Source organism: Meriones unguiculatus, chromosome 9, assembly GCF_030254825.1.
Source record: "Meriones unguiculatus strain TT.TT164.6M chromosome 9, Bangor_MerUng_6.1, whole genome shotgun sequence".
NCBI classification, from domain to species: Eukaryota; Metazoa; Chordata; class Mammalia; order Rodentia; family Muridae; genus Meriones; species Meriones unguiculatus.
The window spans coordinates 50,770,965-50,839,988 of NC_083357.1; the positions used below are offsets into that span (position 1 = coordinate 50,770,965).

General features: G+C 49.6%; 4 protein-coding genes across 7 annotated transcripts; 2 read left to right on the forward strand and 2 right to left on the reverse strand.

The window, feature by feature from the left end:
• The first annotated feature begins 20,086 nt into the window (after positions 1-20,086).
• Positions 20,087-23,080, forward strand: Sdr39u1 (short chain dehydrogenase/reductase family 39U member 1). The gene is made up of 6 exons (XM_021663653.2): positions 20,087-20,207; positions 20,475-20,581; positions 20,659-20,741; positions 21,045-21,166; positions 21,988-22,131; positions 22,381-23,080. Exons 1-6 carry the CDS (start codon positions 20,192-20,194, stop codon positions 22,791-22,793), a joined length of 885 nt encoding a protein of 294 aa, XP_021519328.1. The 5' UTR covers positions 20,087-20,191; the 3' UTR covers positions 22,794-23,080.
• On the reverse strand, positions 21,638-34,902 carry Khnyn (KH and NYN domain containing). Of its 4 annotated transcripts, none has more exons than XM_021663651.2 (8): positions 34,765-34,902; positions 33,821-34,038; positions 32,237-33,354; positions 31,973-32,103; positions 31,796-31,892; positions 26,413-26,520; positions 26,123-26,224; positions 21,638-25,470 (listed from the first exon to the last, which is right to left on the reverse strand). In XM_021663651.2, exons 2-8 carry the CDS (start codon positions 34,019-34,021, stop codon positions 25,221-25,223), a joined length of 2,007 nt encoding a protein of 668 aa, XP_021519326.1. In that variant the 5' UTR covers positions 34,022-34,038; positions 34,765-34,902; the 3' UTR covers positions 21,638-25,220. The 4 variants fall into 4 exon arrangements, 3 of the variants coding, with proteins under 3 accessions (XP_021519326.1, XP_021519325.1, XP_021519327.1); XM_021663650.2 differs by having other exon boundaries at positions 34,645-34,836; XM_021663652.2 differs by lacking the exon at positions 34,765-34,902 and adding an exon at positions 34,130-34,497.
• Positions 34,903-35,110: 208 nt separating this feature from the next.
• Positions 35,111-40,551, forward strand: Cbln3 (cerebellin 3 precursor). The gene is made up of 3 exons (XM_021663658.2): positions 35,111-35,820; positions 36,138-36,257; positions 36,526-40,551. The coding sequence occupies exons 1-3, from the start codon at positions 35,542-35,544 to the stop codon at positions 36,721-36,723; spliced, it is 597 nt and encodes a 198-aa protein (XP_021519333.1). The 5' UTR covers positions 35,111-35,541; the 3' UTR covers positions 36,724-40,551.
• A 4,148-nt stretch (positions 40,552-44,699) lies between these two features.
• Nynrin (NYN domain and retroviral integrase containing) lies at positions 44,700-64,225 on the reverse strand. Its single transcript, XM_060391148.1, has 8 exons — positions 63,915-64,225; positions 55,691-56,346; positions 54,030-55,565; positions 52,928-53,058; positions 52,694-52,790; positions 51,250-51,351; positions 50,935-51,036; positions 44,700-49,177 (listed from the first exon to the last, which is right to left on the reverse strand). Exons 1-8 carry the CDS (start codon positions 64,110-64,112, stop codon positions 46,318-46,320), a joined length of 5,682 nt encoding a protein of 1,893 aa, XP_060247131.1. The 5' UTR covers positions 64,113-64,225; the 3' UTR covers positions 44,700-46,317.
• Positions 64,226-69,024: the final 4,799 nt, after the last annotated feature.

Sequence of the window (69,024 nt, forward strand, 5' to 3'; positions counted from 1 at the left end):
TCTGCTGGGCCTGCTCCCATTGTCCTGATTTCGTCTTCTGTCTCTTTCTGGCAGATACTGGCCAGAAGGTAAGGGTGGTTTTTCTGGCTCTTCCCCTTTCTGTAAAGCTCTCCTCCCTGCCATTGCTTGTCCACAATGTATATGATTGCTATGCAGGTTTAAAGGATGCAGCTTTTTTTTTTTTCCTTCTCTTCTCCATTCTCCTCCTCTGGGCAACTGCTGAGGTTTACAGCTTGTCTGCCCTGGGGTGTTTTTCTTTTTAAACTCCATCAAAAATTATCCTTGAGCAAAGAAGTTTTTGCTGAAGTTCAGTCATCATTGGCTATAGCTACATAATTAGTTCAAGGCCAGTCTCCCAAATAATTTTTTCTCTCTCTGGCTGTCCTGGAATGCACTATGTAGACCAGGTTGGCCTCAAACTCAGAGAGAGCCACTTGCCTCTGCCTCCTGAGTGCTGGGATTACAAGTGCTCACTCCACGGCCTGGCAATAATCGTCTTTTTTAAGGTTTATTCTTATTTCCGTGGATGTGTCTCTCTGTGTATATATATGCCTCATGTATACCTGAATCCAAGGAGGCCAGAAGAGGGCATTGGAACCCTGGCATTGGAGCCCCTTAGATCTACTACACACTTGCAGCAAATTAAGAGAATTCAAAATCAGTAGCGAAGAAGCAACGAAGAAACTGATAAAGCAGTGCCAGTGATGGCTACCTCAACAAGCACATGGCTAAAGCTGTGACAGAGCCCCTCAATGAAAACTATAAAGCCCCATTGCTAAGCATACGTGAACACCGCACTTGGAGGAATGAGATGGAACTGGCCTGAAGCCTCGTTCTGCTGGCGAGCTCTCATAGCATCTGAAGGCACTATGCATCTCTCAACGGAGAGAAGCCTGCAGTCCCAGTCAGCTGTAAAGCCTCCAGCCACCCTGGGTGCAATAGTGGCAGTTTTGTCTCGGGGGCAACCACCAGCTGCATCGTTGAGTAAAGACTTGCTCCGTAGGAGGGGAATCATGCCCGGTACTGTAAACCTAGCCAACTCCCTGTGCTGGAAAGGTCGTCGACCCTAGAGGAGAGGCTGCCGCTGCCACTCTCCCAAACCGATATGATTTCTAACTTTATTCTGCATACTTAGTCCTATAACCACAGATAAGGGTGGCTCTGACCCCTCACCAAAAAAGCTTCTTTTTGTCACAGAGACCACTACAGAGACTCACAACTGGTCAAAATGCAAAGAATAAATGACTGTGAGATGCCCAGCCCTAACTACTGGTACATCTACAATGAAAGAGAAATTTTTAAAATACTATTTTCAGAGAAGTAAAAAAAATAATAATAATAATAATAATACACCCTTGAAAATGAAACAGAAGGTCCGTGAGGTGGCTCTGTGGGCCGGAGATCCCATAGTGCAAGTCTGATGCCTGCACACGAGCCCTAGAAGTCACATAAAGGTGAATGGGCCCCACAAAGTTGTCCTCTGACTTCCATGTGCACTTCAGTAATAATAAATTAAAAATCAGATCCACCACACACACACTCTTTCTTACCAATCCAATTCTGTGTTTGTTTGTTTGTTTGTTTGTTGTTTTGTTTTTACCATCAAGACCAAATTTGTGCTGCCAGTATTCCTGGAACGGCTTTCCACGGGACCTTGGTTAGCTTACCAGGGGCCCACCCTCTCAGAGAAAACTGATTCTCTTTCTCTCCACAGCACAATTGTCAATAGCTATTTGGTGACAGACACTTGAAACCCAAGCTTTCAGAACCCCAAGGCAGGAAGATTGCCATGAGTTGGAGGGCCGCCTGGTATATGCAACAAGACCTTGATCGGGGGTGAGGGGGGTTGCTACAATATGGAAGTGACCCCATCACATGCTCCCCATGGACCAGCAGCCAGGAGAGATGGGAGCATCCCTCAGTCAGCCTTGATTCTGAGTTACTGGGAGTTGCTCTTGATGCTTGCTCCTTGCTGGCCGGTGCTGAAATCCACAGTGAGTAGTTGTGTGAACACCACACCTTAGCAAAAACATTTTCATGTAACCCCTGGGAAAGGGCCGGACAGGTCTGCCCAACTCAGCCTCTGGCCAAGATGAAACCTTGTCAAATCAAGACAGCACAGTACATGGAGTTAACGGGGATGGGAGGGCGTGCTGCGTGAAGATTCTGGGGCAGGCTCAACTGTAAACCATCCTGTGATCGTGAACGTTATTTCTAAAAACCATCTGTGGCTGCCCTTCTGGGCACCGGATCTCTCAGCCTACCAGGCTAGAGCGGCACGGAAGGAGGAGCCTCCAGATCTTCCCGATTATGTCATCTGTGGCTGGAACTGTCATTAGTGTGCCCACGGTTTGGATGAAGTGACAAGAGGCTTCCGTCCTTACTCAAGCTTTCTGAACTTGCAGCTTCGTCAGATAGTTTTCTGTTGCTTCGTCAGTGTTTCTGTTGCTTTTTATTTTTGACTTAGAGCTATTAAATGCAACATCTGTTTCTTCAGATTCACTTCTTCATTAAAAATTACACCCATGAGCTGATGACCAGGAGGAAGTGGACACCTGTGTAGCTTTCATGATGGTTTTCCTGATGGAAATCTGCTGTGGTTTCACCCAGCACATGACCTTATCTTTGCTGAGCCTGTTGACCTTGAAAAAGGCACCAAGACCAACGGCATGTTTTCCATTATCAGCTCTACCTCCGGGCTCGGAAACTGTCATCTCAGCTTGTCACTCAGATCTCTGTTCTCAAAGGACCTTCTGCGGGTGCCAGTCATGACAGATAGCACAATGACACAGGGCAATTTGGAGAAAGTTCACTTAAGGGACTGTTTGCAGAGGGAAGAGGATTCTGGAGGCTGATGGGAGGTGCGTGTGTGTGGAGCACCCTAGAACAGCAGAGGGATGTGGGTTCTGCCTCTTCAACATCTCACCACAGAGAAGCTATGGGGGCTCTGAGAGTTCAGGTGGCTGCAGGATAGGAGCTGTGGGCTGTGGGCTGTGGGCCATGGTCCAGCGAGAACCCACAGTGGGCTCGTAGTCTGGCAGAGAGACTGTGTGAATAAACGCAAGCCCTGCCAGAGCATTCAGTAGCCAATTCCTACCACAGAACAGTCCACCAGTGCAGGCCCTGCGTCTGAGATGTGGACCAGGAGCAGTGTCTTAGTCTCTTCTGTGTTACCATTACAGAACGCCCAGTACTGGAGAATGAATAAAGAAAATCTGGCCTACTGCTCTAGCTGCAGCTGAGAGGATTGGTGGCCCCCCTCCCTCACCCCCATCCCCCACTCCACCCGGCCTCTTGCTATGCTTGATCTGAACTGCAGGAGACATGCTTCAATCCCTTTGCCAAAAACACCTACAAAGCATCCAGCACTGAGGTGTGTGTGGGGGGGGATCTTGGGCACAGGAGCTGGGCTGATTCTAATACCCAACCTGCAAGTGTAGCCCAAGTGTCAGAGGTGAACTTAAAAAAAAAAAAGTCAAAGATAAATAAATAGAATGTTGGCCTAAATCCATCCTACCTGTTGGCAAATGAGTCCCTGCACCCACCTTGTGGGTCAAGTCTTGTTATTCTCCCAACATAGTCCAGAGAGAGTTCGAAGGTGTCAGGGCACTTCTTTATCTGTATTGATGACATGGAGCCCAAAGAGAGGCAGGGCGCGACAAGTCTCTCTGGAGGCAGCAGCTAGCATGGAGCACACTCAGGCACACTAAGCTGAACCATTTATTGGGTGTCTCGGATGGCTACTATCAGTTTTCAAAGTATCTCCCAAAACAAGAGCAGATCCTGCATCAGGTTTGGGCTGCTGAGAAGCCTCAGCTCTTGACCAAATGACTCAGCAGCTGCCATGACAAACCAAGGCCGGCTTTCTGAAAGAAAGAAGCCAATGGGTGAATTATTGTAGGTTACGCCACTTGCTGCAGAGAACTACTTACCATTAAAAAAAAAAAAAAAATGAACACCTCCAACACAAGCAGCCCCTAGCCGACACTGACTGATGTCAGGACATAACTGACTGTGTGACCAGAGCTACCCACCGTGAGCAGAATATCAGAGTCAGCAAACCACAAGGAGGCACTCCTACTAGTCACCAGGAGAGAGTCTGGCACTCCTGTCTCCACAACTTTTAGTTCCACCTTATTGCCAGGTTAGACCACAGCCAGAGCTAGACCAAATCCAAGGCTACTGCTTCCAGCTGTCGTGTGACAAGCTTCTCTTGACAACGGAGAAGTGACTCTGGCCATCATAAAGAGATAAAGCAGCTGCTACATAACAGTGCAGTCATAGCTCAGGAAGAAGGAGAAGGACTCCTTGGTGATTCTAGGCCTAGTGATAACTGTAACAAGAAGTTGCTGAAAGCCTAGCCCGAAAAAGGCACAGTGACCTCAGAGACAAAGGTCTTAGTTACCCCGATGGACAACAACCTAAACCAGCAGAACAGCCTGTCAAAGGGGAGAAATAGAGACAGTGCTAATAGAGGAAGATAATGACTTCAGGACCAATTACGACAGTACAGACTGCAGCTCGGACCCATAAAGGTATTTTGGGATGGGGTTAACATTTTAATCAGTGGTTTTGATTAGGCTTTAGGTTAGGTTTTGACACAGGTTCTATCCCTCATTATGTGGGTGGGCTTAAAGCAAGGAGTGCAGTTCCTAACTAGAGTGAGTTCCCAAGACTGCAACATAGAAGCCCCATCTACGGGCCTGGAGAGACAGCTCTGTGATAAAGTGTTGCTGTGCAAGCCTGAGGACTTGAGTTCACTCAGCACCCACATGAAAAGCTGGGCGTGGCGGTGCCTATCGCTAGCCTTAGTGCTGGGGCTGGAGATAGGCAGAGCCCCGATGCTCGCCAGCCAGTCTTGTCATATTGCTGGGATCTGGGCTCAGTGAGAGACCCTGCCTCAAAAAATAAGATGGAGAACAACTGAAGAAGACACTCGGCGTTGATCCCTGGCCTCCACCTGAACACACACGCATACACACGTGCATGCGTGTGCACGCACACACACACACACACACACACTTACATATGCCATAAGCACACAGACACACAGACACAAAATAATCCCTGCTTGAATCTCCATCGGCTGCCCTATGGGATTCAGACTCATGACTACAGCATCCACTCCTACCTGAACATCCAGCCAGTTGGCTTGTCATCACTGCAGATTTTGGATTTAGCTCCCACAGTGTTGTGAGACAGGTCTTCAAAATAAATATCTCTCATAGATCTCATACACCTGTGTAAATGTATACATAGCGATAATATACATAGGATATAATCTATCTCGTTGGCTCTGCTTCTCTGGAGAATATTAATATATCTCCTTTTATAAGACACTTTTTATGGGGTTTGGGCATTGATTTTTGTTTGTTTTGTTTTGTTTTTAGAGACAGGGTTTTTCAGTGTAGCCTTGGCTGTCCTGGACTCACTTTGTAGACCAGGCTGGCCTCAAACTCAGAGATCTGCCTGCCTCTGCCTCCTGAGTGCTGAGATTACAGGCATGCACTACCGCACCCGGCTACTTTTTCATGTTTTTATTAACACATTAATTATATATCATAATGGGCTTTGTCGTGACATTTTCATACATGTATATAATGTATTTTAATCACATACTCTCCACTGCCCTCTCTTTCCCTGTTCCCATTCCTGCTGATATCTTTTGTTTTTGTAAGAGAAGAAGGGCTATTTTGTCTTACAAGGGTTTGCTATTGTTGTTTTTCTTTTTTTGAGATATAATATAATTACATGCATGTCTGTGCATGCACAGGAGCATGTGTGTGCGTGCCTGTGTTCATGTGTGTGTAACCCAATGAGTTTCATTAGGGTTGCTTCCAGGAACATAAGTGCCTTACCATTGAAGAAAATGTAATGTCTTCCTCCTCCTCTTCCTCCTCTTCCTCCTCCTCCTCCTCCTCCTCCTCCTCCTCCTCTTCCTTCTTCTTCACCTTCTTCTTCCTCTTCCTCCTCCTCCTCTTCTTCTTCTTCCAGCAACCATTAAAGATCCTGAGAAAGACAGGGGACCTGTGAGTCCCTCCCTCACCCATGATAGGATGTTGAAGGGCCTGATCCTTTTCAGGTCTTAGGCGGTTAGTCACAGCTATACATATACAAACATACCCTGCTCAGTCTGTATAACGTTACTTGTGTGTATATTTTCAGGGATGACCACTTGGTTTTGGATAGCCAACTGGTGTTCTCTTCCCCGGGGACAACAAGCTGTCCCACTCTCAGTCCTGATAACCTCCTTCGTCTTCTCATCCACAGCAACAGTCTTACTGTCTAGCGCTGGTGGGCAGCCAGCCGCAGTGGCAGTTGCCTGTATAAGGCCTCCTTGACCAAAACCTCCTAGGAGGCAGCCTGCCCCTAGCACTGGAATTTTCCTTTAATAACCCATAGCTCCTGAGAACAGCTTTATCCACCTAGGTGGGGTACCTCCATTCTAGTTTTATGTTATGTGGGAGGGGGTTATGTTGTACATGTGAGTGGGTACCCTCAGAGCTCAGAAGAGGGTGTCAGATCCTCAGGATTGGGAGGATCTGGAGTTACAAGCGGCTGTGAGCTGCCTGACACGGGTGCTGGGAACTGAATTCTTCAAGAATAGCAAGTGCTCTTAACCACTGAGCCATCTCTCCAGCAGCTAATTTCACCTTTTAATTAGCTTGCCAAGTATCAGCTTTGTTTGTATATCCCTAGTTTGTTTATATATCCTTAGTCTTGGATGATTATATTCTCAGGTTTTTCTAGAGAAATAGAACTTACAAAATGTGTGTGTGTGTGTGTGTGTGTGTGTGTGCGCAGAATGATTTATTAAAATGGCTTACAGGCTGTGGTCCTGATAGTTCAACAATGACTATCTACCAAGAGAAGGTTCAGGAATCCAGTCGTTGCTCAGTCCACAAGGCTGGCTGTCTCTGCTGGTCTTCAGTATACACCAGAATCCCAAAGAAGTAGGCTCTAACGCCAGTGAAGGAATGGAAAGGGTCTAGAGTAAAGGAGGGCCTTCACATTTCAAATGATTTAAGGAGAAAAAACTCCTCATTGGTGTACCCAACCACCTGGATTTTAGTCATTTCCAGATGTGGTCAAGTTGGCAACCAGGAACAGCCATCATACAGATGCTTTCCCCAATCCTCTCTCTCCTCCTCTTTCTGTCTCTGCCCCCACTTAAACAATCCCATCGTCAGTATCCCCTTCTACTCTCCTATCACATGTGTTCTACTACTCTCCTCCTATCAGTACTTAAAGTTCCTTTGTCCTTCTCGTGGACCCTTTTCTAGTTACCTAGTCTCTATACACACTTGCTCCCACATTAAGACACACATAAACACCGAAACCTGGGATCTGCAGGTGCAAGACCTCATGAACCCTTCGCTTTCTGTGCCTGGGTTACCTCACTCGGCATGTTTTCCAATTCCATCTACTTTTCTGCAAATGTTCGCATTTATTTTTTATTATAGCTGAATGCAATCCTGTTTTGAGTATGTGCTACATTTTCATTATCCATTCAAAGGCATTTTGTTAAAAAGTGAGAGGGCAACTGAAAGGAGGTCCGTGTGGGGCGTCAGTGGGGCAGGCCACCGTGCAGGAGGAGGGTGGCGGGTGCCAGTGGCGTCCTTGCCAGTACCGCCATCATTGCTCGCCAATTCAAACCTCTTGAGAAGACCTTCGTGTCCCATTGTTCTCTGTCTCTGTCTGCATGTGTGTCACTGTCTCTGTCTCTCTGTCTCTCTGTGTGTGTCACTGTCTCTGTCTCTCTGTGTCTCTGCGTGTATCACTGACCCTGTCTGTGTCTCTGTGTGTGTCACTGTCTCTCTGCCTCTCTGTATGTATCTCTGTCTCCCTCGCTCCCTCTCCTCCTCCTCCTTCTCTTCCTCCCTTTCTCTCTCTCTTCCACCTTTGTCTGGTTACAGGAGCCTTCTCAGCCAGCACATAGCAGACCACAAACAGTGGAAGGTAAATGTCCCTGGAGTAGCTTCATCACAACGGTTGAAAAGTCGTGCATGAAGAACCCAGTTTCACCACTTTCTCCCACAGTCCCCAGGTGAGGTGAACCCTTGGCTCATTACAGAGGTAACTCGCTCACCAACATGCACCTCACTTTCTTTTCCTCCTTCCTCCAGGGATGCTTCTAGGACTCACATCACTGATAAACGACTTGCATCAAATCTTTACTTCAGGGACTGTTTCCGGGGCAAACAACCTAAGATAAGCCCAGGAACCAAGTTATTTAAACTTGGCTGTGGTTACATGGTGTAAAGGCTTCAATTAAAGCAATTTTTAGAGATCGGGATGGACTACAGAAATGGACCCATTTGTATAAAAACACTTGGTTTATAGCAAGGGAAGATGCTTAGGGGAATGGAAAGGACAACCATCCAGTGAATTAAATCTGACCCCTATTGTGCACACAAAAAACAATTCCTGGTCATGAGCTAGTGAATAGCAAAACAGGATTTTCTGATAGTGCACTAAAAAAATACCTGTATTGCTGTTTAGGAAGTAGTAGCACTGAACCAAAAGCCAGTTCTCACCCTCACACTGTTGGAATAAGTCCCTGTCACAGGATGTCACAGAATCTAGTGCCTCTGTCCACCAGATGTCACCCATTGCCACAAAAATGTTTCCAAGACATCAAATGAGGGCTACAATTGACAGACCTAAAAGGAAAGGGAAGCAAACAGGATGCCCAATCAAATCAGAACTTCAGATAAAGAAAAAAGTTACCCACATCTACGTGCATACGTGTAAACATACAGAAAGAAAAACAGTGAGGTGTCTTTTATCCCTGGCCCCATGGCACAGGCCCGTTATTCCAGTTTCTCAGGAGGCTGTGGCCGAAGGACCACAAGTTCAAGGCCTACCTGAGCAACTAAGGAAGATCCCACCTCAAAATAAGAGAGAAGTTTATGGGATCATCAAGATGGTTGGTGAGCAAGGCGCCTGCTGGGAGCAGATTTTGAAGACCAATTGCCTCAGTCTACTTACACACACTTTCAGAAACAGACAAACTGACAGCCATCTTAAAAGTTTAAGGTGGCCATTACATCTGATGAGACGGAGGAAATAGACTCGGGAAGAGACACTCAGTTGGTGGTGTAAGACCTGGGGTCTCACAGCTCAGGAGTTCAATCGCGCCCTTCCCAGAAACTCCCCCAGACCAAGACTCATTGCAAAAGCAAGAGGTTTATTAACCATTGTACAATGAGGTCACCCCTGCTGGTCAGCAAAGAGTGACACCAGGAGAAAAAGGCCTTTAGGTTTTTAAAAGAAAAATTGCGGGAGATTTGAAGTTCTAGTTTTGGCAATTTAGGATTGGATGAGGAAGCTATAAAGTAAGATAATTGGTTAGTCTTAGGTGTTCAAGCTTGGCCAGTCCTGCCAAGTGTGGATGCAGCTGCAATTGAAGGTGGGGGTGGTTAGCTCATCCTTGAAAATTAGGGCTGCGGGCTCTTGGCTGGAGGTTAAAAGCTAATCAGAAGAAGTCTAGGTTCGTTGCTAAGAAACGCTATCTCAAGGACAAGGGTCTGGTCCTTCTTTTGCTGAGTGAAGGTCATTGCTTGCTTGCCCTTTTTTTATATCTGTCCTCACGGATAGGGTCACATTTCTTCACTCTCTGGAAAGGTACTAAGAGGCTTTAGCTTAACCTGGACCTAAAACTCAAAACTATAGGCTTTAGAAGACATATAGGTTACAAAGTAAGTCTAACCCTTTCATTTCCCCCTTCTCCTTGTAACTGCTTCAATCATGAAGCAGCTGTAGAGTGAGAATTTTATCTTAAGAATTTTTTTTGACTCAATATTTTAGCTTGTAGAATGGGACAATGGGCCGATGATCCGTCTTTTGGAATTTCTTTATGCTGATGATTGGATCATTGAAATTTTAGTTTAAAAGAGGCTGAAATGCTGGTCAAAAGTTAGGGAGAGTATATGGGTAAAGATTACTAGGAGCCAGTCAAAGGCTGGTCAATGAGGCAGTCCTTAAAAGTCTCTGGTTAGTTGATCCAATTGAAGAGACAGGGAGCAGTCATGTCAGCTTTTAACAAGTTTAGATTTCAGCTTGTAGCCCAGAGTCAACCAGGTGAAAATCTGCTGAGACAAATTTAGACTAGAGACAGAAGTTAAGTTTTGTCTGTTAAATGGAAAAAGTGAGGAATCCCAACAGCAGGGAAAAACTCTTTTGGGATTCATTTGAGCTATGTCAGATCTAGGTCTCATGACCTTTTGATTTTTATAAACTCATATGAATTTTTGGTACACAAAAGGATATGTATATATATATATATACTCAGAAAAGTAACATATCAGCAAATCTAATACAGCAACATTTTGAGAGTGACAGGTAAAAACTATATCCAACAGAATTGGTACCAGTTAGCTGTTTGTTTTATATCTTTTATAAACAACTTAAGTGTGTCCATGTGGCAGCCTTTTTGGAGTTAACGGCATCTGAGCAGCGGAACTCAGCTTTTTAGCTATTTTTTAAAGTCCAGTCTCTCACAGACTGACCTTGGTGGTCTTACAGTGTACTGCTCTGACCCTGAGGAACTCCGTGCAACCATAGTAACCAGACAGCAGGCTCTGTGCAACCTTGAGTAAGCCCTCTTATATTTTGGCTAAAATTGCCTGCATGAGAAACTGCTTGTACTTTTTTTTTCTTTTTTTTACTTAAGTGTTAACCTGATGTCCATTAAATTGACACTTTGATTAGTATGTAAACCAACATTTTTTTTAGATTTTTATAACCTGAACTCCTATATTTTTAGACCATATATAAACTTTATACATTTTTTTTATTTAACTATTATTATAAGACATTGGCAACTGATTTAAAGCCTGTGAGCAGGGTAAACCTGTTTTTTTTTTATACAAAAGATATAGTACCTAGTAGTTTTAACTAACTAATGAACTGTCCAATGAGCTGATAGTGAACCTAACTGTCTGTTCTTTAGCTGCCAAGTTACTGTTAACTAAGCCTAGCCTTTTAGCCTAGCTGTCAATATGATCAGAGACCTGAGAAGGATAAATTATGAGCTAAGTAAATGTACCAATCAAAATGACAGAGATGACTAGTTAGTCCATCACCTAGGCAGTGTCCCTGGCTCCTGTGGTCTCCTGGCTTTTTGAGCAGAGGTAGTCCAGCCATCAGGCATAGAGGATGAGAAACTGCTGCTGTGGAAAGAGGAACAGGAGAGATTGACCTCACCTTGCCTCTCACAATGTGAGACAATGGCTCTTTAGGTGTCCCCGGCTTTGTCCACAGTTTAGGCTGGGCCCTAGCAGTGGGCCAGTTGGGGTAGTATTGCCCAGTGGTTAGCATACCACAATCCAGAGTTGCAGTCATCTGTCATTGTCCAAATTTTCTCGGAGACCTTGGGGAGCTACTGCCAGGATTTTGGGACTTTTTGCCACAATAAACTCATATATGTTAAAATGCCATATTTATCAGATCTCTGATAAGCTTGAGGACCAGCATATCTGAGTTACTCTTTGTTTTTATTATCTGTTTTAAACTGTGTCCTATAAAACAGAATGCTATTTAATCTAGTTTTAGCATATTTTTGAGATGTATGTTTTAGAACTATATATTTTAAGACAAATAGGCAAACTTTATAGTTACCCATCCTAGGCTTAACCTTAAAAAAACCTATATAAAGACACTAAGTAAAGCTCAACACCTTAACCAACTGTAGTCATTAGCATAGCTTTAAGTCTGTTTTTTCTGAACTAAAATCAAAGCAAACATTTTAATCAGATACAGTTTATAGAGGGGCCAGCAAATCTTGCTGATCCTACCACTTTGTATTAAAATTGAACAGTAAAAAGCTTTGCACTTAACACTAATTAGAGGACTGAACATAACTGAGAGACCTAAACAAAATGGTGGTAAACTCATGCCTCCACCTTCTTTATCTCCGGACCAGCATGGCGGCTGGCCACATATAACTGAACTCAGCTGAAAGCCCTAAACAAATATGGCAGCAAAACTACAGCTTCACGTGCTCTCTATCCCTGAACCATCATGGCAGCTAGCCATGTGTTAGCACAGGCTGTGACTGACAATACCAAACATAGCCATTAGGTGATGTTGATGACACAGCAAACACTGTGGAGCATCCATAATCCCCCACAACCAAAAGTTTTAACATAGTGATCAAATAAGTTTTAGAACCAACTGTATAACAGAACAGTATAGAACACTTTTAAACTGTATGAATTATTTTAGCCATACCACACCTATCAGCCAGAATTTTTTTCCTTTAAAAGAGCATAAAAAAACATTTTGCAATGAAGAATCACCAGCCTTTTAAATAAATTATAACATATTTAAATACAGTTTTTTTTTTAATTATATTAACTCTCTGGCTTTTTATAATACATCCACTAACCTTTTGTAACATCCTATATACCTTTAGGTTTCTAGCTTTTTTTTTTCTGGCTTAACCGACATTTTTGTTTTAGACTATTTTTTTTAATATCTCTTGCTCACTCTCTCTTTCTTTTTAGACAACAGAAAAACTCTCATTAATTTTTTTTTTCTAAGGGTTGGGAAACTGTTTTAAGTTCATTGTTGGACTGCCCAAGAGTTATTGCTTAAAAAATCTGATAAACTGTAGATGTTTTATCCTCTTAAACATTTAAACAATTTTTAAAACTTGTCCCTGTAATATTAAAGCAAAGTATCTTTTTTAGGAATTTACAAAGCATAACCATAATTTTAAAAGTCGAAACCAGATTTTAAGACCAAAATTTATCAGTGAAAACAACCTAATCTTCAGAACCAATATCAACTTAGAATAAGACTTTTTTCTTATCCTAAAAGGAAATAAAATCATTTTGACTCAGAGATTTTGTAACCTTTGTTTTTTTTTTCCTGAGCCACACCATGTGGCAATTTACATTGTTGTTATTTAAACATATGCATTTATAGACCCTATAAACACATAGTCACATATATGTGTTTTAAACAAGAATTTGAATTTAACCTTAAAACATACCCAATTGTTTTTTATTATATTAACCATTTAAGACCAGTTGAAAACAATCGTATAATGGCCATATATTTAAACAGACAGACTCAGCTGTAATTTTAAACATTATAGCAAGTGTAGTTTTTTTCCTAAATTACTCTTTGATCTGTAAGTTGCAAGGCCCCTAGGTGGGAGGAGGGAAGAGAGGAGCAAGAGGGCGTGGTGAGCTCTTGCTGCTCACTTTCCTGCTGAGCTGGCATGAAGGCAAGGGGGAGGAGTTTTTTCTCACTCTCGGCAGCCAGAGCAGCTCCTGTCGTGGAGCAGCTACGGTGCCAATCCCCGCCTAGCCATGTCTAAGGACTTCCACCCAGCAAGCCCATGAGCCTTGCCTGCTCCCTTGGCTCCCTTGTGAGCTTTACTCTAGCTTATCTCCCCCGCAGGTCCTGAACCTGCTTCCTGGCTGGGCCTCTCCCCTCCCCCGTGCTCTTTAGCTGTCCATCGCAACAAGGGGCCACATCAAGCCCATGCCCTGCTGGGTGTGCATTGTTATTCCACAGACGCTCAAGTGCCTGAACACCTCCTGCCCAAGCTCCAGCCCCAGCTCCACATGTCTCCCCAGCCACCCGAAAGCATTCCCTCCTTGGCTCCCTCGGGAGGGAGAGCACACTGCTTGGTGTCCTGCCATGCAGCCATGTGCACTCCCGGGCCGAGAACTAGTTTTAATTTTAACTATCCTCTGTCCGAATTTTCATCAGTCCAAGTCTACAAAGAAACAGACACAGAAAAATACATACATACATGAGAAACACAGGATTTAAATTGCTGGGGGAGCAGAATCTCTCTGCTCCTCCCTGTTCACAGAAAGGGGCAAGCTGAGTGTCCTACAGGATGTCCCATGGACTTGGCATTAATGACATGTCTGTCTGCCTTAATGAAACCATTCCAGGCGAGTGGCCTCAAACCACTCAGGGGACTCGAACCCCTTCTACAGATGCTCTCAAGCTAGACCATTTCCCTGTCAAAAGAGTCAGAGAGGCAACAACAACAGAAACACAAAGAATCAGGCAAGTAATCAAACAAGGACACCCTTGTGAGTGGTACCACAGTGCTCTGATAGAACTGCTGCCTGGTGGCGGTCGTTCTCTACGAAAATCAGACGGGAGGAGGACCGTCTCAGATCCAACCTCCCAAACAGGAACTTGGGGCGTCCCCCAGTTCCCAGTCAAGCGATATTCTGACACGTCTGTCAATCGCAATGACTGATCAGATGACCAAAAAGGTCCAGATAGGCACCTAAACTGAAACAGATTGGTATCACAGAAATCTAATTGAGAGTCTGCCTCATGGCAGCCATCTCTGACAAGAAACAGATTGGTAAGACAGAAACAGACTAACCTGTTCCAAGCTCGACCTCCGAGTTCAGTCTGATGAGGGTTGGGGAAGGGGCACGCCCTTTCCTGGCCAATGCACCAAAAATGTAAGACCTGGGGTCTCACAGCTCAGGAGTTCAATCGCGCCCTTCCCAGAAACTCCCCCAGACCAAGACTCATTGCAAAAGCAAGAGGTTTATTAACCATTGTACAATGAGGTCACCCCTGCTGGTCAGCAAAGAGTGGCACCAGGAGAAAAAGGCCTTTAGGTTTTTAAAAGAAAAATTGCGGGAGATTTGAAGTTCTAGTTTTGGCAATTTAGGATTGGATGAGGAAGCTATAAAGTAAGATAATTGGTTAGTCTTAGGTGTTCAAGCTTGGCCAGTCCTGCCAAGTGTGGATGCAGCTGCAATTGAAGGTGGGGGTGGTTAGCTCATCCTTGAAAATTAGGGCTGCGGGCTCTTGGCTGGAGGTTAAAGCTAATCAGAAGAAGTCTAGGTTCGTTGCTAAGAAACGCTATCTCAAGGACAAGGGTCTGGTCCTTCTTTTGCTGAGTGAAGGTCATTGCTTGCTTGCCCTTTTTTTATATCTGTCCTCACGGATAGGGTCACATTTCTTCACTCTCTGGAAAGGTACTAAGAGGCTTTAGCTTAACCTGGACCTAAAACTCAAAACTATAGGCTTTAGAAGACATATAGGTTACAAAGTAAGTCTAACCCTTTCAGTGGAAGCATACTTCCACACTGCTGCTGATGTTCGGCTTCCTGGCTAGGGAAGTTGTTACATGAACAAATGCCATAGGCTCAAGCCTTGGGGGACAGATGGAAGGAGTGGTTACAGCAAGGATGGAGAGTGCTGAAGTTTACTAAGTAGTATTTTCTCCAGAAGAAGCAGGGTGCTTTTATTGGGGAAATACTGAATCCATATACTCAGTAGTGAAGATTCCTTACACAATAAGAACAGGGGAGCTGCTGGCTACCCTCAGTTCAAGGCCATAATCACAGGACAATAATAATAATAATAACAACAAAAACAAACATGGAAGCCTCTGGGCAGATGGTTTAATACCATAATGAGTAAGTTTACCACACAACACCTAAAAAGAATGAGTCAGAGTGACTCAGTGATTTCAGCCAGTTCCTTATGACTTTCTCCAATGTGTGTTAGCTAAAACAACAACAAAAAGAAAAGCAACAGTAAAGGCACATTATCATCTTCAAAAGCACTGCCAGCCCCCGACAATGATCGGCTCCTAACAGCCCATTCCACCTGGCCACTAACCATTGCAGGAAATGTGCTCATTCTGGGACTTTATAATGTATTTAAAGACTGTCTTCTGTGCCTGATTCTCAGTCCCTCCAAGTGCTTTTGGTTACTTCACCTCTAACTAGCACTAAACTCCTGCTCTTTGTGGCTTTTCTTTTGTCTTCACCATGAAAATTTTAGGGGTTGTTGTTGAGGCAGGATCTCAATATTTATCCCTGGCTGCCCTGGAACTCAGTATGTAGACCAAGCTGGCTTCAAATTCATAGAGTTCAGCCTGCCTCTTCCTCCCTCAACCCTCAGGTGCTGGGATTAAAGATCTGAGCCACCATTACCTGCAAATTTTCACAAGGTTCATTTTTTGGTGTTCACAGCCTTTTGGAATATCTTGGTCAATCACAAAGAAAGTTTTTCTTAATCACCTAGAGATGGTTCATTTGTTGAATTTACCCTGTGTCTGTTGCCTTTTAATAGTCCAGCTTTCAGTTTTTCATTAGCTAATTTTCATATTTTAGTTCATTTACCTCCATTATCCATCAGGATGTTGAATCTAATTGGGCATAAATATTATTACTAAAGGGATTACAGCTAACACCTGGCTTATTCTATATCAGTCTATCTGTTAAATGTAATAACTGAAGCAGCAACTCTTGGCTCTTGAAAGGAAGCTAACACATAATTACACTTCAGAAATCCTGTTTACTTGGAGGATTAGATAGGAAACAATACAGTTGAGTCGGAGTCATGAGGGGCCTTAAAGGGAAGGAGTGGCTTCCCTTAAAATCTGAAGAGAAGCTTCATTAACAGTAGAATAAGAGAGTTAGGGAGGAAAGAAGGGAGAGAAATACCATGAGAGAGATGGGGGCGGGCCAAAGAAGTTCCCTTAGAGAAACCCCCAAAAGAAATGCCTGACTTTCATATCCTCCAAGGGGTGATGAGAAGTTTTACGTGACAAGATTTACTTCAACATAGCTTAAGTGACACGCTGTGGAAGAATCTGGTACTGGTTATGGTCACAAATTAGGAAAACTTAATGACATCACACGGCAGCTTCCTAACGGTTGTTCCCAGGGAAGGAAGGGAAGAGAGTGTGCACACGAGCTGCAGGTCATGTGGCCTAACCTCCTCAGGCTGTGGGATCTGGCCTCTTATTAAGAATGGCCATTGTCTAGTGCAGCTCAGTGGTTAAGAGCACTGGCTGCTCTTCCAGAGGACCAGGGTTCAACTCCCAGCACCAACATGGCAGCTCACAACTGCCTGTAACTCCAGTTCAAAGGAATCTGACATCCTCACACAGACACACATGCAGGCAAAACATCAATAATAGAAAATCACACAGAAAATAGAAAATTAAAGTAAGGGGGGAAGTGGCCATTGCCTCATCATGAGACACTTGCAACTGTTTGTCTCCTTAAGGCGTACTCTCTGTATGTGATCAACAGCTTCTACCCCGTTTTTTTTCCTCTATCTCCTCAGTCATGTCAGGCAGTCGGTAATAAAAAGTCTCTCCACTTTTTTATACGTGTTTCACCATTTCATCCACAGAGTCTTAACTAATAAAATTATATTTTATTTCTCACCACCTCACTCACCCAATGGTTCCCTAAAAAGGATGTCAAATAGTAGGTCATTAGATACATTTTGTTCATCCTGCAATGGTCCCAAAACTTACATCATAAAATCAGCAAATGTTCCATTGCCTGGGAATGTGGCTTTGAGGCAGGCAGCTGTGTGCATTTAACACATTTTCCTCTCTGGCTATTCACCTCCACTTCCAGGACGACTTCACTTCCAGGTGCTTCCACACCTTCATCCTTCACTCCAGAATTGTGTCCAGCTGCTCATCTCCCGCTAAGCCCATGCTGCTAAGGGAATCGAATTTTCTGCTTAATCTATGTAATCTTAAGTAATGAAGTACTTAATTTTAAGTAATTATGGCTTGAAATGAAGTGATTATTTGTGCCACCTGGCTGGGCCTGGCTTTGCCTCCCTGTATATATTTGCTACCTGTTGACTTTCCTTTAACAGTTGACCTGGAATGCCCGGTTACTGTGACCATGCTACAAACTGCTACAGGTATCAAAATAAAACAGCCATCTCTAGACACTGGGAGTTCCAACACACAGCTGCAGTCTTATCCCCTGGAAGATCAAGAATTCCAGGCCATCCTAGGCTACATGAGACCTGGGCAGTGGTGGCACAAGCCTTTGACCCAGCACTTGGGAGGCAGGAGAATCTCTGAGTTCAAGGCCAGCCTGGTCTACATATGGAGTTCATGGACAGCCAGGGCTACACAGAGATACCCTGTTTCAGAAAACACTAAAGAGTCATGGTACTTTCGCATGGGTGAAGAATCCATACAGGTGTGTGCACCATGAATTCTGGTACCCTCCCCATACCCAACCCCTCCCCATACCCAACCCCTCCCCATACCCCAATCCAGGAAGACTCAGAGGCTGAGGCTGATTCCATAGGGACAGGAGGTACCTAGCAGGATCTTCATGTGCGAATCTGGCAGCTGCTTCTGCTATTGGCTAGGAATCCCATTAGGCTGTCAGCTAGACACTCAACTGTGGCATCTCTGCGCACAGTCTCCCTGTGGGGGAGTTTTGGCCTCCTCACAGGTTAGTGGTTGGTTCTCAAAACAACAAAATGGAAATGTGTGACATTCCTATGTGTTAGTCTTGGACGTCACCGCCCTTCAGCACCCATCTGAGCTCAAGGGAAGAAGCAGATAGTTCATCTCCTGAGAACAAGATCCCAGAGCAGCATGTGAAGTAAGACACCGCTGCAGCCATCTTTAGAAAACACGTCTGCCAGAAAAGGCTCCCATCAAGCTTGTCCTCCAGTTCTTTGTTCTCTAGTTTCTCACATTTCTAACACCCTAGGAATTTCATCTGGTGATGGTGATGAAGATGACTGACATTTACTGCATCATGCAGTGAACTGTTCTAAGATTTTTTTCAGGATTTATTTATTTTTGCTTTATGTACATGAATGTTTTAGCTGCATACACATCTGTGTGCCATTTTGCACGCCCGGTGCCCTTGGAGATCAGAAGAGGGCATTAGATCCCCTGGAACTGGAGTTACAGATGTTTGTGAGCTACCTTGTGAAAGCTGAGAAACCTGTGTCCTCTGCAAGAGCCATAGGCCCTCAACCCGCTATCCATCTCTCCAGCCCCCCTAAGGTTTTTTTTCAATATAACTTATTAGTCTTGATAACAATCATATGAAGCGAGTGTCGTTGCTATCTTTGTTTCACAGACAAGGAAACTACGAGATATTGTGGAATTCATAAAACCAAAACAGAAAACACCTGGGATTTCAGTCTAGGAACTTTCCTTCCAAGTACTACGCTCCTAACCACCAATCTCACTTATTCAATAAATAATAATTAACCATCTGTAAAAACGAAGGCAGTGTTCAAATTTCAGGGATAGAACAATGAACAAAGCAGCTAAAACCCCTGCTCTTGTGAGGAGCAAGTGTTTAATTCATCGGGCAAGTGGTATGAAATAAAAAGCAGCGTGCGGGTGACAGGAAGTTCCAAAGGTGAGAAAGGAAACTATGCTGGTCAAAGAACTTCTCATAAGAGACTGCTTAGATACGTGATGGAAGCTAAGTCTGTGAGATTGTGGGGCTCTTTAGAAGAGTGGCATTTCAGGCAGGGACTGGTGAGTGAGACCGGGCCTGATGCTAAGCAGGCAGGACAGGCAGACAGGAGAGTGACAGAAAGTTAGGGCACAGAGATGTGAGCACCAGATCACCACAGACCCTGAAGGTTTTCAAGGTCTTTCAGCTTTTACTCTAAACACAAACTTTATTGGAAGACTTCAGCATGAGTTTTAATGGCATATGTTTAACTTTTAATAAGAATTGCTCTGCTTACAATAAAAGAAAGGAGCAAGAACTGGGGCAAACACACACACACGGAGCTCGAAATGATAATCCAGGCAAAGGATGGCATTGGCTCAAACAGGTAGGTGGTAAGTGTGGTAAAAACGGTGAGATCTGAGGGTCTACTACACTTCTATGGTTTCCACTGAAGCCCAAACGCAGCATTTCCACAACGAAGGAAGAGAGGGCACAAGCGCAGTGATTCTGGCTGGGCAATCAATCAAAATGATCTAAAACTGGAAAATAGACCTGGGAGCCCGGAAACGGGGTGAACAGGGAAGCAGAGGGTGGAACGCTAGCTCGTGAGAGCCTAGCCGAGGAAGCAAGGAGAGTGCCCACGTCAGCGGGAGAAGAAACGTTAGCACCTTCGAGCGCTGGCAGGAGGAGCACAACAGTGAGGGAAGATCAAGGGGAAATCGCAGCGCCCCTGCCCGGAAACTGAACAAGCGCCCAGCGCTTTGCGGTGTAGAGCTGTGCTGGCATTTTCTGCACTTCTTCCTCCCTCTCTCTTCTAGCGTCATCCACCTCTCTTCCCAGAAAAATTTACGTCCTTTCGCCATTGCTCTAACTCCTTCCGGGTCGGGGGAGGGGTGGGGGCACACCTAATCCTGAAATTCGCGTGAGGTGGAGCGCGTAGTCGCGTCCGAGGTTTAAGTCTCGCGCAGGCGTGCTAGCTCCCTGTCGCTATGCGGGTGCTTGTAGGTGAGGGAGGGCTGAGGGAGCGGCGGGCGGGCTTCGGCTGCAGCCGGGGGCTGGGAGAACAGGCCCACGGGGCGTAGTCTCCCAAGCCGGCAACCCAGCCTTGGCTCCCCATCCCCAGAAGCTGAATCTCTGAACCCCCGTGACCTGTGTCACCTCCGCACCTCCGGGTGGCGCGAAGGAGAGGCCTAGAGACAGATGGCACCGCGCCCTGGGCGGCCAGCAGATGGCCTGCCTCCCTCGAGTGAACAGCCTGTGTTCTCCCACCAGGTGGCGGGACGGGATTCATTGGGACAGCCCTAACCCAGCTGCTGAGAAGCAGGGGCCACGAAGTTACGTTGGTCTCCAGACAGCCTGGGCCGGGTCGAGTCACGTGGGTACGTCCGGCTTCTGGAAGGTGGGAGGGCAATTTGCGAGGAAGGACTCCCAGCAGGCGCTGTGCTTCCTCCCACAGAGTGAGCTCAGTAGTTCGGGGTTGCCCCCCTGCGATGTTGTCATCAACCTAGCTGGAGAGAACATCCTTAACCCTCTGCGAAGGTCAGCAGGGCCGTGAAGCAGACAGCACCTGCCCCGGGGGAGGGGAGGGATCATCGGGAGACGCACACTGTGCAAGTGCCCCTTGAGTCCTGGAGCCTGTTCTGCACCCGTGTCAAATAAAGCCCAGTGTTGTGGGCGAGGAGATCCGGTCCGTGCCTGTTGAGGGCTGGGGGGAAGGGTCCTGTCTGTTTTAGCCACCAAGAGTGATTCATGAAGACAACGAGCAGACTAGGAGAGGAAAGGATGAGTGAGGATATGGTTTAGGTTCGCGCCTGTACTTGTGATCTTTCATCTTCTCTGCAGATGGAATGAAGCCTTCCAAAAAGAGGTTCTTAGCAGCCGCCTGGACACCACCCACTTGCTGGCCAATGCCATCACCAAAGCCGCACACCCACCCCTGGCTTGGATACTAGTCACAGGTGTAGGTATGCCCCAAATCACCAACCTCGCACATTAGAGAAAGCAGCTCCTGGGCCCTGCGTTGTCACTGTGTGGGCTTTGTCGGGGAGGTACTGAAAGCTAGGAGCTCCTATTGGTAGCCCTCAGAGAAAGGGGGGGTGAAGCCAGTCCGGGGGCTGAAGAAGTCTTCCTACTCCCAAGCCCCTTGCTTTTTGAACCAGAGTTCTTTATGAAGAGCCCCTATGGGCTTTTGTGTATTATTATTTATACAGCATTCTGCCTGATGTGTGCCAGTGCACCAGAAGAGGGCACCAGATCTCACTATATGGTTAAGAGCCATCATGTGGTTGCTGGGCATTGAACTCTGGAAGAACAGCCAGTGTTCTTAACGTCTGAGCCATCTCTCCAGGCCCAGGAAGAGCCCCTATTGTTGTATCACCTTTGAGACCAAGGAATTGCAGACAATTAAGATACCAGTAGTAAGCCACCATACTAAGTATTTTATACGTTATATTATTTAATTTTTGCAACAACCTTACGAGGTAGGTACAGTTACTCCCACAATGAAGATGCAGATTTTTTCATACAGAGAAGTAACTTGCCAAAAAGTCACAGATGTCAGGAATGGTGGAGCTCAAGCAGCCTGGCAGCCAAGTTTCTGTCCCTGCTAACTACTACAAGCCAGCAGCCTCTGCACACAGCCTGGCAGCCAGAGGCTAGACTTCCAAGCTGGGACACGTGGGGGAGCTCAGGGGAAAGAGTCGAGATTCACTCAGAGGGTGGAGGAGACTAGGGCTGAGGAGCAGGACAGAGCCTGCCCGAGGAAATGCGTGCTCTTCCGTGACAGGTTACTACCAGCCAAGCCTGACCAAGGAGTACGATGAGGACAGCCCAGGAGGGGATTTTGACTTTTTCTCCAACCTGGTAACCAAATGGGAAGAAGCAGCCAGGCTCCCAGGAAAGTCTACGCGCCAGGTCGTGGTGCGCTCAGGTGAGGACCAAGGACCTGGGAACCAGGTGAGGTGGAAGATTTCCGGGCCCAGGAGGGCTGAGCTTACAGTGAGAGTTGACTGTCACTCTGGCTAACCCACAGAGGGAAAGTCCCAAGAAGATCCACAGCCCACCCTGCCCACTCCAAGTCCACACGGGAGGAAAGTGAGGAGGGGAAAAGAGAAATGACCGTAGTACAGGTTCCCAAGGCTAAGCAACCCTCCTATACCATCCCTCTTGTCTGCTTCAGGGGTTGTGCTGGGCCGTGGGGGTGGTGCCATTGGGCACATGCTCCTGCCCTTCCGCCTGGGCCTAGGAGGCCCCATTGGTTCAGGTCACCAGTTCTTCCCCTGGATACACATCCGTGACCTGGTGGGAATTTTGAATCATGCCCTTGAAGCAAACCACGTCCAAGGAGTCCTGAATGGAGTAGCTCCAGCATCTACCACTACCAATGCTGAGTTTGCCAAAGCCTTGGGTGCTGCCCTGGGCCGCCCAGCCTTCATACCTGTCCCCAGCACTGTGGTACAAGCAGTCTTTGGACGAGAACGTGCCATCATGCTATTGGAAGGCCAGAAAGTGGTCCCGCGGCGGACACTGGCCACTGGCTACCAGTATTCCTTCCCAGAGCTGCAAGCTGCCTTGAAGGATGTCGTAGCCTAAGTGGAGAAGGATCCCCAAAGCAGGGGCGGGGCCTGTTCCTGCATACTGAGAACTGAGTCAGGGGATCCCTATATTTTATGATCAGAAGCCTTCTGGGTCTTAGAGTCTTCCCCTGTTCTGTTGCTCTAAGCCTGTCTGAGAAACCCCGGTCTCAAGGATGTACTCTCATTCTAACCCTAACCTCCTCAACTTCCTGTGGCTTCCGTGTGTCACAGTTGCCACCATCCTCCAGAGGCTGTGTAGAGAAACTTCTATAGTTACGGCAATAAAGATAAATCATACCACTAGCTCCAGCTGTCTCTTTGGCTTAGATTCTCCTACAATTATCTTAAGAACTATTGTCCTAGACGCCTCTTCTTCCTAAGCGGTTTCTGAACGTTGTAACAGGCTTCCTCTCCCCTCATCCTTCCTTTTTTTGGCCTCTTCCCAAATGCGCTGGTGAATCAAGAGTTTATGACAGAGATTAAAGATAGTAAAGATCTATTTCCAGTGACCTCTGTTGTCCCCCTGACCACCTGTCAGAGGATACCAGCAAACGTGGAGAAAAGGCCTGGAGGTTAGCCTTCAGTATTTTACCAAGCAGCAGTGAAGTAATCCAGCAAGTACATACAGGTTCCGGCTCATCAGACCACAGTACAACAAAGTCAGTGTCCCTCTGTAGGCCTAGGACTCGTCTCTCATCAGTCTTCCAAGGCCCTCAGCATAAAGGGGGAGATAATTGTGGCCTTCTGTACACTCGCCACCATGGCAAGTAAAAAGAGCAAGGAACCAACCACAAACTTAAAAAGCAGTTCTACCCGCACCCGGTTCAGACCATTCTCTTTTTTTCTTTACCCCCTGGGCACCGAGAGTAGTTTCCCTGATCAACTTGTCTCCAATACCAAGCCTAAATCAATCTGTAGAGATGAAGGTTGCCCAGTGAAACAGGCAAAGATGCTGGGGCCTGGGGAATGCCACACAGCCAACTCTGTGTTGTTTGGAATAAGGTAGAGCCAGAAAAGGATCTAATTCAGGGACTTGCTACAGGTCCCCAAAAAGAACTGAAACCAGGGGCACCTACCTCTTTATACCTCTTAATCCGACTGGTCTGTAAGAAGTTGACTAGCTCTGAATTACTCCTGGCGAAGGTGGAAATAACAGGAAAGCACGTTAGACTACACTAGAGGAGAAACTATAACGCATCTAGGTAGGGAACGTGCCACCTTGCAGATAGTAAATTCCCCAGCACAGGAAGAATTCAAGCAGGTACAGAACAATGACGGGTGGAAATGAGGATGTAAACAGTTTGGGCCGTGAGCCGTCAGGTATCTTTCAACTCTGATGCTTTGGCTTCCTTCCCGGAAAGTAGTTTCTTCACCATACACACAAGACATAGTGTGTGCTGCTGACTGAAACCTGTCTTCCATAAAGAAGGTGTCAGCTCCCACTACATCGTCACTGCTAATCATGACTTCATGGATTTGGTGAGTACACTCGACACCAGAAAGAGGATTTGACCAGGGCCTGACACATTTGATGATTTGTAAACAAACACTTAAAATGCAACCGACCAGCTGCCACTTAGAGGAACCCTGAGAATATCTAGGTAATGTAACAATCAGCCCTAACTTACCTGTTAATGGGTGTTTTGAAGGTTGCTGGGAAGGGATGCAGCCATTACAGGGCATGCTCTATAAAAACCCAGTGTCAAACCCAAGCGTGTGGACGGTGGACATCTCTGAGAGTCGAGTTTTGGTTAGCGAGCCTATGCAGCCACAGGCAGACATACCTGAGCCATGATCCAAGTGCACTTCCTCACAGGAGCCTTCCTCTGTGTTCTCCTTTCTCAAAGGTTATTTTATGCCTGACGTATAGACATAAGTAGAGGCCAAGCAACTCTGGCACGGTCACAGGCAAGGCACACCTGCGTCTGGAAGCCTACCCCCTCTGCATTCCAATTCTCTGCTGTCCTACTGCGACAGCACGCACAGCACTGAGTCCTCCAGCCCCTGCCAGGGAACAGCTCAGCCTATCCTAGCCATTCAGAGGAGCAGCCTAGGATGCCTGTTTCCTCAGCTTAGCCTTTCGCCACCTCCAGCCTACCCTAGCCCCCAACCCATTTAACCTGGAAGCCTCAGTCTTCCAAAACAGCGGCTACACCCTATAGAAACCCTTCATAAAGGCAACGTTGAGTTATGTCTGATCAAAGCCTCCTAAGAGCTGGCTGCGGTCCTCCCCCAGGTTGAGTCCACTTTATGGCCCTGTCCTCAAAGTACCCCAGGCAAGAGTATTTCCACACTCAGCTCCTCTTGTCTGGTGCTTCCTCTGGCCAAAGCACCATCTTCCAGTGAGTCTGAGTCACAGTCTGAGCAGCAGAAGGACTGTAACAGAAGGGGCTGGGCTGGGAGGCTGACTCTACAGGGCAGCAGCTACGCACGCAAGAAAGGCTCAAAAGTTGAGACTCAGTAGGGCCTCAGAAAGTTGATTGATATCCCGGCAGTATGGCTCCCGCTGCAGGATGAAGTCCACCTTGTGGTCCTGACCCAAAAACACCTCCAGCAGCTGGCGCCGCAACCGCTCTGTCTCCCGAGTCTTCCGAATGCCACCACTGCCCCTCTCCTCTTCCTTCCCCTGCTGCTGATTAGCATGTTCTTTGGGACCTTTGGAGGGCTGGTGAGCTTTAGAAGAGCCCTGTTTCCTGGAGAAAAGCAGAACAAGAACTGATAAGCTGCCGGGCAGTGGCGCGCATGCCTTTGATGGCGGCACTCAGGGAGGCAAAAGCAGGCAGATCACTGTGAGTTTGAGGCCAGCTTGGTCTACAGAGTGAGTTCCAGGGCAGCCAAGGCTACACAGAGAAACCCTGTCTCAAAACAACCAAATATATATTACATATATACATAAATATTATAAATAATAACTAGTAAGTACTCTGGAGAGAAACTGGGCCTCAGGGAGCCAAACTGACCTACTTCCAGCTTTCGGGAGGCAGTTCCCTCTGCAGGCCACTGAGTGGCAGTACCAACCCGCTAGGAAGACAGAACCCTAATGCGATGTAACCCTCATATAATCACTCCCTTAATGAGCCAACAGAGGGTGTGGAGTTAAAACTAGCCGTCACTACATGCACCCATCTCCCAGATAGCTCCATCAAACTTAGCAGAAGAGAAAAGAAATACCAAGTTTCTCTGACTAGTACAAAGGTCTGTGTCAAGGTCCCTAAGGAGATTTTTAAAGGGCAGGCCAGCAAACTCAAGACTACCGCCGAATTAAGCTGGCCCAAGCTGCAACACTCCCACCATGCCTCCATCCTTCAGAGAGCTATAGGCTGCCTGCACAAGTAGGGGCATTACCTGACCGGCTTCTTCAGGAACTCATCCAGGGTGGGACCATTTCGCCCCAGTGGGTCATCTGGGACCATGAAGAGGTTCCCCACAAAGGTGAAGGGCAGCAGGCTAGATGAGGAAAGAGGAAATCACAGAGATGACCTCTCCTACCTCCCAGGTGTCTGGGACCAGCACCACCAGGAGCTACTGGCTATCATCCTTTGAGGCATCTTCAAGCCCTTGCCCAGGATTCTCACCCAGTGGCCAGAGAAGAGCTGGTTTAGAGAAAGGTCTGAGCCGGTGCCCTATTCTCTCACCGCTCTCTGATGATCGCCATCCACTTGTCAGACTCCTCTGCCAAATCCCGGAACTGGTCATTGGAGACAATGATCCCATCAGTCTCTTCAGCCAGCTTCACCATGAACCTGTCTCAAAAAACACAGACACCATTCTGGGATTATCCAAAGATCTGATCCCACAGTATGCAATCAACACTTGTGACCCACTTCTGCCGATGGAGGTCAGTCTCCCAAATCATTTTCTTAACTAAAGAAGGGTAAGGAGGGCTGCTTGTGAATTAAGCCCAAACAGACCCTCATGCATCCTGGGCAAGTACTTTACTAGTAAGATGATAGATAGAGAGACAGACAGACAGACAGACAGACAGACAGATAGATATGATAGAATACATAGATACAAGATAGATATGATAGGTAAAGATAGATGATAGATGATAAAAGACAGACAGATGATGATAGATGACAGATACATGATAGATAATAGACAACTAGATACATAGATACATGATAGATGATAAGATACATAGGTGATAGATACATAGATATATAAATGATAGACATATAGATTGATAGATGTAGACCAAGGGTGGGGCAGATAAGAGATAGGCAAGGTATGGTGCCGCATCTTCAATCCAGCACTCAGGAGGCAGAGACAGGCAAATCTCTGTGAGTTCCAGGCCAGCCCAGTCTACAGAGTTCCAGGACAGGCAGGGCAACATAGAGATATTCTGTCTCAAAAACAAACAATCAAAAAAGAAAATCGGAGTCAGAACAATTCGCTCTGTAGCCCCAGCAGGCTTTGAACTCTCCTGCCTCAGCCTCCCCAGTGGTTGGGATTATAGCCTCCATATTCGATTTCCCACCGCAGCATCACCCATCTATAGGTGACTGACTAGACATAGACACCAAAGTTAGAGAAGAAACGGTGAAGAACCCAAGTCTCCCAACAGCATCATTCAACACAACCTCCACTGAACACTTTGTGTCTAACAAACAGTAAGCTAGCTCTAACTCCCACTCCGCCCCCACCAGTCACTCACAAACCTGCCTTTCTCTGAAAAGCCTTCCACTCCAGACCTTTCCATGCTGCCTTCCTTTCCAGGGCCACAATCACTCTAATAATCAGACATTAACACTAAGACTGCTGCCTCACCTTCTACCAGTTCATCTGCCTTACCTAACCATCCACCATCGTCCAATCTCCCCTGCTCTTCCGTGCACAGAGCTGTTCCACACCCCAACTCAGCCACAGTGAAAGGCCTTGAATAAAGGCCACATGTCCAGGCCTGGCAGCTAAGGGCCTCTAGAACCCACTTCCATGTCATCCTTACAGCCTTTTCTCTCTCAGTATTCCCTAATGAACCCTCAACTCCAGCCAAGATCGACGATCAGACTACAGTCATAACACATGCTCTGCTCTCTGCCTTCAGTTCCCCATATCTCAGGCATCCTAAGCCTTTACAATGAAAGCCACCTAAGGAACTTCCTTTCTGGAAGCTGGCAATATGGCTTGGTTGGAAGAATGCTCACCTGGCATGCACAAGGCCCTAGGTTCAGTCTCCAGCACCATATAAACTGGGCATGGTAACATATAACCAGAATATCAGCACTCAGAAGGCAGCAGCAGGAGAAATCAGGTCAAGGTCATCCTCAGGTACTCAGTGGGCCTGATGCCTGAACTACAGGAGACCTTATCTCTAAGTAAATAAATACAACTTTAAAGTGTTTTTGTTGTTATTTATGATTTATTGTTTTATGTACACCGGTGCTTTGTCTGCATGTAAGCCTGCAGATCAGGAGAGGGCATCAGATTGTGAGCTGCCACGTGGGTGCTGGGAATTGAACTCGGGACCTTTGGAAGACCAGTTAATGCTTTAACCACTGAACCATCTCTCCAACCCCAAAGTTTTAAAAGTTTTTAAAGACACCTGAGGCCCACTTTAGTAATTCTCTTCTTTTGTTCTATTTTGTTTAGTTTTGAGACAGGAGCTCACGTTGCCCAGGCTTGCCTCCAACTCACTAAATAACTAAAGCTAACTTCAGACTCGTCATCTTGCCCCTGCCTCTGCTCCTGCCTCTACCTCCTATGTTTTGGCATTAAAGATATTAGCCACCATGCTCAGGTCCCATTTTAATAATTCTGCATCCAAAGAGTAAGATTCACAAGGTGATGGGCAGTGGACTTTTGAAAGGTTTAAAATAAAGAGATTCAGCCCATCGCACATCCTTCTCAATCAACAAAAACCCCCAACCCCTTCCTTCCTGCAAAACCCCAGTCACAACAGGGCTCCATTTCCTGAGTTCTTGTAGTGCTTGAAATAGGTGTTTCATTGTTGTTCAGTTTGTTTGGGCCTTCGGAGGCCAGGGACCAACTCTTGCCCCAGAGTTCTTTCTCCAACTTATGCACTAGTCTGAAGTGGGTGGCCAGTATCTGAAAGGCATTGTGGTCCAGAGAAGAATGGAAATCAGGGTTAGGTATGACAGGTGTTTGGGAAACAAGCCAAGAGGATGCTATGCTCTGTGAGGTACACAAAAGGCGCTTTCTAGTTAAGCAGTTTACTACTCTCCGGATACATCCTGCTCTGCATCACTCACTCGGAAGTCCCTGTTATGCTCTAACCATGCTGATTTACCGTAAGGAAGAGAAATTCCAGATTTACATCATGTACCCACCAGGTTCTACACAGCTATGCATTAAAACTGACTCCATCTCCAGTATCAATCCTGTTACAATGCTGATGTGGATAAAAAGTTACTGTCTTAGATAAACTAAAATCAAGGCCTAAAACAGAAAAGCAGCACTTAGGAGGCAGAAGCAGAAGTGTCGCCACAAGCTCAAAGCCAGCCTGGCCTACAGATGAAGTACCAGTCCAGCCCAGGGCTCCTGAGATCCTGTCCAAAAGAAAACAACCAGTAGCATCAGAAGCCTTCTGGTCGTTTTGTTTGTTTGTTCTGTCAACCTGACACATATACAGTTATTTAGAAAGGGACCCTCAATTGAGATGAATTCATCAGATTGCCTAGAGGTGTGTGAGCCATTTTCATTGCTGGTTGATAAAGGAAGGATCGGCCCTCTGGGGGCACTGCCACCTCTAGGCAGGTGGCCCTGGGTAGTATAAGAAAGTGAGCTGAGCAAGCCAAGAAGAGCAAGCCAGTAAGTAGCATTCCTCTGCAGTCTCTGCACCAATTCCTGCCTCCAGGTTCCCGTCCTGACTTCCAGTCAGAGAGGACTATTACCTGAAAGTTTAAGATGAAATAAACCCTTTCCTCCCCAAGTTTCCTTGGATCATGGCACTTATCAAAGCAATAGAAACCTAAATAAGACAAAAAGGAAGTGCCTTCTATAAAATACTGTTTACTTCTAGGAAGTAAAAGTGAAGTATCCAAAAGAATAAAACATAATCAGTATCCTGGGCAGTTTTTGTCAACTTAATACAGTCTGGAATCACCTGAGAAGATTTCACAGTGAAGGACTGTCTAGATCAGATGGTCTGTAAGAATGTCAAAATTAAAGTGGACAGACCCACCCACCATTTCCTAGACAGAGGCTCTGGATCCTGTGAGGACAGGGAGGAGGCTACGCCCTGTCAGGTGTACACTCATTGCTCTGTACCTGCCTCTGGGTGTGACGTGCTGTAAGTTCCTGCCACGGTAACCTGAAGTGAGCTAAACCCTCCTTAAAGTTGCTTCTTCAGTACTGTGTGTGTGCGCCTGAGCACATATATGTGACACGTGCCTGAGCACATATATGTGACACTGAATATGTGGAGATCAGAGAACAACCTGCAGAAGTCGGTTCACTCCTTCACCATGTGGCCCAAGGGTCCAGCCCTGCTTGGATGTGTCTGTACACCTATGTTCGTGGCCCCAGAGGGTCCAGAAGAGGATGCTCATTCCTTAGAGCTACGTGAGTTGTCTGGTGTGAGTGCTGGGAAACAAACTGGTCCCCCGGAAGAGCAACAAGCACTCTGAACCCCCGAGACATTGCTCCAGCCCCTTACATTGCCCTTTTCAGAGTCCTGTATCACAGTTACAGGAAAGAACACTAAATCACTATGATTTGGAAATTTCTAAAAACTGAGTAATGTCCTAAGGAATAAGTACCTAGAGTTGTTAAGAGATTTTAAATAGGGCGGAGAGACGGCTCAAAAGTTAAGAGCACTTGCTGCACATGCTGAAGACCCGCACTTGGCTCTCAGCATCCACAGCAGGCAACTCACGAGGGCCTGTGTCAGCTCCAGAGGATCTGATGCCCTTTTCTGGACTCCGTGGGCATCAGGCATGCACGTGGTGCACATCCATACATGCAGACAAAACACTACACATAAAATAAAAAGTAATTTTTACAAAGATTTAAAATAGCTAATTAGCTTTAAAAATGCATATATTTCCACACCATGTGTGTAAGCGTGGCAGGCATATATCCCACGTTTTCTGTTTACCCTATATGGTAACTTTAAATCCTAATTTTCTTTTGTCAAGGGAGTTAGCCACTTAACAGCTGTCTCTACTTCTGTAAATAGCAATAATATTTTATGTAAAAATTGTATTTTATGTAATATTTTATGTAAAGATTGTAATATTTTTTCCTTTATTTTTTTCTTTTTACTTTATTGAGACAGGGTCTTACTCTGTAGTCCAGGCTAGCCTGGAACATCCTTTGTAGCTCATGCTGGCCTCAAATTAATGGGGATTATCCTGCCTCCGTCTGTCATGTGCTGGGATTACAGGCGTTGACTAGCACACCCAGCTTCATGCAACACTTAACTGGGCCCATGCAATGTTAGGAGGGAACGTCACTAGACTTCTTGCTTAGCACCAGGCATGAGGCAAGCACATACCTTATCTTCCTTTGATAGTCACAAGGAGGGTGAATGAATGGAGAAGGATCCTGAGACAAAGAGGTTAATTGACTAAGAAGCGGGGCTGAGGCCACGGAGGAAGCAGATCAATAATGAAACCTGGAGCTCTAATTCTAACCGTCCCTTCTGTTCTGAGTCTGGCAATCTCTCACTGTACCGTGTTCTAGACACCCTAGTATTCAAAGATTGTGTTTCTGCATCTTATTTATTCTCCCTTTCCCGGAATGTTCAAAGAATTTCTCTACGAGTGGAAATGTCATAGCTGTTTGTGTCACCAGCTTTTCCAGCTCTCCGTTACACCAGTATTTTCTAGACAATAAAGCACTGTATACAAATACAAGGTGAATAATGAGCAGGCAAATAGCGGTTGCCCACCTCATCTTGCCCGCAGAGCTGATGTACCTACCCCAGCATCTGTCCCACCACAGCTAACTCCATCACTCAGAGCGGAGGACAGAGGTCAGGAGCATCTCTCTCCTACTCCACGTCCCACTACACTCCCTGCATATCAAACTTTGGGCCAGGAAAGGAGCAAATACCTATCATCGTAAGAAGAAATCCTCTTGCCATCCATGACTCGTGAGGGTGTCAGGGAAAGCAGACTCAGGGAGTACAGCTTCTGCAGGAAGTGACTCTCTGTAGAACAAGAGACAACCGGGTTCCCCTCAAGGTCAACGCAGCCTCACCCAGGACACACAACATCAGACCCAACTTACCTCTGACCTTGGAATCCTTACTGTAGCGCCACTGAGGCACAAAGACGGTTATGTCACGGTGCCCACGGTCCCAGAAATATTGCACAGCAAGAGCGATGCCACGGCTGGAAAAGTAGTGCTGGAGGCCATGCCTGCAACGCAAAGAGTCAACACTCAGGACCCAGAGGAGGCCGCAGGCTCAGCCCCTCAGCAGATGTCTCCAAAACAGACAAAGACGCCTGTCTCATCCTCCCGCCTCAGAACTCGGTCCCACCAGCTACTTACACCATGGCCACGTTGCTGCCATCAATGACAATATGACGGAGATCTGGCTGGCCAGGCACATTGGCAAGGCACAGGGTGAAAGGGTCCTGCAAGGCTTCCTGGAACCGCTGTGTGCCAGTCACCAAGTTGCCCCCACGAGTGCCTCGTTTCCATGGAGACCCTCGACCTCGAGCCCCAGCCTGCTGCTTGTCTGCCCTGTCTCCCCGATCTCCACAGGGCCACGGGGGTTCCGGTGCAGGCGGAGGGCTAGGCACCCTCGGAGGTGAGGCGTTCCCATTATGGAGCCGCTGGAGGAGAGAGGCTCCCCGGGTTGGCGCTGCCCTCTGGCATGGCACATGGGCACCGGACTCACCCTGCCCACTGAGCCCCTCTCTCTGTTGAGGAACCTCCTGTTTCCCCAAGGCCTTTCCTTTCAGGGGTGCCACCTCCCCTGCTCCTCCACCTGCTGGCTGGGGCCTGAAAGCCACTCCCCTCTCCCAGACCTCTTCCCCAGACAGCGCCTTCCACCCAGAATCCATGTCCCTGATACCATCCTGCTTCCTTCCCTCCTTCTCCATGGTGTGACTTTCTCCTCTTGCTGCCCTTGGCTCTCCCCACCCCACCCCTCCAGTGCCCAGGGGTCCCCCACCTTCATTCAAGGTAGCCCTGACTCCCTGGAACTGAGCACTCAACAGGCCTGGACCCCCCACCTCTCGAGAGGGCGAGGCCTGTGGACCCTGCCCTCTGGAGGCCTCCTGTGCCAGACTCAGGAGCTCCTCCTGGACGGCCAGGGGCAGCTGCAGCAGGGCCTCTGTGTAGGCATCCTTCCTAGTCTGCAGCAGCGCAGAGAAGCCTCTCAGCACCCCAGCGCTGTCGGTGGCACCAGGACAGGACTGCAGCTGAAGTTCCCAGCTCAGCCGCTGCACTAACTCCTCCACCCGGCTCTGAGCCATCACAAACGCCTCAGTTAGGCCACTGATCGTCAGGGAGCCGGGAACCTGGGGCACCAGGTGGGCAGACGTGCTCCAAGCCAGGCAGTCAAGGAAGAAGCCTTGGGCTCCCAGAAAGACGCAGTGCAGTCTGGGTGGGTAGTGGATTTCACTCTGCAGTTCTGGGCTGCAGAGCCCCTTCAGGTATTCCTAGATGGGAAAGTCAGAGAGGAAACTTCTAGAAGCCATCCCCTTCAGGTTCCTTGTTGCCCCTGAACTCCAAGCACTTGCATCATCCAAGCAGATACTGTTACTATTCCCGCTGTAGACATAAGGAAATTGAAGAATAAATCAGAGGGCTGCCAAGTCGTGGAGCCGTACTGGCCTTGACGCCAAAGGGAAAAAAAATGAGAATTCACCCCCGGTGGATTCCCTAGCAAGGCCCACCTGTACAGTGGGATTACTCTACCATCCCAAGAGCACAACGTGATTTGTTTCTAAATACCAGCAGAACCTGGGCCACCGCAGCAGAAGTGAAACCGAATTTCTAAATAAAAAGACCTGCTGAGTTCCTCAAAGCTCGGGACAGAGGCAGCCAATAAGATAGCAAAGAGGCACAGGTCCTCCTCAACCCCTCCTCCTTTAGGCAGCGGCGCTAAAAGGGAGAGGAGTTCACCTTGGCTCTGCTGACGTTCTCCTTGGGGCCCTCCAGCTGCAGCCAGATGTGAGGGTTCTCTGGGCAGTCTTTGGGGAGGATGCTCATTCCCACGCTGAAGATACGCTCCAAGCGGGCCTGCTGCTCCCGAACCTTGTCCTCTGCCTTCGCAGACACCGCAAAGCGGTCAGGCGTCGGGGAAACAAACCCCCAAACGGACATGGCTTCTTCCCAGGAACCTGGAAGGGCAGAGGCAAGCTCACAGTCTATGTCTCCCTTCAACCCGAAGCCTAGTCACACGGCCTACACCCAACAACCAACAGGTCGCACCTAGTCACAGCGCTGGTAAACAACCCCAGGAGGCACAAAGCCTCCTCGCAGGTGGAGAGGAGAGAAAATTATCTGTACACAGGCCTCTCCCAAAGTCCTTCGTAAACAAGGCTATCTGGGGATGGGCGGCTGGCCAGAGGAAACTGATGACCACCGCCCTGAGAGGGGAAGGGTGAAGGGGCCTCCACCTCATTCTGAGGATCACAAGATGTGGGTGGGTGGGGAAAGAGCCCCAACGCTGAGCGGTCTCGGATTTTGGAGCAGAGGAGGGCCTCTCTAGAAATGATTACTAGCCGGAGGCTGTAACTGTGTAGTCCTGGGAGGGAGGGAGTGCCCTTGTCTGCCATATTCCTTCTCTAGCCACTCCCACCTCCCCGCCTCCCCTCCTCGGAGCTGTCCACAGCCAAGCGCCCGGCATGGCCCGCCCTCCCACAGCCTGCCGCGACCGCCACCCCCAGCCCGACCACCCTCCCGCCGCGGCCTCCAGCTCCCCAGCTCAGGAGGGGCGCGCCTACCGCCAGAGCCGCGAGTTCCGCCCGCTCCTCCAGGGGTTCGGGGCCCCCCGCGCCTCTCCTGCGCCCCAGGAGCCTGGGGCTGGGGGCCCGAATCTGGGAGGGCCTTCTCGGGTTCCTCACCTAACCTAGACTTCTCTCGTCAACATCGCGTTCTGGTTTTGGAGTCACTTCCCGGCCTGGGGCGGAGTCAGCCCGGCTCCTCCCACGCCAGGGCAGCGCTGGCAGCTCTATGGAGAGCTGTGCGCCTCCCACGCGCCCGCCCTGCGCGGGCTCCGCCTGCTGTCCCTCTGCCGACGACCCGCCCACCACGTCCCCTGCGGGGCCTACTCTGTCACCAACTCTCCCTCCCACCCCAGCGCCTCCCGCCAACTCTCACGTTCTCCTCCTCCCGTTCCTGGGGTCCTTGGGTGTTCCAAGAGGAAAAGTGACTGGTCCAGAGTCACAAGAGAATCACCAAGTATATTGTGGGGAAGATGAGGACACACCTTGCAGCAGAAAGACTGAATAATTCTGAAAAGGAGATGATGAGGAAGGACTTGAACAAACTTCATTTCACACATGAGTGTGTGTGTGTGTGTGTGTGTGTGTGTGTGTGTACATACACTCGCCCTTTTGTGGCTAGAGCCCTTGTGTCCTGTCTCCATTCCTCTTCTCCCTCCTAGAGGCCAACTGCTGTCACTCCACGCTCTGCCAAGAAGGAGGGAACTGCAGTGACAGCAGGGGTAAGGCCAGGCAGAGCTGTGGGACACAGACAGATAGAAGGAGGGAAGCGCCCAGGCTACGTGACAGACCACAGAAAGAACAGAGCATCAGGCCAAGCGGAGGCCTGAAGCAGAGGAGGGAGAGCAAAGGGGGACAGAAGACAGGAAAGTCTGTGGGTGACAGGGGGGCCTAGCAATGATGGGAACAAAACAGCACGGCCCCAGGCTGTCCTTGGCCTTGATGCTTCTGAGCCTCAGAGCTGGGTGTGCCCAAGAAGGGTCGGAGCCTGTCCTGCTGGAGGGGGAGTGCCTGGTGGTCTGTGAGCCAGGTCGGCCTGCCGCCGGGGGGCCTGGGGGAGCAGCCCTGGGAGAGGCACCGCCAGGAAGAGTGGCCTTTGCTGCAGTCCGAAGCCACCACCATGAACCGGCAGGGGAAACCGGCAATGGAACCAGTGGTGCCATCTACTTCGACCAGGTAACCCCCCTGCCCCCGTCCAGACACTTGCAAGGACCTGGACTCTACCTTCCAAGCCCCCTTTGTATCCCTCAGAGTTCAAGAGAACCAGTTCCTGCATCTTTCGCTCCACCTTCGTTTGCCACCAACTGCTTAGCCTTCTTTCATTCAAACACTCGGCCATCTTAGCCCTTTCTCATAATTTTTGAATCTACAAATCCCTGCCACACCTGCTTGCCACCTCTTCTTTCCTTACTCATTGTGCAAATGCCAACCCCAGTGATGTCCCTCAGGCCCAGGCACCCAGAATCCCACTCAACAGGATCTGCTTCCCACAGGTCCTGGTGAATGAGGGTGGTGGCTTTGATCGGACCTCAGGCTGCTTCGTGGCTCCTGTCCGTGGAGTCTACAGCTTCCGATTCCATGTGGTAAAGGTGTACAACCGCCAAACTGTCCAGGTGACAGCCCACCTCCGGGGGGAAGGAAGAGTCATAATGGAACGTAGCACCTCCCTGGGTAGCCCTTCTAGTGACCTGGACCAGGAGCAAGTGGGGAAAGGTCCTGGCTAGCAGGGTATGGCACAGGTACAGAGCCCAGCACTGGCCACTGCTCACTTCTCACAGGCCAGCCCACTGAGTGTCGGGTTCCCAAAGGGAAGCTTGTGGGAAGATGGGGGTCCTGAGCTAAGGGATAGGGCAGAGGTGCTAATGGTGCTCCCCTCCACAGGTGAGTCTGATGCTGAACACGTGGCCAGTCATTTCAGCCTTTGCAAATGACCCTGATGTGACCCGAGAGGCAGCCACAAGCTCTGTGCTGCTTCCCCTGGACCCTGGGGACCGGGTGTCCCTGCGCCTTCGTCGGGGGAATCTTCTGGGTGGCTGGAAGTATTCAAGCTTCTCCGGCTTCCTCATCTTCCCACTCTGAAGACCCATGCCTTTAAAAGACAGATAGCTAGCATCTGACCCTTCTGCCCTCCCCTGCCCCAGAAACAAGTATGGAGCAAGAGAAAGGCCCCTCCTTGCATGCGACCCTGTGGGAAACGCCCAAGGCCTAGAGTAGAAGAGAGCAGAGCTATGGAACCTCCTCACCACTACCGTTCAAGTTGCCCTTCCAGCCTCCTGCCTGCACTCAGGCTGAAAGCAGGATTTGGCAAGAGGAAGGCTATCACCGCTTCATTCTCCACTCCTCCTGCTCTCCACCCCAGCTTCCTGCTCAGTGCTATTTGGTGACAGGTGGCACAGGTAAGCTTGACAGGCTCCCACAGGGGCCCAGATGGACCAGCCTCATAGAACCCGCAGGCTTCATCCTGTGAGGAGTGCCAGCAGGAGAGATCTCAGCCAGCACCGTATGAACAGGGGCTGGCAGCTCAACCACAAGAAGAAGTGTGGGGAGGGCCACAGAGCACCCATAGCTGGAGAGATGGGATGGGGACATGTGCCTACTCTGAACATGATAAACATTCTGCAGATAAACTGGGACAGTCAGTGGGCAGAAATCCTGCCATCCATCTGTGCCAGGTCCCAATGGACTCTGGCCCTCATCTCCTGACGAGCCTGAGGCTCTGGTGTGTGTGTGTGTGTGTGTGTGTGTGTGTGTGTTTGCTCTGACAAACAGGGAAACTAGAGCAGGTATACAGAGCTGGAGGCAGGGTCAAAAGTCACACATGAGCCACGGAACACATCAGTGACCCTATGTCCTCCTACTTGGCCACCTCCTAGAACTGCCCCACCTCTGAAATCTGAGTTTCAGTCATGCCTCACTCTTGACTGACACCTCCTTCCTCTAGCTGCTTCTCGGCTGAGTGTAGCCTGTCCCCACCATCACTGTTTCTCTACAGTTATACTAGCTTATTTACCTTCTTAAGTTTCCTGCTACCTTGGGAGTCCATGATTCATCCCTCCAACTACTCTCCCTCCAGCATCAGAAATTCTCTTTCATCCCATTGTCCTGATGGTCCAGTATGAATAGACCTGTCTAGAGCAGCTGGAGAACTGTGGTTGGTAAAACACTATACTCCTCACCTCAGAGAGAGTGCAGTTTGGAACAAGGATTACAGGTTTGAAGCACACATGCCATGCTGAAGAGAAAATAAATTCAAAACTGAGCATAACAGTCAAGGGGTTTTGTTTTTTGTTTTTTTGGGGGGGTTTTGTTTTGTTTTGTTTTTTGTTTTTTGTTTTGTTTTGTTTGTTTGTTTGAGACAGGGTTTCTCTGTGTAGCCCTGGCTGTCCTGGAACTTGCTTTGTAGACCAGGCTGGCATCTAACTCAGAGATCCGCCTGCCTCTGCCTCCCTGAGTGCTGGCTGGGATTAAAGGCTGCGCCACCACCACCAAGCTAACAGTCAAAACATTAAAGGGGAAAATAGTACTCAAGTTAAGTAAATACCAGAACAAGGTTGTGGTTTTAAAATAAAAATCTGGATGTTCACTCAGGAAACAGAGGCATGTGGAGCTCTGTGAGTTTCAGGCAAGCCAGGTCTACATGGTACGACCTGTCTTAAAAGAGAAAGAGAGAGCAGGAAGAAAAGAAAGAGAAAGAGAAATGAGGCTGGAGGTGTAGCTCAGAGGCAGAAGCTAATGTTCATGAAGCACCAGGCTTGAAACCCAGCGGGGGAGGGGGAAGGGAGGTGGTGTTGGTGAGAAAGAGGTGGAGGAGCCCATACTTTGTGATCAGGAAGAATAGTTTAAAAAAGGTAAGAAATCAATTCTGCTTTACTTTGAAGAATCTGCAGCCAGGATGTTCAGGGTGAATAGCTACTTAAAATCCCGACAGCCCAGTCCCCCTTTCCCAGAGGCACTGCAAAGAGCAAGAGAACAAATGACACAGCTCCTTCCTTAAAAGGTGTCCTGACAGCTGCCTACACCATTTCTGACTGCGCCTCATTGCCAGAATGGAGTCACACTTGGCCACACCAAGCCAGGACAGGCTAAGAAACAATCTTATCTTTTTGTAGTATTTTCCATGTGTATGCATCGTGGGTCGTGTGTGTGTGTGTGTGTGTGTGTGTGTGTGTGTTTATGTGTGTGTGAGAGAGAGGGAGTCAGAGGAGAACCTTGGGTGTTGGTCTGCACCTACCGTGTTTGAGACAGGAACTCTAATTTATCCCTGCATACACCAGGCTAGCTGGTCTGGAAGCTTCTAGAATTCTATCTTCCCCTAGGAACACAAGGATTACAGATGCATGGGTTATGGCTGGCTTAAATGTGGGTTCTAAGGACCTGAGCCCAAGTCATCAGGCTTGCACAGCAAGTGTTCTAACCACTGGGCCATCTCTGCAGCCCACAGAGCTTATTCTAGGCAACCACGTCCAGCTGGAAGTCAGGAGTCTTACATTAAGGAAGAAGAATAATTTGACATTGGAAGGTTTTCAAAATATGATAGACTGGATTAGCTTGTTACTACCAAGCGGTATGAGCCGCTGTTTGTTTATTGCAGTTTCTGTATGTCAACAGTCTTACAGAGCATGGCTATTTTCTGATCAAGGTTCACAGAGTTGAAAGTAAGGTGGAAGAAGAGGGAAGAAACCACTTTCAAACTCATTTAGAATTCTGCTCCTTAGAGCTGTGGCACTGATATCCCCAGTCCCCTTTGCTTTCCAGCCAAAAGCTGCAGTCCCGGCCCCGCCCTTTGCCTCTCTCCAGCCTATGCCTGCAGCGTCTTTCTGACTTCCATGGGGAAAGTTCATGGAATCTGGACCCACCCAGAACATACAGAACACTTTCTATTTTAAGGTCCTCACCTGCGGTGTGTATGCAAAGCCCCATGCCGTGTAACAGCACGTGGAGACATCTTGGTGATTAGGGTAGGGGCTCTGAGAGATCTTGCTTACCACAGACTTTGAATCTTGGCGCAGCTCACCCATCACTTGGAGAGATGTGAGTCTAAGACACCCAAGATAAAGATCAGCGCCAACACAGGTTTTGTCTTGTTTTGTCTTATTTTTCAGGCTATTTTTGTTTTATTTGGATGGGTGTTTTGTCTGTGCACCACATGCATACAGTTCCCTTTAGAGGCCAGAAAAGGGTGTCAGAGCCCTTGAGACTGGAGCTGTGAGCCGCCATGCGGGTGCCGGGAATGTCAGCTGGATCCTGTGCAAAAGCAGCCATCGCTCTTAACCACTGAGCCATCCCTCCAGCTCCCCAACACACATACGCGCACACACACACACATACATACATACATGCACACGCACACACACAGGTTTAATCATCTTAGAAGGTAAATAATTTCCTACCTAGCCAAGAATTCATTGGTTGCTAGTTCAAGACTTCCTTCCCATGGAGAGAATGTTCCCTCTTTTCTTATGACCCAGAAACAAATGACTGATCTTTAGGCCGCACAGCTGTGTATCCTAATTTTTTTTCATGTTTTGAATTTGAAAACCAAATTCAAAATTTGGTCTGAGTGAGAGAGCATCCACTTCGTAATCGACAAACTCACTTTTCCAACAGTGGAGTGGAGGTTTCAAACTGGACAGTCCAGTCTAGTGTGGTGGCATACGTGTAAAGTCGGCACTTGAAACAGTAAGATCCGGAGTTGAGAGCTGCCTGGGCTGCACGGACCGTTACACATGCACACACAGACAAAACTTGTAGAATGCGTGCGGTGATGGGTTTGCTTTATCAAAATGTTCAAAGCTTTTAAAGGAGCAGACCTATCAGACTTGTGACTCCATTAAAATATTCAGGAGGATTTAATTGAATTTGTAACAATGTTTAAGTGATTTGACTTATAAAATGTATAGAATCCTATTTGTTGGCTATGTGTTTTTGTATTCAGTTTTGCTTAAGTAGGTTTGTGAAGCACACAGATTAAACAGTAAGTAAAGCCCGGGTGGTAATGGGTATCCACTCTAAGGACCACAGCCCCACAGACTTGGGGATTCTTAAAATAGAATCCATTGTCAACTTTCACTCTGCCCTCTTCCTGGCTGCCAATTTCCACATAGAAAATGGGACCAAAGTCCAGGGCAGTGGCTCACACCTGTGATCACAGCACGCTGGGAAGCACAGGTAGGCGGATCTCTGTGCGTTCAAGGCCAGCCTGGTCTACAAAGTCCAGGACAGCCAGGGCTACACAGAGAAACCCTGTCTGGAAAACAGAAAGCAAGCAAAAAGAAAAGAAAAGAGAAAGAGAGAGAGAGAAGGAAGGAAGGAAGAAAGGAAGGAAGGGAGGGAGGGAGGGAGGGAGGGAGGGAGGGAGGGGAGGGGAGATGAGGAGAGGAGAGGAAAGATAAGGGGAGGGGAGGGGAGGGGAGGAGAGGGGAGGGGAGGGGAGGAAAAAAGGAAAGGAGAGGGAAGGGAAGGGAAGGGAACCCACAGTGCCAGCCATATATGGTCCTTCCTCGGTGGTCAAGCAGTTCTTCGGATCTTTTGCCAGCTTCTTGCCTCACCCTCCACAGAATTCAGCTATTGCTTTCTATTCTCACCTTGGAAATGTTGCCCCACCCCTTCCTCAGCCCTACCCCACACCCCAAATCCACCCCTACCCTGACACTGTCAGCAGCAGGAGCCTCAGGTTCTGCCCTACTGAGTACAGCCTGGGACTGGAGCCCCTACCTCCACCCCTCCCACACCGACCTTCCTCCCTGCCTCTTCCTGGGAGGCTGAACTTCCCCCTCCTGTCAAGGTGCTGTCTTCCTCCACCAACACAGAGCCAGTTTCCTCTGGGCGTTTTGCTCTTCTCTACTTCCTTCCCTTCAGCATTAGGCTTAGGAGCCTGCATCCCTCAAATCTAAAAGAGAAAAGGGACGATGTGGAAGTAGCTGGAGCTTCAGGTGGCTATCCTCAGCTCTGTAAAGCCCTGAACCCCTTACCATCCACTGGCCTCCTCTTCAGGTCTAAAGAGCAGAATATAAACATCTGTGACCAGCTGCTAGCCTGTTAGTCACTGGTGACAGCTGGCTCTGCTGCCCCACCCTCCAGTTGTCACTAGTGTCCCCAGACATCTAGTCCTCCTGCTGCCCAGGCAGGTCAGATCCTGTTGCACGTGCTGGAGTACTCTCTGGGCTTTCCATATGTCTTTCTGCCCATGTCCAAGACCCTTTTATAGATTCATCTGCCATTTTTGATTTGTTCATTTTCTTGTTTTGAGGCAAAGTCTTACCAGGCAGGTCTCAAACTCAGCAATCCTCCTGCTTCAGCCTTCTGCGGTACTTGGCTTACAGGTGTGCACCACCATGCCTAGCTGACCCTTGTCTGTCTGTCTGTCTGTGTGTCTGTGTGTCTCTCTTCATCTCTGTCTCTCTGTGTATGTCTCTGTCTCTCTGTGTGTGTCTCTGTCTCTCTGTGTATGTCTTTGCTTCTCTCTCTTTCTCTGCCTCTCTCTCTCTCTCGATATCTTTGTGTAGCTCTGGCTATCCTGTAACTCAGTCTGTAGATCAGGCTGGCCTTGAACTTACAGAGATCCACTTGCCTCTGCCTCACTGAGTGCTGGCATAACAGGCGTGCGCCACCACGCCCAGATTTAATTTTACTCCTTCTGAATAGTAGTAACCCCCTTCTAAGCAGATTCCCACATTCCACCTTTACTCCACCTGCTGAAACAAGAACCACACAGGCTTTACTCACTAAGTCTTTTCTCCCTCCCTGTTCACTTTGTAATTTGAACTTTGCTGTTGCCCAAACCAGAAACCAGCCTTTCTCCCAGGTCTCCCCTCTCACCCACCACAGCTGCTGGTTCTGTTCATTGCTTTCCATCTACCTGGCTAGCAACTAGCAATCCTTTAGCTAGATTTCTAGAAAAGCCCCACAACTTGGACCCCACCCCCATCCCAGCCTCCATTTCTCCTCAACCCCTGATACTTTCTCTCTAGTCCGGAATTACTCCAGGGCTCCATCTGAGTGACACCTAAAGCCCTTTAAATGTTCCTGGTGGGTGTTGGGGTGGAATGCAGAACACTTAACATCCTCCTGCTGCTGTCTCCCCTGCTTCGTCATCACCTGCAAGAACGTGAAGACGTAAGATACTGCACCATTCAGCTGACACTCCATAGAAAATGAAAGCAGAAGATTTTAAGTCAAAACTGCATACGCCCAACAGAAAATAAACCAGGATATGTTTGAATTTGTGAAGCATCTTAATCTGGACCAAACTGAAAAGAAAAAAAAAATTATAGTTTTAAATTTTACGTGTATGAGTGTTTTACCTGCATGTGTGCATTGCGCTACGCTCATGTCTTGAGTGGGTGGAAGTCAGAAGAGGGGGTCGGGTCCCCTTGAACTGGAGTTAGACAGTTGTGAGCTGCTATGTGGGTGCTGGGAAACAAATTTGGTTACTTCTGAAAGAGCAACAAATGGTCTTAGCCTCTGAGCCGTCTCTCCAGCCCCCAAATGGAGAAATCTTAGCTGATGCTATGAGAGGCACTAATAAAGTACAGAGAAACCATAGATTGAGGCATGGGGAGTAATTGAAGAGCAAAGTAAAAGTGCTTGCCTAAGGGAAAGAATAATGGCTCCCAAGCGACGTCAGCTACAGCAGGGAGAACCAGCACGTTACCTCCCTCTCTGTGCTTCACTTTCTTCATCTATAAAGTGGAGCTATGAACTGTGTCAGGTTTGGAAAGCACATAGCTTAGGGCCTGGCCAAAACTCAGTAAGTATGAGCTATTACTGTGTGAATTTGTAAACAGCTGGAGAGCTGTGGGGTCCCAGGCTTCTTGGGCAACCTCCAAAAGCAGAGGGGATGTTTAGTGTTCTAGTGGTCTTTTACCTGTTACAATGTTTCTGTCTTCCGAGTGCTCGATTTCACAGTGAACACAAAGGTTGAGCCTAGTATTGTGACACCAAATCACAGACGCTTGTGTGAGTTTTGACACGAGGCAGGGAGGGCTGTATGGATGGCATCAGGGGAAGGGACGGTCTGTGTGTGGTGACTGTTTTAACTTCTCTGTTAGATATGGGAAAGCCCGCTTACCAGTCCCCTAAATGAGAATGTGATGGGTGGAAATAAGAGTGGCCGTGGCCATTAGCGAACAGTGTCCACAGTGCTGGGCTCTGGGCAAACTTTATTTACAAACAGTAAAGGGAATCTCTGCCAGGTGTGGTGGCCTCCGCCTGTGATCTCAAAATCTGGATGGTGGAAGCAGAGGGTCAGGAATTCAAAGTCAGCCTCAGCTACATAGTAAGTTGGAGCCTAGCCTGGGCTCCATGAAACCCAGTCTCAAAGAAGAAAAATACAGAGGGACACTCAAATCTTTACTAAAACCTTGTAAAGTATCTATAAGCAAGAAGTATTCTTAGAAACCCAGATGGGCAAGAGCTGATTACTGCTCCAAGCTATCTAGAATAGAAAATGACGGGACTTTGCCCAACCAGCTTCCCAAACAGTCTTCTGTTTCAGCATCCCTAACCTCTTTCTCTCCAACCTGCACTAGTAAAAGTAAAGACCTTTGCTTTTGCAGAAGGCGCTCTGGGATGACCTTTCTGAAGACCACACAGGCTGTGAGCCCAGGACTTTGCTACAGACTCTCAAGTGCCTCATATGAAAGCAGGCTATACTTGTTCACTTGTCTTTCTCCTTCACCTGACTTTGGGCTCCGGTAGGGCAGGGACCACGTCAGTCACATTACCTGTTATCCTTTCCACACCTAGACAGAGCATGGCACTTCCAATAGCAGGTGTGCTTCCAATATGAAACCCACAGGGGCCGCATATGAGCTCACACTGCCCTCCAGCACTCTGCAACCGGGCCAGCACCAGGCAGAAGTCTGGGCACATACAAAAGGCAGTGGAAAGCCAAGGCCCAAGGTAGACGGCTTAGCCGAGAGTATAAGAACGCTGAACTTGAGGAAGGACAGGAAGAGCAACAAACCACACCTCTTTATCCCCCAATTCTGAAAAAGAAAAACAAAAAACAAAACAAAACAAAAAAAAAAAAAAAAAACAACTCAAGCATTGGCTCCATTTTGATTGATTTATTGAAAAATAAAATAAAAATTCCTCCAAAGAGCAAAACTGTACTTAACAGGAAAGGGTTTGGATACAGGCCTGGGTGAGACGGTGAGCTTGGCGTACTCTATGAAGAGGCGGGAAAGAGGCAAGGGTGAGGGGGGGAGAAGTACAGTGCCTACTAAAACCTCTACAGCTAGCCTTTCAGCTGTGGGCAGCACCCAGCACTCATCCCATCAGGTAGTTTATCCAGAATAGCTGGGAGATGGCATCACAGGGAACGGAGGTACAAAATCTGAAAGAGTTCTCATGCTTGAAGCTGTTGCCAGAACCCTATTGTGGCGAACTTGAGGTCAGGAAGGTTCATCTGGGTCCCAACTCAGCCCCCAACGAGCAGTATGAATCTGGGCAAGTCATTTCCCTCCTTCCTCGGCAGTGAAACAAGCTGGACTCCATGGCAACTTCTCCTCTGGTCCCAGCATTCTGCAACCTACGCTCGCTCGGGAAGAAAACTGGATCAGCTCCTCGAGGGCTATGAGGAACCCCAGCCAGAACAGCAGGGTTCTAGCCTTCCTCCGCAGACTGACAGCTCAGCGGCGCGGAAATGCTGAGGGGTGAGAACAGGCACGCGTGCCTGTGAGAGGCTCACTCCCACTGCGCGTGTGATCTCTGCACAGAGCACTGCAGCTGAGCTAGACAAAGCAAGAGATGGGCACAGTGCAGGCAGGAGGAGAGGGCTGCGGGAGTTGGAAGCGGGCGAGAGCAGTAAGAGGTAAAACCACCCAGCGCCTGGCCGTGTGTCAGATGCCCCCCCTCCCCAAAGCGGAGCATGGGCACCACTGGACCTAACAGAAGCAGCTCTTCCAGTACAGATGCCACACTTGGCACCGGGGTCCTTGATTCCTGGAGGAGCTCACCATCACAGCAGGGGTCAGGAATCATCTCCCCTGACTGGAATCAAATGAGGTAGGCCAACTCTCCTTCCGCCTTCCCTTACAAACAGGTAGGTGGCCTAGGGATGATCCCCTCCACCCAGAGCCACTGTCCTGGAGGCCTGGGAAGGCTACAAGCCCGTCTTAACGGCGGGGAAGGCAGATGAGACTGACTGGGGAAGGCTGCTCCCCGCTGCCAGTATGTCTGTGCCACCGAGAACTCCAAGTGCAAAGGCTCGCAGACTGCACAGCGTGACGGGAGGAGGCGCTCACAGGGCTGTGGTGGCCACTGCGAGATCCAAATCCACACTATTAGGTGTAAGAGCGTAAGATGTTGGGGAGGGTCGCACACACCAGTACACACCTGTGTGTCTACGAAGGGACGAGATGGCACAAAGGGAAGAGCATGAGCCCGACCTACTTTATTAAGGAGACATTCTGCTCCCAAGAGTAAAACTGCCAGAGCCCACATATGACAACTTTGGCACATTCTCCAAACACCCCACTCTAGGGGTGTTTCCATGGGGACAGTTCATCCCTAGGTCAAGGCAATTCAGCAAAGCTTTATGAAGCCACATCTCCACAAAAGGCACAATGAGGGCCCCCCCAAAGAGCTGAGAGCACTGCTTACGGCAGAAGGGGGACTAGCAGCAGAAACCAGGACTGCCGGAGCAGGGAGCTCCCCACCGGCTCGAACTCACTGCTCCAGGTCCTTGAGGGACAGGGCTGTGCCGCCCTTGGCAAAAGCCTTCATTAGACTGCTGGGATAGATACAGCCCAACTTGTCTGGGGTGGGGAAGCCCCACACCCTGTAGAGTGATGGACTCAGTCGGTCCCCGATATAGAAGGGACCCACCCATTTGGCACTGCTGCCATTCCTGGGGAGAGACAACAGGAGGACCTGGTCGCCCACACTCCACGCCTTCTCCTGGCTGTCCCTCCTGAGACGCCTGTTCTCCGCCTTCTCGCTCGCTTTTTCCGCCACCCTCCAGTGGAGGTCCAGCAGCTCCCTCACCAGCTGCAGCAAGAAAGCATCCATCTTGAGCCCTTCCATGTTCGCACTGCTCATCTCCCACCACAAGGGCTCCGTCAGCCTCATCTCGCCCCCAGTCAGGACCTGGAATGGTGTGGCCTCCGTGGTGGAGGCCCTAAAAGCCAGGTGCAGCAGAGGCAGGGAGGCTGCCCACTTCCTGCCGTGCAGGAAGATGAACTCCTTGAGGGCCCTCTTGAACTCCCAGTAGGCCTCTGAGTTCATCAGGCAGGGGAGCTGGAGGGCCCTGCTCAGTGTCGTCACCTGGGCTCCCAGGGCCAGCCCACAGCTCACCAGGACGTGCCGGGCGAACTGGGAGCCCTGGGCTGCCTCCAGCCTTACGGGAATGCCCCATCTTGCAAACACGTGCTGCAGTAACACCTGGGCCACAGCCATGTGCGTGTAGGGCTTCAGAGGGAACGCCTCGACCCAGCGGGTGTTGGCGTCGGCCACAATGAGCACATGCTTGTGCCCCTCCTCGCTTGCAGTGACAGGACCCACCACCTCCATCTGCAGGTTCGACCAGGGGGCGGTCGACCTGGCAGGCCACGGGGAGTCGATGACTTTCAACTCACTGCCCGTGAGGTTCCGGGGGATGCAAAACAAGCAGCTCCTGCAGTAGTCTCTCACCTGCTCCTGCATGCCAGGCCACCATCCCAGCAGCCGCAACCTCTTATAGGTCTCCTCTGGCCTCTGGTGGCCCCCCACAGGGACGTCATGCACGGAGAAAATCAGATCCCTTCGCAGTTGCCTCGGGACCACCCAGACCCTGGGATGCTTTTCCCCCTTAAACATGAGCAGGCCACTGTCTTTGTCCAGGCTGAGTGAATTAAAGGCAGAGCTGAAGGGAGAGGGACCGGACAATTTCTGCCCTGCCTGCAGCTTGGTGACGATATCAGCCAAGAGGCTGTCTCTCAGCTGTAAGGCCAGCAAGTTGGGCTTCCTGCCTTTAGTACGGGGGGTCACCACTGGCACTGGAGTATCCTTTGGCAAATCCCACCACTCCCCACCCCCTTGGGCACCCTGCTTGGCCAGAGTCTCCACTGTCACAGCAAACAGAGATCCCCGGTAAGAGGTTCGGTAGATAAAGGGAAGGGATGAGAAGCCGGAAGTGAGGGATATGACATAGGAGGGCAAGCTTGGATGAGGTAGAGGAGCCCCGTCGGATGAGAGGAAGCCCCGGGCTTTCCAGAGCGGCAGGAGCTCCCAGAGAACGCTGAAGATCCAGTTGCAGTGGGTGAGGAAAACCACGGGGAGGTGGGACTGGCGGAAGCGCTCTAGGCCGCAGGCCACAGCCGCCAGATGGGCATAGGTGGATGTATAAGGGGAACAGGAAAAGGCAAGTGACACCGGGGGGCTGGTGGGGGACAGGACGTAGAGACCAAAACCAGCACGCAACTCATCGTCTTCGTCACGGTAGAAGCAGTAGCCAGATATGTGGACGCAGATGAAAGCAGACAGGTCAGAAAAGGGAGGCAGAAGCTGGAAAACCCGAGGCATGGAGGAAGCGGCCGTCAACAGCTGGTTTTCCCCTAGCAGGCCCTGGAGAAGGGACAACTCCAGCTCCCTCTTGCCTTTGTCCTGAACCAAAAGAGACCATCGAATCAACCACGCTTTGGAAACCTTACGGCTTTCCTGTGTCTCGTTGTCCGCAGTGGTCCGGGAGGCATAGGAAAGACACAGAACGACTGGATTGTCTCCAATGCATTGGGAAAAATGCTTGAGGGCCCAAGCCACAGCATAGGGGCTGTCCCCCCCTGACTGAGGACCCTCGCTGTCCTCGTCGGGGAGGAGAGGTTTTGAGGTATAGGCAATGGGGTGCTTCCTTCCTGAGTGCTCCTGCTGCAGGAAGGCCGTCAGTGACACTTGGCTGACGGTCACTTCCAGGTAGAAGGGTAGAAGGGCGTTGGGGGTTAACAGGCAGAGGGCGGACACCAGGGCTCGTTTCAGGGCCAGGAAGGCCTTCTCATGGTCCTCGTTCCACCGCCAGTCCGGCTTCTGCTTGAGGAGGCTGTGCAGGGGGCCCACAAGGACTTCATAGTCAGGGATGACGTCCCGGTGGGAATCCATAAAGCCCATGAAGAAGGAGAGTGCGGTAAAGTTGCTGGGGATGGCGAGCTGTGCAAGCTGGGCAAGAACCTGCTGACAGGGGGGCTTCCCATCCCAGGGGACATCCAGGGAGGGCGACAACACGACCGGCAGGAGGTCGATGTCTAAGGCCCCCTCAGAGGGGTCCTGCAGGCTGAGACACCGGAGGATCTCCTCGGGAAAGGAAGGGCATTCGACCTCGAACGCCGACACCGGGGAAGAGTCGAGGTCATCTTGCTCCTCAGGCGTTGGCATCCCTGGCCCCTCCATCGGCTCCTCCTCCAGGCTTTCCTCCTCCTTCTGCTCCCCGACTTCTTCCACACTCTGTAGACCCACCAAAGGCTCGGGATCAGTGTCATCACTCAACTCAGAGACGCTGGCTGAGCTGGGAGGGAGGGTCTTCCAGACCTTCAAGAAATTGCCTATGTCCATGTCCAACCTATGACCAAGACAAATAGAAGGAGAGGGGGAGCCCCAACCCCACAGGTTATGCAAGGTGGAAAAAAACCACATGTGTGGTCAACCCCAAAGAGCCTGACCTCATCTCTAAAGGTTCTTCCTGTGCAGCAGGGGTCAGTCAGGAGCCAGTATATAAATAGCTGCTGTCTAGGTTAAACATGCTAGAACTTCAACAAGGATTCTTCTGTGCTTTGAAAATGTATCAAACTAAAACCTCGATGACTGAGATGGTCAGTTTTCACTGTCGGCTTGACATACTCTGGAATCAACTGAGAAGGTAGTCTCAGTGAAGGACCTGGGGGCATGCCTGTGAGGGATTACCTTGGTTACATTGAAGTGAGAGGACTATGGATTACATTGAGGTGCCTCCCGCTATGGGTGGCATCACTCCCTAGGCAGGGGATCCTTGACTGTGCAAAATGGACAGAGTGAGCTGAGCGCTAGCAGGCATGCATCCACTGGTCTCTTCTGATAGCAGGACATGATGTGATCAGTGCCTCTGTGACACCCCACCTGCACTGTGAGCCGAAATAACCCATTCTCCATAAGCTGCTTTCCTTGGGGTGTTTTATCACAACAACCGGGAACAAAACTAAATAAGACCATGAAGTATCTAAGCTAGTTCTGAGTCAATGACTTGATAAGAGGTGACTGGCACTGTGACCCCAGGATGACCGTTCCAGGGAAAAGTTAACCCTGGAAGGCCTAACACACCAACGCCTCAGCTTCATTTCTGAAAACTGATGAGAGGTAGGGTGGGCTGGCTCATCTAGGAAATGAGGAATGAGATCGTTTACATCTAACTCAAATTCTGAGGATCAGAGGAGACGACCAACGTGACAGCGCAATGCAGACACAGCTCTCTCGGACGCAATGACAGGACAAGGCTGCCTGCTGTCACTCAGCCGCAGCAGCATAAAGCAGAAACAGTCAGGTGGCCCCCACAGAGAACCGGTTCTTCTACCCGGTAGACACGCATGGAATGGAACGCTGCACCGCTGCTAAAGGGCACTGCGTGAGTTTGCATGGCATGGGTCGGGAGACAGCAAGAAAACGGCTGAGCACGAAGGCCAGCCGTGGAAACGTACATGAAAAGGTGGGAGTGTAGTGACAATTTTGGGATTTTGGTTTCCTTAAAAAACAAAACAAAACAAAACAAAAAATCCATAGCAATATTATAAGAATATGTTTTCGTTTCAGTCCCAGGTGTGGGGCTGCTCCCAGCAGCTGACTATGACTTGCCTGGTGGTCTACCGGAGGCACGGTTTTGCCAGCTGCAGATAACTTCTGCAATTGTGTGATGTCTGGGATTCTGGGAACTTCTCAGAGGCTATGTAAATGCCAGGGCCCTGATAGATGGGTGTTGGTTGGTGGTTGTTCAGGGGGTTGGTGGTAGTTTGTTAGGAATCATGCTCGAAGAAGAAAGAAATCAGAGTAGGGAATCTCTATTTCTCTCTCTCCTACTCTACCCTTCTTTCTCTTCTATCTAGTGATAAGGGATAAACATGGGGAGGGGATAAAAGGTAGGGAAAAAGCAGAACCCACCAAATAACAAAGATCAGTTACATGTGAAGGAAACATTAAAAGCATAATGTAACTAGTGGATAAAAGCATTATGTAACCAGTAGATATATAAAGATGTGAAAAGGCCAAACCATTCTCTTCATTATTAGGAAGTAGATAAATGTTGACTAAAGCTAAAAATGCCCGGGAGGTGGAGAAAGCCTGACAAATTACCTGTTTGGCTTCTTCAGAAATTCCTCCAAGGTGGGGCCATCACGGCCCAGGGGGTCATCCGGTACCATGAAGAGATTCCCGGCAAAGGTGAAGGGCAGCAGGCTAGACCAGGAGAAAGGGGCAAGGTCATAGGTGAGCCCAAGCATCAGCCACACCCTGTTGCCTCCACAGGTCTGAGACCCCACCCCCACCCCAATTGCCAACAGGTACTGGGAAACCCTTCTCCAAGTCTCCTCTTCCTGCTCCCAACACCTGCCCTGCCACAGTCTGCAACATCACTGAGAAACAGGAGCTCAAATCCCCAGAGCGTCTCACCGATCTCTGACCATCAGCTTCTTGGAATTATTCACTAGGATGTGGATCTGCTCATTAGTGACGAGGACCCCGTCTGTCTCCTCCGCCAGCTTGACCATGAACCTGCAAGGGGAAAGGAAATCACCCACCGCCCGGCGCTAGCCCTCTCATTGTCTGAACCTCCCTGGCAGGTCAGACAAAACTGCCCTCGGTAACCAAGCCAAGGCTATAGAACATAGCTTCTCTTCCATGTGGCCATCTGGGAACCCAGCAACCCCCAGAAGCTGTACTTGGTTGCACAGACCCTCTCATACACATAGGCTCGGGCAACACAGAACCACCCCCCTGGTTCTCATTCACGCATGGGTATTTTCTGTTCCCATTTTTGCACCTGTGAGATGTAAGTAACCAACCCCATGTGGCTGGGATAATTAAACTGAGGTGGTGCTTTTAACCGTCTAATTCAGTGCCCGGCGCACAGCACACAGTCTTTTTCATCAAAGCACAGCACTCTCATTCATGTCAAGATGTACATCCTCATATATAGTAACACACAAAATCATGTGGCTTAATAAACAAATCCATTCTCTGGAAGATCACTTTCTGCATAAGGCTCAGCATCCCCTCCAACCTCTGAATTTTAACATGCTGCTCCCCAAGTGCCCAGCAGAGGGCGCTTCTACAGAAACGTCATCTTCCCTTAAGCCCCTGTCTGGATTTAGAGGATGGTGAGTCAGTTCTGGGAGATGAGAAGCTTGAGGGGCCCTGCCTAGCCCTTCCCAGGCTTGAATATTGTATGGATTGCAAGAAACAGAACCTCTCCCTACCCAGCATGCGTGGTTCCCAAGTGAAGCCAAGAACTTCCGGCTGAGCATCTGGCCTAGGACGATAGCAGAGCCATAGTCTTCCCTGCCCTAGTACAAGCAGGGTCCCAGACTCCCCTAGGCACGCTGGCTCTATAGCCATGCTAGACAATGAGGGCTGAGGGTTGACAAGCAGAAAGGATGTCAAGGTTTAGGCAAACCAGGTCCATCGAACTTCATGTCTAGAGGCTTTCGCAAGGATCTATATAAGGTCATGAATATACCTCCTCCCAGCACCAGAGTTGGGGGAAGAAGAAGTGAAGGCATTCCTTGAGACATGAACTTTAACCCAAACTGGCACCTAAAAGCCTCGAGTACCTCTGACTCTCATGTGAGATACTGCTCAGCTGGATGAGCCTCATGCTCGCGAGCCAGTGCATGGCCTCCGCAGGCCACGGAGGAAGAAAGCCAGCTGACTCAGGGAAGTCCCCCACCAGAGTTCCAGAGATGGCAGCAACCTTGTGCTGGGGAAGGGCCAGCCTTCAGCCATCGCCTCATTCCTGCACCAGTCCCTCTTCTCAGGCATGGCGTTTGTCTCCCTTTCCCCCTGCGGTGGGACAGCACCCACCCCGAGCCCACAGAGGGACTGGGGAACGGCGTACCTGTAGTCATAGGTGGTAATCTTCCTGCCATTCTCCAGCTGGGAGGGGGTGATTGACAGCATCTTGAGCGAGTGAAGCTTTGTCAGAAAGTGGCTCTCTGAGGGTGAACACAGAGATAGGGGAAGGCCTGAGTGGGAAAGATCGTGGCGGGGTGCTGGAAGAACGGGCCAGAAAGGCAAGGAAGAGAAAAAGCCCGGTGGTGCAGGAAGGGCTGGGCAGCCACAGCCATCTCACCTCTCACCCTCCGGGTCTTCCTCAGCTGCCAGGTGGGCACAAACACAGTGACCTCCCGGTGTCCTCGGTTCCAGAAATACTGCACTGCCATGGCAATGCCTCGGCAAGAAAAGAAGTGCTGGAGTCCGTGCCTGTGGAACGGTGGGAGGGAGGGAGATGTTTCCCAGAAGGCCCTGCCTTACCATTTACCTCTGCCCTGAGGCCCAAGCAGGTAACATCCCAAGAGCACCCAAGATGCCCTCTTCCTGCTCACCCCACTGAGCCCCCCCCCCCTGAGACAGGGTCTCTCTGTGTAGCTCTGGCTGTCCTGGATGGAGCTTACTATGTAGACAAGGCTGGTCTTGAACTCACAGAGATCTTCCTGCCTCCTGAATGCTGAGATTAAAGGTGGGTGTGCCACCATGCCTGGCCTACAGCCCCTGTCCTCAAACAGCTACTTAAAGACCGGGGAAAAAAATCCCTGACCACCTAGTGCATGCTGAGAGTCTGTCCAGCACAAGTTCCCCACCACATCACAGACTGTGCAGTCTGGCACGGCTCTGTGCTAACCTCCACAGCAGAAAGCATGAGCGCACAAAAACAATCTCAGGCTGCAGTCAGGAAAGGTTTCTTGTAGGTTTGGGGCAAGGTCTCTGAAGTCTAAGCTGCTGAAAAACCGGCTCGGGAAAGTACAGGCCTTTGCAGCAGCTAGAACTGAGCCCAAAGGCCAAGGAAATCTCTGGCTGACCAGGAGCAAAACTCTTCATCTCTCAGACTGTACCTACCTCTACCTAAGAACAGAAACCTACTCTTCTGCTACAATTTTGTACACACCACCTACCATGCAGTAGCCATTCAACATGGGCCACTGTCCTCTCTTTGGGGGCACAGTGGGAGCTGCAGGCAGCCCCTTCCCGGAGGGCGGGTGTTCAGCTTTGGACACTGCTGAAGCCATGGGTGTTCCAAGAAGGTCAGGAAGAAATGCCTGCCTCCTCCACAGCACACCCAGCACACCCAGCACACCCAGCCCACCCAGCACACCCAGCCCACCCAGCCCACCCAGCCCACCCAGCCCACCCAGCCCACCCAGCCCACCCAGCCCACCCAGCCCACGGCTACTCACACCATCGCCACACTGCTGCCATCAATGACCACTCTCCTCAGCCTTGGATTCCCAGGCTCCTCGGACAAGTTCATCTCGAACGGTGTGTCCAAGGCCTCATTGAACCTCTGGAAGCTGGTCACCGTGCTGTTGGCCTGTGGCTGGTGAGGTGGCTGCCTCTGGGGCCCCTCCCAAGCCCCAAGAAGTCCCTCCTTCAGGAACTGATGCTTATTCCTGGAGGCCACACTGGTACTGGGCTGTAGACCCTGCCTTCCGGCCTTTCCCTGGCCTTTGGGCGCTGTAGTGCTACTCTTTGGAGCCTGGACCTCACCTCGGACTTTGGTTGCATCCACGGTCGGCGCTGTGACTGTGGACCCCTTCTGGGATGCTGATGGTTTAGAAGGTCTGGAGGCTTTGGGAGCTGCAGGTGGTTTGGTGGTTGCAGGTGCTTTGGGAGCTGCAGACCCTGCTTTGGCTACGGCCCCAGTTTGAACTTTGGGGGTTTGGGGACCTGCGGGTGTTTTCACTGAAGGCATCTTCTGAGCTGGAGGAGCCGGGGGCATTGTGGGTGTGGTGGCAGCTGCTGGGTGACCCACAGCTATGTTTGGGACTGTGGGCACCGCAGGAGCTGCTGGCTTTGCTGGAGCCAAAGGCACTTCGGGAGCTGTGGGCTCTGTGTTCACCGCAAACTTCTTTGGGGTTGCAGGCACTTCGGGAGCTGCAGGCAGCCCCTCCCCAGCGGGTGGGTGTTCAACTTTGGACACTGCTGCAGCCATGGACATTCCAAGAGTTTCGGACACTGACTGACCTGTCATCCTGGCTTGAGCCACTGGCCTCCCTTGAGCTGTGGGTCCCTCTTGCTCTGTGGGCAGTGTTGAAGAAGTTAGCTTTTCCAGGTCTTTAGAATCCAACAATGCACTTCTTTCATCTCCTTGCTTAACACCAGCTTGGGGCATAGATGCCAAAGATGGCCCTGCTTGCGGAAGTCCTGGGCCAATCTTCTCTTTGATACCACAATCCCCCGGCACCACGGATAAACTGATGATTTTTGTGGGTGTCTCTGGCCTCGTGCTATGCTTTAGGGCTGTCTCCCTTCCTAGCTCCCCATCTGGTTTACAAGCTGGACTTTCTGCACTGGGCAGAGGAGCCAGCGCTTTCGGCTTCCACTCCAGGTTTAAGGGCAAAGGATTCTGTCCTGGCAGCTTCAGCTGAATGGGGCCCATGGGCCTCTGCCAGAAGGGGAGACTGAAGCAAGCCTGGGATAGGAGCCAGGCCAGGTGAAGAGAATGCAGCTCATTGATCTTCCAGAAGGTTGCAGCTATAGTCCCTGGCCATAAGGGCCCACAGGCTGGCCCAGGGGCCCAGGCCTTCCAGGATGGACACACGCTCAGAGCTGACACCGGCGACTGCAATGAGATTCTGTCTTCTACCCTCTGTATCTGCCTTTGCTGCAAGAGGGCTTGTGTGTGGTTTGCAGAGTCCTGGCTGCTGATGGCTTGCACAATGGGTCCCTCCTCATGAACGCGGTTCACGTCCCCTTGCTTGTTGGACCGGACCCTGGAGAAAGCCCAAGTTTGTTGAAAAGATGAGAAAGGCAATTTGCTCCCAAATTACTATTTCCTTGGGATCAGGGGCAGGGCTGGGAGGGCCGGGGTGGAGAAGACCGAGTCTCTAGGACTTACCTTGCTGGCTGGTGTGCTGTCTCCTGCTGAGTGCTTGGAACTGGGATCGGGGGCCCAGCTGCTCCCACACTTGTTACTCTCTTTGAATGTTCTGCAGCCTGATTCCAGGTTCCTATCTCTAAGCAGGGTCCAGGGCTGTCTCCTATGGTCACCAGGGACGAGCCTTCCTTCTGCTGCTGGGCAGGGCAGATGAGGACCTCTGGGCTGGAGCAGCTGCTAGAAATGCCAAAGTGGCTGAGCCACTCCATGACGTCCTCCTGGCCAGCAGCGTCTCGTACCAGGCTGAGAAGCAGCTCCTGGACGGCTGGGGGAAGCTGCAGCAGCTCTCCCGAATACTGGTCTCCACGGATCCACACCAGGGCCCCGAAGGCCCGGGTCACCTCTGTCTCCCAAGCCTCCCGGGGGGTGACCGTCGAGGCAGGGCCCCAGCGCAGCCGTGCCACCAGCTCCTCCAGCCAGTTCTGTGTCATGGTGAAAGATTCAGTCAGCCCGCCCACCATCAAGGAGCCAGGGGGGCCAGGCACTAGGTAGGCCAGGGTACTCCAGCAGAGGCAATCCAGGAACAAGCCCTGTGCCCCGAGGAAGGCGCAATGCAGGACTGGCGGATAGCGGACCTCCTTCCACAGCTCTGGGCTGCACAGACCCTTCAGATATTCCTGGGCAGGAGGGAGAGAACAAAGAGACCCAGCCTGTTAATGGCTAGCCCCAGCCTGTCCTCTGCACCTCAGAAGCCAACCCCCTGCTAAACTCACTCGTGCCCTCCCAAAGCTGACATCGCCAGGGCGGGATGTTCTGCCCCGCCCCACCCCCTCTCCCCAGGGGGGTGGTGACAGAATGGATGACAGCAGAGTAAAGAAGGGAGAAAAGATCCAAGTTTGCAGTCAAGAGACCTCACACTGGATCTAACGTGGCCTTAACAGAGGAGGGAGGATTGCAGGAAGTCCTGCCATCTTCTCGGTGTCTTCACCTATAGCACGGCAAGTTAAGATAGATGCGCTCCGGTCCACGTCCCCTGGCACTACGGAACTGTGTGGCACCTCGGGGAAAGGAAGCTACACACTGTTAAGTACTCTCATTGCTGAGAACATGAGCAGGTTGGGGCAAGTTATTAATCCCCTCCTCCTGCCCGTGTGTCCCCATCATTCCTGCCGCATTGGTCTACTGGACGCTCCGGTGAACTAAGTGAGCTTACTCAGGATAGTGCCTGGCACAGCCTGTTCCCAAGCTACTGTCTCGTCAGAGCTTGACCAAGTGCACACAGCTCGATGGTGTCTGCACCAGGCCACAGCCTACATCTACCTGCCTGAAACCGGAGCTCTCTACACCTCCTCTGGCTGACTATACAGTGACTTCTGGGTACTCCTGTAGGATTCCGGCTTAATCCCTCTCCAGAAGCTCTCTAGCACAACCTGTACCTGTAACCATGGTTACCCATGTTGCCAGTGGTGAAGAGAAGTTGCTGGGCCAGTGCCCAGAGGAATACTCCACAGGTTCACATTGTATCTAGCCAGAAGGAAGGCCTCTAGCTCTCTGGCTGACCAGCCCTCACATTTTCAGGGAGAGCAGCTAGTTTCAGGTAGCTACCAGCATCATCCGGGTGATCTCCAAGAGCTCCTAAGCAGTCTCGTAAAGCACAGGCCCAACTGGTCTGAGCTCACCCTTGTGTCCTTCCACATCCACATCCTTAATAATCACCCCCCTTCCTGCCTTCCCTGACAGTTCCATTCAGTGACAAGTGTTCCCCCTGCCCCCTCCCTTAAAAAAAAAAATTCTCTGGCAGCCATCTTGAAGCCCACATTAGCTCCTCTGCTCAGTGAACAGGAGAGAAGGATCCCAGAGGCTCTCTGGCCAGCCAATCTAGTCGGTCAGTGAGTTTCATATTCAGTGAAAAATGCTACCTCAAAAAGTAGGGAGGTGGAAGGGACTGGGGAGATGGCTCAACAGTTAAGGGTGCTAGCCGTTCCATAGCTGCAGCTCCAGGGGATCTGACACCTTCTTCTAGCCTCTGAAAGTACCATACTTACATGGCACACTTACTTTCTCTCTCCCTCTCTCTGTCTCTCTCTCTCATGCACACACACTTTCTCTCTCCCTTTCACCACACAGAGCTTAAAATGTTTATCATTCCATCAACAGCACACCATTTTTATAAAAAGTATAGCAAATGATATCATTTTTCAAACAATAACTATGAACTAAGCTCTATTTAGATCTTATTAGGAGCCAGGCACGTAGACTATCCGATACATTCCTCTCTTAGTCCTACAGAAGAAATCTCCATCATCTTCCTTTTAACTGAGGAAGGAAGATCCCAGCCGCATACAGGCAAGAACACCCAGCCCCAGCACAGTGGCCCTGAAGTCCAGGCTCTTTCCCATGATGTTATCTACCCTAAAAAGCAAAACAAGCAAACAAAAAGCAGGCATGTACAGTCCAGAAAAATGATTTAAACAATCTATAGATGACACCTAAAAAAAACTTCAAAAGCAAGTGATATTATTTGTAATAATATATTGCCCCAAATAATATTATACCCCTCTGTGCATGTGAGGTGCTTACAACTCCCCAGGATTCTCCTTCCTGTTTGTTTGTTTGTTTGTTTGTTTGTTTTTCAAGACAGGGTTTCTCTATGTAGTCCTGGCTGTCCTAGAATTCATTCTATGGACCAAGCTGGCCTCGAACTCAGACATCTGCCTGTCTCTCCCTCCCAAGTGTTGGAGTGTTGGATTAAAGGTGCATGTCACCACCACTCAGCTCTCTCCTTCCTTCTTGAGTGTTCAATCTGCCTTCAAGGGCCACCTCACTTTACATGAAAGAATGTCAAAAAAGACTAAGAAAAATGATAGCACCAAGAAGTTTTGAATTCAAAGAGTGAAGGGAACAAGGAAAAAGGCCAAGTTCTTAGAGAAGGAGAGCAATCTGAAAACCTAGTAGTCCTAACACGCAGAGACAGAGACAGGCAGAAAGAGAGACACAAACTTCCCCACCTCAGAAAAGCTTACTACCATCACTCTTCTCAGAGTCACACCACAGACTATGGCACACGGCACGTAGGACAGATTTTGAAAACAGAACACACATGACTCTTAGACATTAGAATGTAATTACAGCGATGAAAGACCCACAAAAAGAGTTGAAAAATAAGTCAGTCAGAAAGCCAGAGTTACCAGGTATGGTGATACACGGCTTCAATTCCAGCACTTAGGATGCAGGGGCAGGTGCATCAGGGCAGCCTGGTCTACACAGCAAGTTCTGGGAGAGCCAGGGCTACAGAGAAAGACTGTTTGAAAATAAAAAGCCAGAGCCAGACTTAGAGAGTAGGAAAAACACTGGAGGGCGAAGAGGTGGCTCAGCAGTTAAGAGCACTGGCTGCTCTTCCAGAGGACCTGAGTTCAATTCCCACATGGTGTCTTGCAACTGTCTGTCATTGGATCTGGTGCCCTCTTCTGGTGTTCAGGCATACAGGATGCAAAGCACTCATACATAAAATACATAAACAAACAAACCTTTTTTAAAGATGGAAAAAGCAAACAAAAATGGGAGAAAGTAAAGGCCCTGCAAAAGCTTATCTAGATAGGAACGCAGAGGGCAAAGTGGGTGTGAAGGGTTGGCAGCCCCAAATGCCCCAGACCCAAAGACCATGAAGTCCAGAAGGAAGGCCTAGTGAATGCAGAGTAACATGGGAAACGAAAACAGACATCTACACAAAGCAGGTTCACCGAGAGGACTCAGAACGTTGGAGAAAACTACAAACTTGCTCGAGGGAAAACATGTCATGCAAAGGAACAGGACCAGAACAGCCTCAGACTTCTCAAAAGCCAGATATCAATAATGTCTTCACATTTCTAAAAAAAAAAAAAAAAAAGTTGCCCTTTATCACTCAAGACCAGCTAAACCACCAATCAAGTGGCCTTCAGATGCGTCACCTAGACCTACAAACATGTCTCTCCTCCTAGGAAATACAGGGCTGGCATGTGGCTCTGTGGGAGAGCCTCGGTCCTGGGGAAAATGTATTCATATATATTATACTTGTGTATATTATATATATGTTATGTGTATAATATATGCGATATATATTAGGAAGCCACTTAACTCCCTCGCTGCCACCGTAACAAAATACCCCACGTTGGGTCATTTAAACTGAGCATAACGTTATTTGGCTCCAGGTTTGGCAGACTGAGAAACCTGAGAGCGTAACACCAGAATCCAGCAAGAGCCCCCATGGCAAGGCAGAGAACAGGCAGGAGAGTCCCAAACGTATAACAAACCCATCTCATAATAAATAACCCACCTCTTAAAAGCCATACCTCTTAATACTGTTACAACCCCAATTAAATGTAGAATGTGTCTTGGTAGGGAAAAGCCAGGCCATAGCACCTCTACAGAGCAATTTCAAAACAAAGAAAGAAGATATGCAAAGAGCTAAACAATCTCCTGGATAATCAAGAGAAACCTCAGAATGTCATCAATTCAGCAGTCATTACTGAACACTGACTATCACTGTTATAGGAGAGCCAACTCGTTCAGACCATGTATGGCTCAGGAAACAGGCATGCTTTGCTTCAGCACTCCCTTCGCCAGGGCGCCTTCCGAACAATGAGTGCTGGCTGCATACTGAAACCCACCCCTTCCTCCCCGCACTCAAGAGACTGAAGCGGGAAGGTTGAAGTTAGAACACCAGCCTCAGCTACAGATTAAGTTGACACTAGCCTGGGCTACATCCACATCGCTAGACCCTACTGAAAGAAAGAAAGATAAGATACAGGGGAGGGGAGAAAGGAGAGAGTCCTGCCTACAAGAAGTGCAGGGACAAAGAGGAACAGAGATTGAGGGGCTGGCCAACCCATGACTGGCCCAACGTGAGACCCACCCCACGGAGAAGCGCCAGCCCCTGTCACTAGTAATGATACTCTGCTATGCTTGCAGATGGGAGCCTCGCATGACTGTCTTCTGAGAGGCTTCATCCAGTAGCTGATGGAAACAGATGCAGAGACCCACAGCCAAACAACAGGCCGAACTGGGAGTTTTGTGGAAGAATGGGAGGAAAGATTGAGGGAGCCATAGGGGTCAAGTCCATCACAAGAAGACCTATACAGTAAACTAACCTAAGACCATGGGGGCTCACAGAGACTGAACCACGAACCAAAGAGTATGCATGGCCAGACCTAGGCCCCTACACATATGTAGCAGATGTGCACCGTGGGCATTATGAGGGTCCCCTGACAATTGGAATGGGGCTGTCTCTGACTCTGTTGCCCGCCTTTGGATCCCTTTCCCCTAGCTGGGCCGCCTTGTCTGACCTCAGCGGGAGAGGATGCACTTAGTCCTGCTGCCTGTGACTTGACGTGCCAGGGTGGGCTGGTACCCATGAGGGGCCTCCCCTTCCCTGAGGAGGAAGGAAGAGGGGGAGGGGAGAAGAGGGCTGTGATCAGGCTGTAAAGTAATGAAATAAAGAAATAAATGGAGCCGGGTGTAGTGGCGCACACCTGTGATCCCAGCACTCCAGGAGGCAGAGGCAGGCGGATCTCTGTGAGCTTGAGGCTAGCCTGGTCTACAGAGCAAGTTCCAGGAGAGCCAAAGGTACACAAAGAAATCTTATCTCAAGAACAACAACAAAATAATAACAACAATAATTTAAAACTTACATTTAAACAGAAAGAGAGATTAGGTCCTCAGTCGTAAGACAGATACGTAGGCAAACATTCCATAATCAGCCCATGGGGAAGGTATGCAACCCTGACTTAGAGCGTTTGTCAATTTCTGTGGTGTAAACATTCTCACCATGGCTATACTTGTGTCCCTCCACTAGCTTGCCAAGTTCCTAAAATTTTGACAACGGATGTGTGTGAGCCAAACCCAGCACACACTTGACCGCAATCAATCCCCATGGTTCTATTCACTGAGTACCAGGGACAGGCCAGCTTCTGTCTGACGACCGAGTTCCAGAGCACAGACCCCAGAAGCTACGTCTACTATTGATGTCTTCGGATCCCCTTCTCCAAAAATAAGAGAAGCAAGCATGTAACCTCTCCTGCCTGGCACTCCACCCGCCCTCATAGTCAGCTGCCAAAATAGTACAGAAAGGATGTACAGGGTTTGGCCATTGGCTCATTTAAGCACTATTCACCTCCCCTGATGCTGGTTGCTTTCACCTCAGGAAAGCCAGCTTCTCCAGGATGGCTTTCCTGCCTGGAGAGTGGTATGCAGCAATTTCTCTGATATTTCCTAAATCCTGCCCCTGTACGAGAACTCAAAAAGCACGAGTTTAACAGAGATTTGTCTCGAAAAGCAAGCACGAGTGACATAAAAACACACCCTATTTTAAACGAGACTGCATCTTTCTTGAACCCCTCTTCCACTCAGACCAGGACAAACACCCCCCCCTGGCCCATTGCCCCTCCGTCTCTCCCAAAAGTTCTATACCAGGTCCCCACAGCTACAACTGAGCCACACTGCCTCCATACGGAAAACAAGACATCCTCACTTGCATTATTTCAGCTGGCCCTCACAGCTCTCACATGAGAAGAGTAGTATTACATTGTTTTACACATGAGGGGAAGAAGAGCTCAGGATGGGTGAATTATTAGACCTAGCCCTCTTCAAACTACGCTTCTCTGTAAGGTGGTGACAGTGTGTCCAATCCAGATCTCCTGACCCCCCCGGAACAAAACCTTATCCTTTCCTTCAGTTCGACACCAGCACGAGAAAGGAAGTTACCCAGAATCCCTGAAAGCTACGTTCCCACCTTCACCAGTGGCTCTCTCCAGGATTGGAGTGAGAGCCTTAGGGGTGAAAATTATGCCCCAAAGAGGCAGCAGTGCAGGTGAGAGCTGACAAGCTTGAAGAAGAGGACCTGAAATTCAAACAAGAAACACGAAGTGGGGCGTCTCAGACAGCGCTATTCAGGGGGGCATGGGGAGTAGGTGGCTCAGTGGCAGAGGGCCTGTGTAGTATGCACAGGCCCTGGGTTCAGTCCCCACCTTAATGCAGGCTATTTAGAAAACGAAGTAGTTGGCCAATTGGTTGTTTCTCCATGAAGGCTGTACAAAAATATTGAGAACATAAAGAACCCAAAAGCCCTCTCTTGCCTTACCCTGCCACCACCCCACCACCCCGAAACTAAGGGGCCCCTGCACATCTGCTCTCTGGGCAAACACCTCTCCCCTCCCCCAGCACCTCTGTCAGAACTGGAAAACTGCTGATGCAGCAGCTGACTGGGCGTGCTAAGGGAGACATTTCCCAGCTCTCTCTCCTTCTGCTGGCTGTGTTCTGGGCCTCCTTGGCCTAGGCCTTGACCAACTGGGATATAGATAAAGCCCCAGCTGAAGACCTAAGACTGGTGTGTATCAGGGAGAAGGGAGCCTTAAATCATTCCTACAGGAGAAGATAAGTGAATGGGGAGGGGGGCACTGAGGCAGAGGGAGGAGTCCAAGCAGAGAAGCTGGAGAGAGGAGCCAAGCTGAGGGTAGGCACGAAAAGCTATGACCTGGCCTGTCCAACGTTGAGCCCCACACAGCAGGCCCTTTCATCCCAAAGTCCATGCTCCTCCTCCCAGCTTCCCTGGCATCCCAAGGCAGTGCCTTCCAGAAGAGATGCATCCTGCCCTGAGCCTCTCTGAGAGGCTGTTGAGCCCAGCAAGAATACAGGACTGGGTCCTAGGTTCTAGTCCAACCTCCACCAACCTGCTCCTACCTGACTCTGATGGCTCAAGCAGGCCCTCACCCTCTCTGAGCCCTAATGCCTCCTCTATAAACTGCCAACACTGCTCTAGAAGTGGCTTTAGGGCCCTCCTCTAGTACTCAGAGAAACAGCACGGGATTTAAGCAGACAGAAAGGATGGAGGCCTTCCAGAGTCTTGGTGAGAACAAAGGCCTTTTTGCAGAGGCCACAAAAAATGTAGGCCCTTAAATTGATCCCAAGATGGAAAACCGGGACCCTGAACGCTGAGGCCTGGCCAGGGAAGACTCCTAGAAAGAGACTCTGAGGAGAGGTTCTCGGAGCACACTTGAAGTGACACTACAGGAACAGAAGTGGCATGCAAGGGAGGGGTGGGGCAGAAAAGAGAGAAGGAAGGAGCAGAGGGACCGAGCTGGGATTGCCTAATACCTGCAAGCCAAGCAGCAGAACCCCATCTGAAGACCTCTGGGGACCACGGACTCTCCAGGAGTGAGGGAGAGGATCTGACTAGAAGGGATAGGTGGGGGAGGGAAGGGAAGCCGCTTACCTTGGCTTTGCCCGTATTTTCTCGGGGCCCCTCCAGCTGCAGCCAGAAGTAGGGGGTGTCAGGACGGCTCTGGAAGGCGTTCACCTTGACTCTGAAGATGCGCTGGACTTGGAGCCGCTGCCGGTGCACCCGGGGCTTCGATTTCGTCTGCACCATGAACCATTCCTGCGCTGGGGGCTTACCCCCCGACAAGAGCATGGCTGCCCCCTCCCGCCCCTGGAAAGCTTGAGACGGTGTCACGGATCCCAGCGCCGAGGCCCCCAGCCCCGAGGCCCCCGACGACCTAGCCCCGCAGCCTAGGCCACGCCTCCCCTCCTTGCGGCGCGCCCCCCACCCCCACCCCGCCGCCGCCTCCCTGCTGCGGGCTCAGCGACCCACCCGCCAGCGCTCCGCGCCCGCCCTCCCAGCTCCGTCCCTTTCCGCCGCTGCTCAGGAGACAAGCCCTTCCTGCCGGGGGTTGTAAGCTAGGGGTGGGACCGGGCGGGATTCCGCCGCCCTCCACCCCCCCACCCTCAGTCGCCTCCCCTCCGCCTTCCCCCTCGACCTCTCGAAGCCAGGCCCCCTGGATAAACCCGCCCGGGTTGCTGGATGGCTTAAAGAGGCGCAGGAGACCAGAGAGGGGAGGAGAGGAGGCTGGGTGGGAGGGAGAGGGCCAGACAGAGTACTGGAAGCGATTGCCTTCCACCCAAGTTTTGTGTCCAGGGGTCAAAGTTCCTTCTAGTTCCCCTTTCCTCGAAGGAAGGAAGAGGAAGGATTGAAGTGTTGGTCTCTAAAACCCTGTTCTGAGATTTCAAGCTGTGCTCTACACACACACACACACACACACACACACACACTGACCCTGTTTTGAGATTTCAAGCTGTGCTGTATACACACGCTCCTTAGCAGTCTGCGTTTCCCTGGAGAACCCGGACCTCACCCACCTCTTTGTGTCAGGAAAGGGTTAAGGGAGAATGGGGTGGAGAGCCCTCAGAGGCCAGGGCCTGTAGAAACCCTGGGCTGGAGACCAAGCAGGAAGTAAAGGGTTACAGCTCTGACCCCCATCCCCACCCCCAACTTCAGTCTGCGGACTGCCTGGACCTGGCCCACAGCCCAGACCCTGCGGAAGCCCCCCACGGCTGGAGGGGCAAGGCTGGAGGGCCAAGGGAGTTCGCTGCCAGAGTCCTCAGGCTTGAGAGCCCCTTTTCAGCCAAGTGTGCGTTAGGGTGTGAGGAGCCAGGAGCTAGGGTCTCCAGCCACCCTTTTCCATAGCCACAGCTGGCATCAGTGGTCCAGCGCTAGCCCCAGGCTGGGAACACCTTCAAAACCCTGGCGGCCCTGGAGGCGTCCTCAGCACAAAGAACACTTTATGCCGTCTTGTAGCCTGAAGTAGCCTGGCACTGTGAAGGCAGAGTTTGCAGTTGGGGCCTCAGGGAACCTTACTTTACAAACAGACACAAGTATGACCTGACCCACGGGAACAAAGGGCAGCCGGTTTTAACTAGTTCCTTTCCTGGGATATCCGTGTTTCATAGCCACCTGTGTGTGTGCAGGCCAGCGGGGAGGGGCGTGTGGTAAAGAAGAGGCTAAGAGGAGAGAGATTCTGGTTCCTGCCAGGCGAGTCTGGATGGCCAAGCCCCACCTTTACTTCTTAACCCTGAACTAGAGCTCAGAAAAGGAAAAGGTGATCTGTCAGGGCCCTGGCTAGTCAACTCGTCAACACTGCCCCTCTTGAAGGCTTTGAAAGCTTGCTGTCTTCTTGATCTCCGCAGGTTCGAAGGTGTAGCCCAGAAATTCCAGGGCTCAGAGGCTGATCCTCAGAAGGGGAAACAGGGTTGTGCCTCAATTTCCCTTCCAGGAGTGAGGGAGAGGATCTGACTGCAGAGGTGGGGAGCCACACAGCCTTCTCCCCACTCCTTCTGAGAATGATACTAAATTCTTTCCAGCCTCCACTAAGCATGACTTTCATGCACAGTTAAGGAAAGGCCCCAGGTTTAATACTATGTTCAACGAGGGCAGAAAAAAGCCAAGCATAAGATACTTCATAAACAGATTTTAAAAAAAAAAAAGGCAATTTCTTTAAACTTTTGTGCTCTGTAGCTTTAGCTGACAAAAATGGATATAGTAGTCCAAGATGGAAATCAGATCACATAGGCAAAGAACCTGGCAGTTGCTAACTGGCTGTCTGCCTTTCCCAGATCTTGTCTTCCTTCCCATCTCAGCTCATCCATCAACTTGAATGCAGTGGATTTGGCCAAAAAGCCTGGTTTTCATCCTGCTTTGTCAGCAGTGTGCTGTGAACCCTCAAGCAAGTAGATCCCTCGGTCAAGGCTCAGGAGTTCCTTCTTTTAATGTATACACTGAGCCAAGTTCATCCAACAATTTCAATACATTTATCTCTTATGAGCCAGACTCTTGGGGTACAGCTTTGACTTGGGTGTCTCCTTGCTGTTGGAATGGGTCCTGTATGATGCAGACCGCCCTAGAAGTTACCATATCATTCAGGTTGGCCTTGACCTTGTCTCTGCCTCCCAAGAACTGTGACAACTTGCACACACCAATGCACCCATCTTCTCCTAACAACTTTGATCCAAGTATCTTCCTAGCTCCACCTCAACTATGCTCATTAATTTTTGGTGGGGAGGGGTGGGGGTTTTGAGACAGGGTTTCTCTCTGTAGCCCTGGCTCTCCAGGAACTCATTTGGTAAACCAGGCTTGGCCTCAAACTCAGAGACCCACCTGCCTCTGCCTCCCCAGTACTGGGATTAAAGGTGTGCATCATGCCTGGCCTATATTTATTAATTCTTCACCTAACACATTAGGTTAAAAGTTGCTTGATTGCTGGGCTTGGCGGTGCATGCCTTTAGTCCCAGAGCTTGGGAGGCAGAAGCAGGCAGGTTTCTATGAATTTGAAGCCAGCCTGGACTACAAAGCAAATCCCAGATAGCCATGGATGTTACACAGAGAGACCCTGCCTTGAAAAACAAAAAACAAAAAAACAACAAAAAAAGTTGCTTAAGTATGTTAAAGGCCTCCTGAAACCTGGCCCAAATCTACCCTGAGCAGAAGGATCCTGGCTAAAGAGAAAGTAAAAATTATAAGTGTCTAAGCAGGTCTGATACCAGGTAAGGAGCCCTGCCAGGAGTCTGTCTGCAGGAAGAAGTAGAGGCCTCCAAGCCAAAAGATCATCCTGATTAAGAAGAGGCCAGCACTGTGAGCATGACTGATAGATCCTTCCCTTCCAGAGTTTCAGAGGGAGAGTTCTGTCATTCAGGTTCCTAGGCCAGATCCACACCATCCAGGTTCCTGGGGATGTGGTGGGGAGCTTTGAGAACCAGATGCTGCTGCCTGGGACCTTTCTGAGGCAACACTACAAGAATGTGGAATAGATATTTCTTCTATTTTATGCTAAAAAATTAAAGGCAAGGGGCTGGAGAGATGGCTCAGTGGCTAAGAGCATTTGCTGCTCTTGGCAGAGGACCCAGGCTCAGTTTCTAACACCCACATGGTAGCTCATAACCATCCCTAACTCCGGTTCCAGGGGGGTCATATGCCTTCTTCTGAGCTCTGAATGAACCAGTACACACACATACATGCATGCAGGAAAAACACAAACATGAGATAAACCTAAGCATTTTTAATTTAAAAATTAAAATCAAAGATAAAGCGCAAGCTGCCATTCTAGCTCTGCCCTCAGCTTTTAACATCCTGTTTATTATTTGTTGTCTGTGTGTGAGTATAGGTGCTCTTGTGCCACACGGCACACACGTGACAGTCAGAGGACAACTTTGGGGAGTTGATTCCCTCCTTCTAGGGGTGGAACTCAGGTGGTCATGCCTGCAGAGTGAGCACTTTCGCCGGCTAAGCCGCTTTCCAAACCTGCCTTTATCGTGTTTACTCACCTGTTAATTTTGGGTGACGGGTTTCATGTAGCCCAGGCATACGGAGTCTCAGTCTCCGCAGGTAGCCAAGTATAACTTTAAACCACTAATCCTCCCACCTCCACCTGAGCCCTGAGATTACTCCGATCCGCTTTATGTGATTCTGGAGAACAAGCCGAGGGCTTCAAGCATGCTAGGTAAGCATTCTACCAAACTGAATCATGTCTCCAGCCCCTACCTTTTCTATTTGTATCTTTTGTTGTTGTTGTTGTTGTTGTTAAAGAAAAAACACCCTATTATCAGGAATGTCCTTGTTATTTTCTGGGACCTTAGGAGTCTAGTCAGATAGCCTTACTTCCTTGTCTATCTTTCCCCAAAGGGAAACTTTATAAGTAGGAAAGATATAGTCACTCAGCGATAGTGGCCTTTTGTCTCAAAGTGTCTCATACCTAAGTGGTTGACTTCATCTGTCCTTGATTCGACTGCAATGAACAGGTTTGCTGTGTGACTCACTACTGGCAAACAGTCCTGGTAGCTCCCACTCCTGTGTATCCTGCAACTGAACTGCTATAGTAGAAGACAAGGCCCACATGCCAGATGTGCTGTGCTGAGTTTACAGTGGGTGGGTGAGGGGTGCCAGAATCCATCATCCTGCTTTCAAGCCCTTTCCATCATCTTAGATTAGTTAATTAATTCATTTTTCAGAGGTCTTGCTATGTAGTCCAGGCTAGCCCTGAACATTTGATTCCCTACCCCAGACAAAGTACCGGGATTGTAGGCACATCCTGCAAGCACCCTGCTTCGTTTTTTTTAGACTTTCTTTTTTCACCTTTTCATTGATTCTCACATCATGTACCCGGGTCCCACTCAACTCCCCATCCCCTTGTATCCACCCTCCATCCTTGCAGCCTCCCCCCAAAAGAAAACAAAGACAAAAAATAAACAAAACAAAGCAGAGAAAACCTCCCATCGTGGAGGCTGTAGTGTGTCCCGGTCTGTCCCACAGTGTAGCCCTCTGTCCACACATCTTCACTTGAAAATGTTCATTGCAACGAGTCGTTTGGCTTGTTCGAGGCCTCTGGCTTCTGCCACACCTTCAATACTGGATCCTCGCCAGCACTCCTCCCAGTTACGCTGTTGTTGCCCTGTGTCCTGGAGATTCTGAAGCTTTGGATCAGCAGAACCGGCCCTGCCACACGCTCCAACAGTTCATATGTTGGGGGAGGGGACAACTCAAAGCTGTGGGTGTG

What these genes read in the sequence shown, in the direction of transcription:
- Khnyn (XM_021663651.2), bottom strand. Translation starts at nt 34,021, where the DNA reads ATGTCCGTTTGGGGGTTTGTTTCCCCGACGCCTGACCGCTTTGCGGTG. An exon ending in TAAGGATTCCAAGGTCAGAG is followed by an intron (nt 31,893 to 31,972) that starts GTAAGTTGGGTC and finishes CTTGTTCTACAG; the next exon opens with AGAGTCACTTCCTGCAGAAG. An exon ending in ATTTCTTCTTACGATGATAG is followed by an intron (nt 26,521 to 31,795) that starts GTATTTGCTCCT and finishes TTTTTGAGACAG; the next exon opens with GTTCATGGTGAAGCTGGCTG.
- Nynrin (XM_060391148.1), bottom strand. Translation starts at nt 64,112, where the DNA reads ATGCTCTTGTCGGGGGGTAAGCCCCCAGCGCAGGAATGGTTCATGGTG. An exon ending in AAAATACGGGCAAAGCCAAG is followed by an intron (nt 56,347 to 63,914) that starts GTAAGCGGCTTC and finishes CCTCCTGCCCAG; the next exon opens with GAATATCTGAAGGGTCTGTG. An exon ending in TTTCTGAAGAAGCCAAACAG is followed by an intron (nt 49,178 to 50,934) that starts GTAATTTGTCAG and finishes TCTTGGTCATAG; the next exon opens with GTTGGACATGGACATAGGCA.
- Cbln3 (XM_021663658.2), top strand. Translation starts at nt 35,542, where the DNA reads ATGATGGGAACAAAACAGCACGGCCCCAGGCTGTCCTTGGCCTTGATG. An exon ending in GTGCCATCTACTTCGACCAG is followed by an intron (nt 35,821 to 36,137) that starts GTAACCCCCCTG and finishes TGCTTCCCACAG; the next exon opens with GTCCTGGTGAATGAGGGTGG. An exon ending in ACAACCGCCAAACTGTCCAG is followed by an intron (nt 36,258 to 36,525) that starts GTGACAGCCCAC and finishes TCCCCTCCACAG; the next exon opens with GTGAGTCTGATGCTGAACAC.
- Sdr39u1 (XM_021663653.2), top strand. An exon ending in GGCCGGGTCGAGTCACGTGG is followed by an intron (nt 20,582 to 20,658) that starts GTACGTCCGGCT and finishes TTCCTCCCACAG; the next exon opens with AGTGAGCTCAGTAGTTCGGG. An exon ending in GATACTAGTCACAGGTGTAG is followed by an intron (nt 21,167 to 21,987) that starts GTATGCCCCAAA and finishes CTTCCGTGACAG; the next exon opens with GTTACTACCAGCCAAGCCTG.